General features: G+C 35.2%; 5 protein-coding genes across 6 annotated transcripts in view; 1 reads left to right on the forward strand and 4 right to left on the reverse strand.

Moving 5' to 3' along the window:
- The window catches only part of LOC136822646 (low-density lipoprotein receptor-related protein 6-like), a 21,968-nt gene extending 2,357 nt beyond the window's left edge, over positions 1–19,611 (reverse strand). The window contains exons 1-14 of the mRNA XM_067078915.1: positions 19,499–19,611; positions 12,056–12,470; positions 11,407–11,789; positions 10,728–10,853; positions 10,046–10,297; positions 9,365–9,560; positions 8,774–9,113; positions 7,822–8,011; positions 7,065–7,467; positions 6,084–6,463; positions 4,635–5,579; positions 4,261–4,413; positions 3,652–3,909; positions 2,918–3,037 (exon numbers count right to left, since the gene is read on the reverse strand). Coding sequence (XP_066935016.1) covers positions 2,918–3,037; positions 3,652–3,909; positions 4,261–4,413; positions 4,635–5,579; positions 6,084–6,463; positions 7,065–7,467; positions 7,822–8,011; positions 8,774–9,113; positions 9,365–9,560; positions 10,046–10,297; positions 10,728–10,853; positions 11,407–11,789; positions 12,056–12,470; positions 19,499–19,550 — 4,213 coding nt within the window. The 5' untranslated portion in view covers positions 19,551–19,611. The remainder of the gene's footprint in view (positions 1–2,917; positions 3,038–3,651; positions 3,910–4,260; positions 4,414–4,634; positions 5,580–6,083; positions 6,464–7,064; positions 7,468–7,821; positions 8,012–8,773; positions 9,114–9,364; positions 9,561–10,045; positions 10,298–10,727; positions 10,854–11,406; positions 11,790–12,055; positions 12,471–19,498) is intronic.
- Positions 19,612–23,042: 3,431 nt separating this feature from the next.
- On the reverse strand, positions 23,043–33,820 carry LOC136822662 (histone-lysine N-methyltransferase KMT5B-like). Its single transcript, XM_067078952.1, has 7 exons — positions 33,408–33,820; positions 28,355–28,464; positions 28,025–28,191; positions 27,002–27,021; positions 26,378–26,514; positions 25,661–25,785; positions 23,043–24,105 (listed from the first exon to the last, which is right to left on the reverse strand). Exons 1-7 carry the CDS (start codon positions 33,723–33,725, stop codon positions 23,300–23,302), a joined length of 1,683 nt encoding a protein of 560 aa, XP_066935053.1. The 5' UTR covers positions 33,726–33,820; the 3' UTR covers positions 23,043–23,299.
- Positions 33,821–41,295: 7,475 nt separating this feature from the next.
- LOC136822612 (uncharacterized) lies at positions 41,296–46,501 on the reverse strand. The gene is made up of 2 exons (XM_067078878.1): positions 43,350–46,501; positions 41,296–42,152 (listed from the first exon to the last, which is right to left on the reverse strand). Exons 1-2 carry the CDS (start codon positions 46,477–46,479, stop codon positions 42,103–42,105), a joined length of 3,180 nt encoding a protein of 1,059 aa, XP_066934979.1. The 5' UTR covers positions 46,480–46,501; the 3' UTR covers positions 41,296–42,102.
- Positions 46,502–47,900: 1,399 nt separating this feature from the next.
- LOC136822596 (uncharacterized) lies at positions 47,901–54,176 on the reverse strand. Its single transcript, XM_067078857.1, has 3 exons — positions 53,744–54,176; positions 50,195–53,594; positions 47,901–49,321 (listed from the first exon to the last, which is right to left on the reverse strand). Exons 1-3 carry the CDS (start codon positions 53,756–53,758, stop codon positions 49,269–49,271), a joined length of 3,468 nt encoding a protein of 1,155 aa, XP_066934958.1. The 5' UTR covers positions 53,759–54,176; the 3' UTR covers positions 47,901–49,268.
- A 6,187-nt stretch (positions 54,177–60,363) lies between these two features.
- Positions 60,364–72,089, forward strand: part of LOC136822607 (anaphase-promoting complex subunit 2-like) — a 61,717-nt gene continuing 49,991 nt past the window's right edge. For both annotated transcript variants that reach the window (XM_067078871.1, XM_067078870.1), the window contains exon 1: positions 60,364–60,560. In XM_067078871.1, the coding sequence (XP_066934972.1) occupies positions 60,533–60,560 (28 nt within the window). In that variant the 5' untranslated portion in view covers positions 60,364–60,532. The remainder of the gene's footprint in view (positions 60,561–72,089) is intronic.

Raw genomic sequence — 72,089 nt, forward strand, 5'->3', positions numbered from 1 at the left:
GCTTGTTCTTTGGAATCACGTCATACAGGGACTTCTTCCCTTCTCACTTTGGAGTCGATCTTTGATGAAGGTTTGAAATTGATTTTTACCAGTCTTCTCGGCCTTCTTTACTTGGTTTGTAGCCTCTGACGGTAGAATACTTTTGGATGAGATTTGAACGAGGTTTGTTTCCTTTTCTATGAACGGATTACCTATTTTTCCAACGGCAACTACAAGTGGATTGACATCCTTACGAAACTGCTTCTCGAATGCTGGAGTATCTTCATGGTGTTTCAAATCAGTTTCATCTTCATCCGACGCGATACAATCACTTTCGCGCATCTCAGCGATGATGAGGTTGCTGACTGACCATCTAAGTAGGGCTTTGGGGTTGTCAAGCAAACCAACTGTGCCTTCAAGAATTTTGACAAGCTTGTTGTTTTGTTCATGGGCCTGATCTATTCCGATGTTTGAAAACGGTCGGTTACTACGTTTGATGGTGAAGTATCTCTTTTCGAATTTGCTTCGTGTCGAGTTGTCAAGTTTTTCCAAATCATTGATGAAGACTGGAAGCCAACGGGAATAATGCGCATGATCCATTGAAAACATCCATTGACATATATACGTTTCAGAATGTTTAGGAATGAAGTGAAGTCCGCATCGCGTAGGCTAATCGAATAACAGAACTTGCATATCGATTAGGCCAAACCAAAAACGAATCTTAGCATTTTCTGACAAGCAAGATGCTTTCCAACTTTCAAAATCAGAAGTTGTAGTTTGTTGATCAAATGTCTTTCTTGCAAGTGCCACCCAAGCAGGCAGCAGGTGATATTTGATGTGCGTACCGCGTTCTTTTCACTTTAGATCCGGATAGGAAACTTTCGATACGACCTGGTGTGGACACGTTTGCCTTTTTCAGTGCTTCTACCCACCCTGAGCTCTCAAGCCAGTTGTACCCATGTAGATCATTTCAGAGCAGAGGACCAATCATTCAGATGACATCATTGCATCTGTCGTTGTACATTCACTGCACCTGCTTCCACAATGCGTAAACTGGTCGATCCATCGTGATAATAACCTTTTGACCAGGGATTAGAGAGTAAGTGATACTTTGGAAAATTTACAAACCAATGACAAACCATGGCTGTCGAGTTGATTGATTTGTCTATTCGTGTATTAGAGCGCTGGTCATGTGGATGTGCTGGATATTGTTGTTCCATAAAAATATGTTGATTTTGGATCATTGTCCATGGTGTCGATGTCAGAACACTTATCAGATGAATAATATTGATTTATCAGTCTTAAGTTGAATTATAATGGTAAAAGTTATACATCAATATCAAAGTCGCCTATTTTAGATTCAAGATAACTTAGATAAAAACAGTTCTCAAGTTAAATTGTTGGGCTACCGAAACGTTTGTATAATTATATTGAGATATACAAAGCAAAGCGTGGTTTAACGAACAACGAGACGCTGCTTTTACATACACAAATTAATTCACAAATGATCGTTTAACAAACGCTAAGGCATCCCAGAATCTGATACAATTTACCCTCGATAATATTCTGCTCTTCAATTTTCATTTTTTTGTTTTGATTGTTAAGGCCATTTAAGCACTTCAAAATAGAACTTTTTCTTTTTACGTTCATTCTGTTTATTGTAGAGACTATTGCATGACTTATTTATGACTGCTTCTTTTGAGATCAATTCTTTCGATATTACGAGGCAAACTATTGTTCTCTTTAAAATTAAGTGATAAAGTAAAGTAAATTTTTCTTTCTGTCGAACCCTATCAAAGCAGAAGAATGTATAAATAGCTATAGGAACGCAATTCAAAAACATTCAAACTACTGTCCGCCCATCTAGAGTGATGATTATATCAAAAATCTATTTTAGATTCAGCGCGCTGCGCTATTTCAGAAACATCCAAATCGACTTTTGGCTCTACTAACTCAAATTGGCTCATTTTGATATCTTATACCTTCTATATTATTTTCTACTATTTCAAAAAGCTAAATGAATAGCAGAAATAAAAGTCAACGCTAAAGAATTTAAACCTAGCTGCTAGCAAGATTACATTCTAATACTATAATACTTCACGTGTGCAAATTGGTTCCTTCCAAACAACAACAAACACTTTTTGAGGCAATGCAATGTCTTTTAATCTGTTCTGTTCTACAGCAATGCAATGTTTTTCTAACATTTTAGCAACAAAGCAAAGTAAAGATGCATTTAAAAAGCATCCTCTTTCTCTTTAGACGTCTATCAGTTATGTACCCTAAATTTTTGCGATTTCAACCATGTTACAAAACACACTCAATAGCTTTTATTGGCTTTATTTTCATGAAAAACTGTAGGCAAAAAAGTTGTTCAAGATGAAATTTCCTTTCCAACGGTATATAATACTTGGTGGTTTGTAACTATAGATTTTTTGAAAATTTTTGATGACGTCACAAGTCAACTTCAGAGGCTTCTAACTTTTATTGACTTCGTTTTCAGCAAAGACTGTAAACAAAAAAGTTGTTCAAAATTGAATTTCCTTTCCAATGGTATATAATACTTGATGGTTTGTATACTTTCAAAAAATTTTCATGACGTCAGCAAAAAAGTGCTGACGTCAGCAGTCACGTGGTTTTCAGACGTGTCTCTGTCAATTTTTTTGTTCAGAATACAATTGTGCATGTCTGTGCCAAGTTTCATGCTTTTTTCACAAACTGAAGTATTGTTATGATATTTTGGTCTAACAGACTAAACTACAATGGTTCAGAAGGCGAGATATTGAAGTTGCAACTTTTTGACTTTTGGCAAGAAAAGAATAGAATAACATTTTTTGAGATATTTCAAGTTTCATATCTCGTAATTAGAAGATATTTTGCATACGCATACCAGTCCGAGACCCATTCCTTAAGCAGGGGCTGGGAAACTATGTGTACTAACCTGGACAGTCATTTTCATCCGATTCATCTGAGCAATCAGAAACTCCATTACATCGTAGACTTGATGAGATGCAGGACACTCCATTTTCACACATAAATTCATCCTTCTCACATCCTTCAACTGAAAAAGAAAATTTTTTTGAGTCTTTAAAACAACAAAAGATATTTCGGTCTGAATCGCAGACCTCTTCAAAACCACAGGTAGTATAAGGAGCACGATTCCGTTAGTGTATGCCAGCAGCCTAGGGATTGGGCCAGAGCATTATAAAATAAAAATTTACCGCCAATTTTACAGACAATTTTTACTCCAATATATGGAATTTTTTTAAAGCAGGGGTTCGAAATCTGACTTTTAAGAACACTTAGAAGGACAGAACATTTAAATAACAGTAAAGTCTTGGGGGGGGGGGCGAGAAACTCGCGTCCCCAAGCCTTAAGTCCGGTATTTTTTCAAAAAGTGTCAATCACAGAATATTATTTCACCAGAAAATGTAGAATACATTTCACCAGAAAATATACTTTTTTTGCTATGGCATGACATTGGTAAGAAAACACAGTAGTATGGTTTGACTCACTACAGATTGTAATGTAAACAAAAATCTGTATTGTAAACAAAAATTTTAAGTAAGTTGTAGTTAAACCATAGCATTGTTTTCCACTCCTAAAATCTCATTGATTGGAAACAGCATCACACAAGACTTTTCGTAGCGAAGAAATCAAAATACAAAATGTTACCATCAATACAATTCGTTTCGTCTTCACCGTTCGGACAATTGGTCACATCGTCACACCATTGATTTTTTTTCACACAGCGCTCGATTGCACCACACTGTCTGTAGTGACTCGGACAAGGCGCTTTAGGGAATTCACAGATACTCTCGTCTTCGTCTTGTCCATCAGAGCAGTCCTTACGGCCATCACATTGTTTGGAGCTGGGTATACAACGACTGTCTTCTTTACAAAAAAGCTCGAACAGTTGACATCTCTCAACAACTGAATAGTAAAAGAAAAAAATACAAGGTACAATATGTCCGAAATAAAACGAAACAGTATGATGAAAATAATCTTTATGCCAATTTTTATGACCTCATTTTTTGAATATCTTTTCTCTAGAGACCTGTTGATATACCCTGGGAATAGAAAATTCTATCAATTCAACAATAAATTTCCCTCTTATACTTTCTACTGAACGTACATTATCAACTGCAACTTCACAAGAAGCTTGGGCTCCAACCCTTTGCGTGATTGGTTCGAAAAATATCAAATCAAAGCAGACAATACGCGAGGTAAAAAATGGATGCTTTTTATAAAATTGAAAATGAAAATGACGTCGACGTCACTTACTTGAGCAGTTCTTGTGATTTTCGTTCAGCCGATAGTTGATGGGGCATCCACAAATGGCTTTCGGGGGAGTGTTTTTAGTTGACAAGCTCACTTCATATGAGATCCGGCAAATGTGACTGCAGCCGCCATTATTATTGATGCAAGGATGTACAACTTGAAATAAAAAAATTGGGATCTTTAGGAAAGCACAAACTTCTTCAAATCAAAACTTTAACGTTTTGAGTTTCATGTTTATCCGGCACTTTATCGAGAAAATATTGAAAAAAATCTTTATAAAATATGTTTTTAAAAATGTTTGATTCGACGATAAAATGTTATGAAAGAGTATCAAAAACACGAGGGAGATGTTCACATATGTGATGTAGAATACTTACAGTTCTTCCTGCTTGTATTGACGGCGATGATTTCAGACAACGATTCGTAGCGTCCGTGGAAAACTACACTGTTTTGATTGGTTGCTGATTTAGAGACTTTATAAATCATATGATTGTCTCCCCAAAATATATCTTGCTCGTTTGTTGCTAAGGAAACAGGATTGAATTTTGCCTCGATGAGTGTTTGGAATTGAAGTTGACCTTGTAACGACATGCTTACAATCTTATTTTTCTCAGTGTCCAAGTAATACAACAGTTGCGAAGAGTCGTCAATGACCAGATCAACAATCTTAGATCGTTTTAAGCTGGCCAAATCATTCTTATCGGTACCGGCGAATGAAATCGAGACCAGATCGGTTTGCGTTGATTTAGATTCGTCGGCAGACGTCCAAAATAGACGACCGATCTCCGGGCGGACTACAATTTTACGCGGGGAATAATCCTTATGGTTGAAAACGATTCCCCGGCAACCAGTGTGAATGTTATAAAAATTGATCGTGTTCCGACCTGCGTCCGTCCAAAACAAACTATTACTGAACGGATCCAGTGCAAAATCGAATGGCTTTTGGATATCGTTTTTGGATGATTTCTTGTTGATAAGGTTGACGGTAGAGAAACCGCTCATTCCGTCTTGGTTGATGCAATGAATCTGATTGGTGGTTTTGTCCAACCAGTACACTTTGTCGCGGATATAATCGAACGCGATCGAGTCCACGTTTGTAGCGTTCGTCACCGGTAAAAGATGATCAGGCACGCCGTCAGCAAATAATATACGAATGAAATTATTCTTTTGGTTAGCGATTAGAAAACTCTGCGGATCCACACAACTTTGACCGTCCTCACCCAAAGCGTAATGGGTCGCACATCCGCATTTGACATCTTTCTCGGTGACGGCGAAACAAAACTGTTGACAACCTCCATTTTTGAGAAAACAAGCGTTGGTGCCTGAAACAGAAATAAAAAAATGATCAAAACGGTTATATAGAACGCGAACGTTATTCTTTACCATTTATGTATTCGAGATAAATCGAAGAAGACGGTATTAAGCAAAGTTGACATGTCGCCAAAATCGCTGTCCACTTTGCTCGACGACGGTAAAAACACCAAAATACCGCCGTCTGTTTAGATATAGAGCCGTGCATCAATCATTGACTTTGTTTTGCGTCAACTTCACTAATCGTCGTCCTCGATATCCTCCGATGCATAAACTCGCTTATAACTTGGATCTGCCCGATCTTTGACTTATTAGCTCGCACAATAAAACATTACTGAAGTTTACGCTCTTAGAAATTCAAGAAGCAGACATACCGGGTGCGCCAAAAAACATACAGATTTGTTAAGATATTGTGAGCTTATGGTTTTATCTCCTTCCCAATTTCAGAAAAGTTGTTAAAAGCAGACGTCCGTAAAAAGTTGGGACTAATTGGAACAAATCAAACAAACATTTACCTATTTGAACATCACGATGCAAGATTTGTACACCAAATGGCTGATCAACTTTCAACAAGTCCTTTGCCGGCTCCTGATTGGTTGGTTTAGTTGAAATTTGACCAATCACATTACTCGAATAATCAGTAAAAATAATGGTGTCGTGGAAAATAGCCAGGCTAGTCCACTTGGTGACGTATGAACGGATGACCGTCATGTTTCTGTGGACTGGATCGAAAGCGATCAGTGATCTGTGGTTGGATAAACAATAGATAACTCCCGTATTGAAATCAACGGCGCAAATGTCAGGATTCATTTTTACTAATGCTTCAATTTCAGTCCCATCGAGGTTGGATTGGTAAAGATATGAGCCGTTCCTTTTTTGAATCCAATATAGTTTCCTGCAAAAAAGAAAAAAAATGCGATTTATTAACAAAATTGCAACAAGCCGTTTCAATTTCAAAATGATCAGATAAATCTAATTCCTTATATTTTACCTTCGAGATTCGTTTAAGTTAATCGAAAAATCAAATCGGAATCAATCCCTGGCAATCTACTAGACCTAAGAAGATGTAAACACATGGAAATAAAAATACAGCGTGTCCCAAAAAGCGGACTTCTCTCTGCTAATAGATATTCAATTCCCAAGATAATCGAATAGGTTTTGAAGGCTGAAGTATAAAGTATTCATGATATGCACCATTGCAATGTCTTCTGACATTACATCACGGACCCAACAGCTGATTGGTTGCAAGTGACGTAAAATCATTCAATACGTCACTTTCAACCAATCAGCTGCTGGGTCCGTGGAAGACATTGCAATGGTGCATATCATGAATACAAGTCATAAAAGCTCGCACAACTCACGTGGGCTTTTCTTTATAAATAAAAATATGTCTGCTTTTTTTGGGACACACTGTATATAAAAGTATAGCAAAGCCTCGTGATAAAAGATAGAGCAGAAGAAAAACATTTCCACCTCCAAATAACAGAATATTTTACCTGAGACGCGGGTCGACCATAATGCACTTCGGGTTCATCAAATTCTCATTGTAAATCAATTTCTTGCGGAACGTACCGTCATGGTTCACAACTTCTATGTAATTAGATTTGGCCAGGTAAATATTACCTGATATCCAATCCAAAGTGAAAATATCATAACTTGCCGAATCAACGTGCATCACCGTTTTAACATTGGTCCCATTCAGGTAGGCTGATCGTATCGAGGATCGTTCCCCTTGGGTCTCTTCAACGTACCAAATAATTTTTTCTCGCATAAAATCGATGCTAAATACAGCATGGTTCGTCATCTCTTCCGACAGTAAACGGAAATCGAAATTGAATGTATCGATTGATGTTTTATGGATCTCAGTGTTTGTTGAATAGACCAAATATCCAGAAGGTACTAAATGGAAAAAAGTAAAATAAAACAGACTTGCATATCTCAAGGTTTACAAAAGGTCTACAGTTGACCGATCTTCAAGGGACAAAGAATTTTCTTCGAATTATAGAAAGTATTTTGTACAACTTTCTAGCTGATGGGACAAATATTTTTGTTCGAATTATAGAGATACTTAAATAGTAGAGGTTCGAGTTACAGAAAGTTTAACCCCAAACAAATTCCAATTACTTAGGGCTTGTACTCTAACATCAGAGCTTGTTACTTTTGTACGTACTACACGTTCAAACGTTCGCAATTTCAAACGTTCCCAATAAAGAAGTACCCTAGAGTAAGAAAGGAAAATGAAATAAAATGTACCTTTGCACGTTCTTTCGTCGGCACCGAGTTCCATATGGCTTGGGCATTCACACATCGCACGCCCTTTGGTGGGTTTCACGAAACAAAAATGACTGCAATTATTGGTCTTGTAATAACAAGGGTTGAGACTGTACTTCAGGTTGCTATCAACTGAACTCACACCCATCACATCCTTTATCACGTCAATAATCTGAAAAAATAGAAACTTTGTTAGGCCATAGCTGATTACACTTTTTTACTACTTGGTGAAGTTCGGAAAGAGAACGAAATAGCGTAAAACAGCTGATTTTACTTTTTTTATTCATTATATCGCACCTTGTTTCTTTTGGTTTACCTAGTTGCACTTTCCTAGTTATACTTATATAAGAGCCCCCCCCTCCAGCGGACCTTAAATTCATGCAATCACACGATTTGTTTTGGCAAAATTCACGCAGAGTTTTCCAATTCACGTATTTACGTAACCTATAACAGACGTCACCTACGATTTTGTACTTAATTAATGTCTATTCCACTTTGCGACCTTTTCGAATGTTTAGAGCCCAGGTTTTCGGGCTCCAAACATTCGAAAAAAAATCGAATTTGCGTCAATACACTTGAAAGGCTTCTATTTTTCAAAAATCGTTAAAGTGGAACTCACCAAGAAACGGAATGAAAAATCCCGGTTTTTGGTGAAGTTCTCGCTAGCATTCAGGCAAACCACTGGGAGGGCCCTACATGACTAATCAAGTATTAAACACGGGAAAAATGAGTGTGCCAATATCTTCACAAAAGGCAGGGTTTCCAAAAATTGCGCAAATTTTGTTAAACAGTTGTATTTAACGCGAGGGTAACCTATTTGCGTAAAATAACTCGATTAGTAAAGTAATTATCCAGTGAGGATAGAGCCAATCTTCATAGTCACTGTTTATTACATTCGAGCTAAATAAAATTGTACAATAAAATCTTTGCTTACAATTCTTTCTTTATGGTTTTTCTTGTCTGTGATTCTCATACGGTACAGTTTGCGTGACCAGTCTGTCCAATAGGCATACTTCTCAAAGATGGTGATACCAAATGGATGATAGCATTGCTCGTAAATCGTTCTCACTTTCCTTGTGGCTTCATATAAATCGATGTAAGAGACAGTGTACTTTTTGGAGTCCACCCAATATAAGCGACGATGTTGTGTATCCAGAGCGATGCAATTTGGTTCAACAATGTTCCGGCTGTCGACCAAGACCTCGCGATTGTCACCGTTCATGTCAGCCCGTTCAATCTTTGGATTATCTCCCCAATCAGACCAGTAGATTTTCCTGTAAAATTAGGGAGAAGGGGTGACATTTTAATCTTATTGAGCAGAGAGCTTTATTTCATAATGTCCTTTATGGTTGAACACCAAGAAAACCAACAAGGGGAAAAATTAGGGCTGCAAAGCCTGGCGACTTGTAGGATTCATGTATATCTTGAAGTTTTGGCGACACTGAGGAACGATGTTTATAGTTAGACAGAACCTTACGGTTTAATCATATGACATTGAAAATAAATGACGGAAGGGCAGACATACGCATCAGCTGCATCAATAGCAATCCCTCTTGGACGTTGGAGATTCTTTGAGATGATGACTTTCCTTGCGGTTCCATCTAACCGTGCTACTTCTATCCTTCCGAGCATACCATCAGTCCAGTAAATGTTACGCGCCACCCAGTCACACGCTAATTGGTCTGGTTCTTCAATATCAGCTGTCAGGAACTGTTTGAAACCTAAAGCACCAACATAATGATCATACACATCAGTTATCTTTAGAAAAAACTTCATAAATTTTGTGAGAAGTCCCTCCAGACATACCAGATGTCCCTCGTGACAATTTATTGTTTTACAATTGTATCACTTTTTTACGACTTTTTAATCAGCATTTCACCAACTTTGTAACATATGTTTTCACACAGCTTTTTTAATTTTTTAGTTACATCTGATGATTGCTTAGAGAATGAAACTCGGAGTTTTTTAAATCTTTGGTTTCGAAATATATTTTGATTAAATTTTGTGATAAAAAGTTTAAATCAGAATAAAAAGAATTTCACAAAATACAAAATCTTCCACCATACTCAGCAAAAATTAATCTTACATTCAGTTATTTCCCAATTGTCGATGTTATTGTTGGAACTATTATATCAAAAGTCAATATTGCAAGTATTTGAAATCAAAATGTCAAAGACCAAGAGTAGCAATGAAATGTAAATCTGACCTGTTCCATTGATAAATATACTGTTGATGCTTCCAGATTGCGAACAATCTTTCAATTGAGTGGTTTGTGTGTCTGGTGCACATCCATAATTGGTCCAATAAACACGTTTATATTCCACGTCATAAATCACACCGTGGACCATTTGAATGTTCTGTTTTGCAATGTCCAAACGAAAATCCACACTTTCGTCTGCATCAAACGAGAGTAATCGAATGTTGAATTTTCTTGCAATGATCAGAAACTTCTTCATACCTGTTTGTGTAGAATAAGCAAACAAAACACTATAGTGAGAACCCTTGTCAACAATATCCGAATTGGAATTCTTAAAAAAGTTTTTATGGTCTAAAACTACAAAACTGTAAGAAGAAAGAACTTGGTAAAAATTAAATAAAATTGACCGAAAAACTTTTATTGTTGTGCCTTTTATTTTTTTAACTCTTAACCTCTTAACCCATACTACCAGGGGCAGTTCAAAACTATACGAGGTAACTTTTGACAAAGAAATTGTTTTGATGACGTCACTCACCATGCCTACAGTGAGCCAAAATATGTAAAAATTCGTAAAAATCCTTTTACTACTCATATGTCTGAGATTTTACTACCGATCCCCCCCCCTGATTCTACACGAAAGTTAATAGGAAGATAAGGTAGTCAGTCAGTCAATTGACTGACAAATGCGTACCATCCTCGCAAGTTTTGTTATCTTCTTTCAAAGAAACTCCAGTTGGACATGCACAAGTATATCCGCCATACTTCAACAGACATAAATGACTACAATTGCCATTGTTTACATCACATGGTGTGGTGACTTAAAATAAGAATAACAGAAATAGTAATGACTATATAGTAATGAGTGCTACATCAACAAACTGTGCTGTAGAGTTAAAAGGTACTTATTATATATTTAACAAGAAGGCTAAAATTAATAAATGTGAAAAAGGAGCACCTAAATAGGATAGAATAGTAATTAATAATATGATAATAGTCAAATGTGTCCACCAAACTGGACTATTTTTTGAACTATTTGGAGGTGCAAGTAGTCTGTAAAAGTTCCTCCAAGTCCAAAAAATCGACCAGTTGAAATTTGAAAAAACACATCAAGAATAAAGTAAGCATTTTCAAAGTCTCCAAGCTTCCCAAAAGCTTTGAGAAATACACACAAACAGACAGATATTTTCAGATTCAACCTCTCCTATGCTTGGAAAAAAATTGAAAGGTTGATGAACAGGTTAACACCTAAAAATAGTCCTGTTGTCACCTGTGATACTTTGACAAGATAAATATTTCAATTCTATATGGTTTACTAAGGGGATAAATATTCACCAATTTCAAGGAGAAAATAATTATAGGTGTATACATACCTTCTGGTTGCCTGTAGCTTTCAAATACTCTCAAATCAGAAATTTGAAAGTCCTTCATGTGGATCGTTCCATTGCCATTACTGGATTTGGAAATGCCAGAAATTAATGCACCATCACTCCAATATAACATAGAACTTGATACTGATATGTAGTTTGGTGGATGTTGAAGTTCAAACTTCTTGACAACTTTACCATCGATAGTCATAGCATGAATCTGTTTTGACTTTGTATCTCCCCAATAAATCAGTGAAGCCTCATAGTCTATGGTTATGGAGCGACCCCAAGCACCAGTTGGTTCGTTATGAATAACCTTCCTGTTTGAACCATCCATGTTAAATCGTTCAATCTTCTTTTGACTTCCCCAGTCAGTGATAAACATTAGTCTATAAAAATATAATTTTTTTCATGAAACCATCTTAGCCAATATATGACAGATTTGTATGAAAAGATAGTGTAGTTGATGATAATAAAAGTAACAAAAAGATATAATTTCCTCAGGTTGGAGTACAATCTATGATGACAGGTTAAAGAAAATGGAAATTTCTTAACGAGTGCTATCTTGTAATATCCAGTAAAGTATTCTTTACCGTGATATGATAGTGGTGATAAGAGAAATAATTATAACAAACAATGACACCAAAATACTGACCCTTTTTGTGGGAACAAAGCCAAACCCTCTGGCTGGATTAGACCAGTAGAAACAATGACTCTCTTAGAGGTTCCATCATAATTCGCAACTTCTACCCTTTTTCGTTCCAAATCTGTATAATATATCTTTTTGGTTAGCCAATCAACGCTGAGACTTTTCAAATCATTATCCAACTGAGTCATGGTGTCAACAATAGTTTTCGGCTTGACATTTTGATCAACGAAACTTGTATGTTGGATCATTGTCTTCTCACTGTTATGTAGGCTAATGAAAAACAGCTTCCTTTCTTTGTAGTCATAATCAAGGGATCGCACATATTCCAATCCACCAAGAATTAATGTGTAATTCTGAAGACCAAAGTTGAATCGACGAATATCTTGCCTGTTGGAAAATAGAATCTGGTCCCCAGCATTAGCTGCAATAGAAAAGTGAAGGATAGTTCTTGATTAGAAACTTAGATAATTAGAAACTACAGGCCAACTACAGAAACAAAACTAATCACAATTGAGCAAATAATAATTTCATTTAACAATTCAATTGGTTTAAAAAAATTTGGCAAGATGCTGAATAATTCAGTAAGAAAAGAACAGTGTTGATGCAGGTTAGGACATGGTTGGAAACCCTCATTTAATGGTTTGACAAAGAAATGCTCTATGAATTTCTAACAAATCAATAAATAGAAGAAACATAGCAAGCACTCCCTCTACCCTTCTATTGCTATCTGCCTTAGGCTACTTATTTTTGCAACTTCGCTATCTGCCTTACTTATTTTGGCAAGGGATATTTATTATTTCTACCTATTCTGGCAGCCTCTCAAGTCCAAGCAAGTGAAATTCAACTTTTAAGAGCCATATTCTCTAAGAACCAGCCAGCTTAGACAATCTTGCAGTATGAAATTTTGCTTGCCTTCATTTTTGGATATTTGGTAGACAATAAAAAAAAACTCAGAATCCCACAATTTTGTGTCCTAAAAACCCATAATAGCAGCTTGAGGACTGGTTGAAGTTTGAGACTTTGACTTTAGAAAATATTTCAAGTTACATCTCATAGTTCGAACCCCCCCCCTTTCTTAAGGGGGCCGGATGACACCTTCCAAAAAAGTGAAGAAGGGGGGGGGGGGGATCAGAAATTTTCATTAAAAAGGGGGGGGGGGGGTAGCAAGGAGGGGATCTTACATATATTGTAGATTATTTTCCAGCACTGTTATGAAATTTGGTCTGCATGAAAGGAAGTTCTTTATTTTCACTAAAAAGTGGTATTCTATTTGCCAGACTTAATTTTTCTTTACTGTTTCCCCTCCCTTTTTACCATAACAAATTTAGCCCAAAACCCTTGGGGGATAGGCATTTTTAAAGGTTGGGGGGGATGTCAAGAAGGGGGGGATCATTTAAGAAGGGGGGGATCAGACCCCTTTCCGCACTATGCATCTAAGGTCACATGGGTTTCTTTTGATTTTCTGAAAGTACTCACAGTATCAAAATATCCAATAAAAATTATGTGACCTTGATTGCACTTTCCATAATGGCAGCCTAGATATGACACAAAACTCACTTTTTGACAAGTTTAAGCCTTACTCACTCAGCTTTTGAGCATTTTAGCGATTTTATTTTTATCAAAAGGTGTTCACCTACATAGTTTCTAGAGGGGTCTAGATCTTCTCAATAATAGCCCTGGAATAGTATTGAAATAAAAAGAATCCAGCCCTATAACCTGAAGCAATCTTTTCATGACTGGATCTGAATATCAGCTCTTTGTTTCATAGTGTTGAGTTCATTTTTCATGAAGTGATTCTAAAACTTATTGATGATTTTTCCCTAAAGCTTGCATTGTATACTGACAGATTACCAAATGAAAAACAAGTGTTTATTTAACCTAAAAATTTCAATTTAGCAATCTAAAAGCACTAAGAAAGTCTTACATAACCAAAAATCTGCAAAGTCTTGATTTTACAATAACCTTAAGCTACCCAGGAAGCAAATACTGCTTGGTTAGACTTAGCACATTTAAGAGAAATCTCGAGAAATTTTGGAGATAAGGTTCCTCAGAAATTCATTTCCAGCTATTTATTGGATTAAAACTTGATTTTTCACGCAATCTCACACATTTTCAAATTTTGAAAAAACTTTCTCTGATCTACAGAATTTTGACAGAATAGTCTGCCTGATTTTCTGATTTCCAAAAAAATATTTCTCGAAAAAATGTTTCCCCGATATCCCAAATTTTATCTCATGCAAAATGGACATCTCAAGTTGGCAGGTCTGGATAGTTGTTTTGGAGAAAGCGATAGCCTATTGAATAACTAATTACTCCACAACAGTTACCTAGAGACAAGATAATTTATCACATTTTTATTGCTGAGGGAACAACTATAAAGATGATACAGAACGAAATCGAACACATTCAAAGATGATTGAATATCAATTGAATGTAATAGAATCTCAATCAGACACAATAGAATCTCAATTAGTTGACAGACAATATCATACTTTAGAATGCAAGTGAAAATTTTCCATCTGTGAACCTAGACGGGGATTCGGTTATTATCAGTTAGGGTTGGAGCTCGAGAGTCACAATGTAAGGCCGAAGGCCTTCTTAGGGGCATTTGTACCCTGAGACTTAACTTAGAATCCCCTAGGGATCCTTGTAGGGGCACCGGTACGGTTGGTAGCTTTGTTAATTAAGGTCTGTAAATTACACGCTATAAGTATTTGTGAATGACAGCATTTTGCTGTGTCTCATTGGCGCAAGCAGTTACCGTCAACTGCTCTAACTTGGGAAGATTGGTCGAAACATGGGACTATGGGATATCTGGCCTGTATTTTTCACTTACTGTAAAATCTCTTTTGACAACAAATTTGTTTTGATAACTCCACCAAGTTAACCAATCATACTTTCTGTCATAACATATCATGATAACTTTCACTGATAGCGCGCCCTTTTTAACTTTGTTTTCATTCAAAATGACTTGAGGCTGATTGAAGAATTAGAGAATGCACGATCTAATGTGTGACTAACTTTTTTCAATTTTCACGCATTCACACATTTTTTTTTCAATTTTCACGCATTCACGCATTTTTTTTTCAATTTTCACGCATTCACGCAACCGAAAATGCCCATTCACGCAGACCGCTGGGGGCCCCCTCCATCGTTTTGCCATTAATTTGGTCTTTTTTGTTCCAGACATTCACGTGTATTCCACTACTGATTTTTTTCATCTTTTGATTTAAAAGCCTACTCAATGCGAAAAAGAGATCACGTATTATTTAATACGCCATTCATTAACTCAAATCAAATGACTTTGGAGGTTTGGTAAATGGTGGTTGAATTGCAGTCCCATGTTTTGTCAGATAGTCCCTAGTTACACTTAAACTCCTATATCAGGATTAGAAACTAGGCTAGTCTTACCTATTTTATCTTTTCCTTTACAACAGTACAATGCTAACAAGTTGACACAACACATGTGTACATGTACATTGACAAGTAATCCCTGAGAGAAGTTTTTATAGAAATCAGCAACAAAAACTAAAGTGCAAGTGGTCTCTACTGATTTCTTCCCAGCCCTCCTTCGCAGCTGTTTATCAAATTTCCACCAATGAGGTTGAAGCATTTCAAACGGCCCTTCTTTTTGGCACCAGTGGCTTTCAGTGCCTTGCACGACGGGCAGCTGTAAAATCCCACCCTTCATATATTTGTTTCTATCTGTGATCCGTGGCTTAGGTTTTTTCTCATCTTCAATTTACTGAAGAAAGCGGAAATTTGATGTGAGAGTTAGATTGTCAACAAAGTGCCGTAAAAAATCATTGAATAAAAGAAGAACTTAAAATCTTAAATATCTTCATTTTGAAGAATAGGTGCAAAAAGTGAAACATAGAAAAGTTTCACTTTTCATTGCATTAATCGAAATGAGGGATTTGGAAAATTTTCTATGTTTAGTTTTTTGCACAAACCCCTGTAACTATGGGCGAGCACCTCGTTGCTAAGATGTTGGCTTGAAATCGAAAATGAAACCACTCAAAGGTGCCGTAGTATAGTGGTAGTCGACCTTGGCTTCTGTGCAGGCGGCCAGGGTTCGATTCCCACTCACTGCAGTTCACTTGGAAAGTGAATGTTCCTTCGCCCGGGTCAACCCATGCCATGTGAGGGGAATTGGGTAGTCAGTTCAAGGTGCTGACGGGACGCTCATTTGTAAGCGTCTATAGTTGCGAGAATAGGCCTCTAAAGCCTCCTGCAACTCAACCAAATAGAAAAAAAAAAAAAAAGAGAAAAAAAAGAGCAGTTGACAGTTATGAGATGGTGAAAGTTTCATTGATAACCTAAGATTTGACTAATCGTCCCAAGTTAGAACAGTGTTGAAGGTAGGAGTAGGAGACCTATTTCACCGGTACTGGGAAATTTCAGAAAAATACTTAGAAAACAGTTAGAAACACTTGAGAAAGTCAGAAAATCAGGATAGAAGATAGGAAAGTAGAAAATAGGGGAAAAGCATGATACCAGGCGTCCGCGCTCGATAGGATCGATCATCGGAACGGCTCGATGACGGATGGATATGTGATCGATGGATTACTTATCGATCCGGATAGGAGATCGATGGAAGATTCAGCCATTAAAAAGTCTTGAGTATCGATCCTTCGTTGATCCATTATCGAGCTAGTATTTCAATCGAGTATATCGATTCGTCATCGATCGTTAATCGATTCGTCATCGATCGTTAATCGATTCGTCATCGATCGTTAATCGATTCGTCATCGATCGTTAATCGATTCGTCATCGATCGTTAATCGATTCGTCATCGCGTTAATCGATTCGTCATCGATCGTTAATCGATTCGTCATCGATCGTTAATCGATTCGTCATCAATCGTTAATCGATTCGTCATCGATCGTTAATCGATTATGCATCGATTATAAATCGATTATGCATCGATTATTCATCGATTATAAATCGATTATACATCTATCATGTATCGATCATGTATCGATCATACATCGAGCCCGTAAATCCTCGAATAAGCTTATTTAATTTTTCAGGCTCTAAAAAGGGGGGGGGGCGCTTATTATATCAGGTACCCGAGAGTACCATATCGGCCATTTTTAAGCCGCCCCCCTCCACTTTTTTAAGTTCGGAGCTAGGGCTCAGGCGAAATTCCGTAATCTAAACCTTCCAGATGTTGAAAGTTTCCCCGACCTTCCCAGAGCTTTCTCAGCGTGTCGAAAGAAAATTTCTACATCGGGTGCCAGATAAGTACCGTGAGAGGTCCTAAAGCCGACAGCCCAGCCTAATTCCGACCCCCCAAATAACTGTTATGAAAAAAAATTCTATGTTTACAAACATTCCCTCTCCAAGTTGAACGATAAACTATTGCTAGAACTCTCGAAACAAAACATCTAACAAGATAGCTGTAATGTCAAGATGTCAATTAATGTAATTAAAAAGTGCGAGTTGTAAAAATAATTACCTTTTATTCTGGATCAGTTGCTCATGTTTAAAACGATAACAGTTTTGTAATAAAAGTGACTTGTGCGGGAAAAATACGAAACAACTTGGACTGGTTTCCATCAAGAAACAAACAGACTAAATTGTAAAAATGGCGCGAAGTTGGAAAAAGGGCGGATGCGGTAGCATTAATTTGAATAACAAACATCGAATCAATGAGGCGGCAACTATCAACGCCCTCTTTACCACCTATAAGTCCGGATGTTTATTTACGGAAGGCCCGCAATCGGACAGCTCTTCATTTATATGTACTCTTTGACGACATATATTATCTTTACTAGAATAGGAGCAAGGTGTCATTTAATACATAATAATTGTAATATACGTCGTCTATTTGTATTCTTATCATGTAATATATAATATAATGTAATATACGTCGTCTATATGTATCCTGATGTATCCTTACACAAAGTCCTAGCCCCGCAATCAAGCCAAGTGCCAGTGTAAAGTAATAGAAACCAGGCTTGATTACGTAACGTTTCAAAATGAGCACGCTCGTACACAGACCTCTTTTATATTTTCGTGTGCTTTGGAAAATCAAAACATCTCGTTACTTTTTATGATGCTGTTACTACTGTTGTCATTTATGACGTTGTGCATATTGCAATAAAAAAATATGTTTTGTTATAAGAAGCAATGATTGTTATTTGGTTCAATTGGTTAATGTATCAAATCTCTCAGTTTAGTTGACACTTTGGTACTTCGTTGCGTCACAGCGAAAGGTTTGTTTTTATTTTAGTTTGTATCTTTGAAAGACCCCATCGGCTTTAGGCTGGGCTGTCGGCTTTAGGACCTCTCACGGTACCGATAAGTAAATCCGGTTTGACGCCATTAGATCGATATGGATCAGTTAATCAATATAAAAAAAATGGTCGATATTTTGATTGGATCGATAGAGGTGTCGATAGGTAATCGATAGGTGTCGATAGGTACCGTAAGTTGGTCTAATGTCGACATCCGTCTTCTAATTTCGACACCCTTCTTTAGAGATAGGAACAATAGAAACTGAGGAAAGTCGGAATCACTGATTGACTTTGATTAGCGCGATGAGAGGAAAAATCTTTATTTAGTCTATAAGTGATTTCAACCTTCTTATTATTCCTATCTATAAAGAAGGATGTCGAAATTAGAAGACGGATGTCGACATTAGACCAACTTACGGTAATCGATAGGTGTCGATAGGTAATCGATAGGTGTCGATAGGTAATCGATAGGTAATCGATAGCGAGAAAGATCGATTAATATTATATTAGAGCTCGATTTTTAGAAAGAGTCGATAGGGTCGATAAGATCGATAAAAGATCGATGATAGATCGATGATAGATCGATGATAGATCGATGATAGATCGATGATAGATCGATAACTAATCATAAGCTTAAAAAAATCTTGAGTATCGATCCTCTATCGATCTCCTATCCGGATCGATAAGTAATCCATCGATCACATATCGATCCGTCATCGAGCCGTTCCGATGATCGATCCTATCGAGCGCGGACGCCTGGATGATATGCGTATGATGGATTACCATCTCAATCCAACGCAATCAAATCTCAATCAAACGCACTCAAATATCAATCCGATGTGAAGATTGAGGTGTAACATTCAATTGAGATTTGATCGTGCTCTAAAATCGTGTTCAACAATTGAATTTTATTATCCTTCGATTGCATTTGATTTAGTTTGACTGGTGCGATTGTCGATTCCATTTGATTGACAGTCTGTCTCTACATATAAATCCATAATCATCAAAATCATTGATAGTATTACCCAGAATTTTGCTGATTATGAGATTCCAAAAACAAAAGGGTTGTCGAAACAAAATGATATCCTCAGATCCTTACAACCTTAGGTTGGATGTATAAATTGTAAAAAAATAAGGATGTACAACTTTTTCAATGGAATAATAAGGTCCTGAATCATCGTATAAAGGAGGTTATCTTTAAACTTACCCAGAACTTGTGTTGACAGGGAACAGAACAAAAACAACTCATCTACAACCATCGTCTAAAATCTAAATGGACAACCAAGCTGCATCTCGTAGCTATATTTCTTTTTGGTTCTGATTATATTATACTTAAAATAAATTTACTCGAATGATCATTTCATGAAAATGTATCGATTTCCATGAAATGTAGATGTCTGAATACACAAAACAATTTTCTTATTCGACAGTTGTTCTTATTCGAGCGTTCAAATCGACTGCACCGGTTACTTCACCTCTACCCATTTTTGCTTGAAAGTTTTTGCTTGATTTTGAAATATTTTGATGAAATCTGTTATTCATATCAATCGTTTTGAGTGTTTTACCGATTTTATCAGTACAGAGAAAGAGAAAAAATTGATGGGATTAATCATATACAGTGATAAGCGAACTACTGTACACTGAACAAAAAGTAAAAAGCTATTATTTTTGACCAATATTTTATTTATCTCGTAAATGCTACAACGTGTAGAAGGACCACATACACACGTGTTAGCGTACCCATATCCCCGTATTCCCCTTGGTTCACAAATCTTACCGGTCAGAAAGGGTACTGGCGCAGAAAAGTGACGCGTAATTTGAAAAGCGTCCGCGGTATTATGTATTTTACGTACGTTCCTTTACTATCGTTTTGCTTTTAGGAGAATTGAATTTTCAAATTATAGTCCCAAGCATTAAAAGTTTGAAGTTTGTTTGATTTAAAAAAAGTAGCAATTTTTCTAGTTAAAACTAATTATTCTTTCAAAAAAACAAATTCACATGTATATTCGAAATATTTTGAGTGAGAAAAATTTCTACGGGAAAAAAATTAACAAATACATGAAAAATAGAAAGAGTTATTTAGTGTCATTAACACACCATTGTAGATTTAGATAGTGCTATTTTCTTGAAAACGTTACCACCAGTCAAGCAGACTGGAAAACTCTACCGGCTGTAAACTCTTTTCGGCAAAAAGACCGATTTTTCTAAATTTAGTTTTTTACCATACTATATTAGAGTTCTACTCATCCCCTAACGATTAAGTTCCTCTACCAAAATACAAATGCAATACCTTTAGTACATCATAAACTCTTTCTAATTCCAATCGCTCCCAATAACTCGAACAACCTTATGTGTACTTTGTGGATGTTCGATTTAGAGAGGGGACTACGTCCAAGAAATATCCACTTTCTCTTCTGTTCCTACCTACTGTACTCACAAACTGAAAGAAAGTACAAAAATAATTATTTCAATGAAAGATATGAGAGTATGAGATTTTTTTCTAAGTAAGACCTCCTCCCTTTTCCCCTTTTAATCATATCGTCTCACAACAAGAGTTTACTATGAACCATAAAGGCGGGCTTCAAACTTTACACATGACAATGTTCGCATTCATTACAAAAATACACACATCTAATTATTTTGAGCGAAAATAAGGAAACTCCCGAAATTCACACAAATAGTCCAATTCTCTCAAATTAATTTGCACATCAACCTTTTTGTTCTCAAAAGACATGTTAAAAAAGAAAGAATTTTATGGTTGCTCAATTCTATTTTTTTTTCTATCAATCCTGCTGTCCAATTTTGTAGAGAAAGATTTTGATCAGAGTTTGAAAATATTTTGTAGAATATTATCATAATTACGAAAGAACTAGATTTCTGGAAGATAAACCCGAGAAGACAGATTCATGATTAATACTTCGACTCGTCAATTTTTCTACATTTCATTATCATACTCATTCATATGAAGTAAATAAAAGCATGAAAAATTTTAGGTAGACAAACTAAAAAAGTGAATGAATTTTCAAAACGTTAACATCTGTTCAAAAAAATTGGCAGTCAACACATTTTGATACACTTTATTTTATAAGAACAAACTATATGAGAACATAAGGTTTCGAAGGCAAAATTGTTAAGAACATTTAAAGGCTTTGTAGACCAGAACACTCAATTTATTAGGAAAATATTCAAAAAATGGTGAAAATAAGAACATTAAGTTAAGAACTTTTAAGAAGAACATTAAGAAGTGTTAAGAACATTTTTAGGCTTAAAACTCAAAAAGTTAAGAACATCCGAAGGCTTCAAAAATTTTGGATGTTTTTATAAAAACACGTGTACATTGGTCTTGAAGGAGAAAAGATATAATTCTGAACTCTTAAAATGATCCGCTTAAGATGACCTTTTCAACGAGGTACTTTTTTTTTTATTATAAGGAACACGTTTATAAGGAACTCGAGGCTGAAAATGGTTCAAAAAATAAGGAATTGTTAAGGAACTGCTCAGGCTGAGAATAAGTGGATTTGAAAATAATGTAAAATAATGGGACTAATTTGACCAAATTTTGATCCTTCAAGGGGCAAAAAGTTCAAAATTTCCTATGTAGTAAGGAACACGATAAGGAACTTTGAGACTGAAATTCTCTGTAAAAATAAGGAACTCCAGGCTCAGAGCAAAGTTAAGGTTCCTTATAAAAAAAAAACGTGTATTACTTTTAATAATATAATTCTCCTTCAAGAGCAATATTTAAAATTGTGCAGACTGCCAATTCTTATGGAACGGATTTGAGCTCCCAAAAAAAGTAACTTTAATTTTGCTTTACTATATAATTATAGTAGTAGTATGTTATCCATTGTAAAATAATGCATCATAATAAACTGTACAAAATAAATATTAGGTAAGAAGTTTCATAAATTGATTTGTTTACACCTCGTAATATAATCGACGAAATAAAAGTAGTCTCGATAGAAATACTTTATCCATAAAAACTAGATGAAAAAGTTGTACTTAAAGTAAAAAAAGAAATAAAAGAGTAAGTACGGAAAAGAAAATGCCAAAAGGGAAGAATGGAGAAAAGAAACAATTTTGAGGGATTATTCCATAAGGTATTTTTGTTGGAAAAAGCGCAAGGAGTAGGCAGCTATTGTTAAAAATAAAAAAGGTCAAAAAATATGGTAAAGTTCAAGCGAAATAAATGATCATAGAAAAGTGATTATTCACCAATCCATCACATCAAAATAAAAAAGCTTTAAGTCCATTTTTTGGAAAATTGAGTTATGACCTTACCGATGCTTTACACCCCATTTTTTGTCGATTTTTTGGCTCAAATCCAACAAAAACCAACCAAAAGTGGCCTAATTTACAGCTTTTAGAAAAATAAGAATTTTCACTTTATTTTCAGGGTAAAAAAGCTTTAATTCACATCAATTTAGGGCAAAAAAGCCTGAAGTCCAGAGTGGAAACAATTTTGGACTAATGGCTTTTCTAACACAAAAAATATTTCAAATGTTAATGGTTTTTCAGGATTTAAGGAAAAATAACAAAAATGGACTTAAAGCTTTTTTATTTTGATGCGACGTCTCTTATCCCCATGTATTTCAAGCTACATTCACGATACTGATCGACCCCTCCAAAAAAAAACATCAGAAAGCTGAAAATACCTTAGGAACAATGCTGTACAGCAAAACCCTAAAAGTGAATATCATCGCATGTGTTGCAAAAAATCAGGAAGTGGGAAAGAAATTGAAAATATACTATTTAACCAATAAAATTAATGTTTTCCTTTTTCATCATTTTGATTTTCTATTGAAGTATTCATGTTAAGTGTGCACTCGTTATTGACATGGTTTCCAAAGACAAATACAAGCTCACTTTTCGTGATAAGATTCCCATTTCTTGGAAACGAGTGAGCGCGACAAAATAAACAGTACCTCATCATAGTAAACTAAAGTGCCAATTATGAATGAAATCTCTTACGACGCACAGATCCACGTGAATTAATTACAGTAATTTCTCAATGACAACAAGCACATTTCTTTTGGATGATAATACGATTTCGCTTAGACAAAGAAGTGGTGTAATGTTTATGGTGGTGGTGCTTTGAGGAGGTAAATGAATGGGAATGAGAGCTATCTGGTACCTGATCTCTTACCAACCCCGATCTTAATCTTGCGGACGAGCGAACTCCTTTCGGGGTACAAATCGATTTTCGTTTTTGATATGAGCTGTGTGAAGACTCTACAGACGTTTCACTGCTGGAAGACGCTTTTCTGTTTCGGGAGGTCACTGTCGGTTTCAGTTTAATTGTCAATTTCAAGCTCTCGCTGGAAACAGAGGATGTGAATTCACGCCTTATTAAAGGAGATCGACGGTGGTAGTCATAAGAGTCGTCATCAATATCAGAGGTATCAGCACTAGAAGTTGAAACTTCAGATATATTGCTAGATGACCAAGTTCTTTTCAAAGTGCTCACACGATCTTCCATTTTCGTACCGCCTGAACCACTTGGCTTGTTCCCGTAAGGCAGTGAAAATCTCTTTGGCATTTGTTCATTAGCCTTCATTTTATCTATAATTGGAATACTAACAGGACGATTACGGTTTTCGCGTTCAACAAATAGCAACTCAAAATATGGAAGGTCTTTCAAGTCAGGTATTAAATCAATGTATGTGCCATATTTCATTTTGAGTTCAGCAGTGATTTGTTTCTCTTCTCGTTTTTTCTTCTGTTCTAAGGTGTTCCTGGTTCGCATCAAGTAGGTCTTGCTAAATGAAGTTGGAGAATTACTTTGACTGAGTGATTCTTCGTCCGTTGAGACTTCTAAAAGAAAGAAATGAGGGAACTGTTAACAGCCGAAGACTACAGTATCAAAATATAGCAGGCTATTTAAACTGAAAACTATTTTTCTTTTCAAAGAACATATCGCTAGAAACAAAACAAGCTAGATGCTGAATGGACCTACCTGATGATGAAAGTTAGATAGCAATGCGAGGAGAAAAATGAAAAAAAATCAGTCAGAAAATATAGCGTTTAGCGAAAATGCATAACGCAATAAATTCATCATTGATTGTTGATGGGGGGAGAGGGAAGGGTTGTAGGGAAAAAATAAATAGAAAGTTCTGGTCGCAAAAATCAGTTTTATTGACAATTGAATCATGGTTGATGGTGAGCATTGTTATCAATAATTTTTTTGTGTAAAAAACATAGAAATGAATATAAGGAAAAAATCCAATGAAAATCTGCAAACACGGCGATTTCTGGCATTTTCAACCGGAAAATTTTTTTTGTCAAAAATTGAACTCGCCCATGTTTTGGGCATTGTTAATACGCATCTTTAAGCAAAAAATTAGAAAAAACTAATGATAAAATCTTGAGAAAATGCCAAAAAACCAGTTTTTCCGGCATATTTCCGGCATTTTCGGCCGGAAAAAAATGTTTTTTGAAAATCGGGCTTCGTCACATTTTAGGTATTTTTATTTTGCATCATTGTGCAAAAAATCTGAAAAAATAATGAGTCAACATTGAGAAAAGCTATATTTTCTTATTTGGTTAAAGGGAATTTCCCCAAAATACGAAAATCCGTCTTTTAAGGCGAATAAGAATTTTCCGGGAAAAACCACTTCAGTCATTCTTTAGAGAATCTTGCCCTCCATCTTTGTAAAAAAAATCAGAAAAAAGTAATGATAGGATTTTGCACAAAGTCCAAAAAACCCTATTTTTAGGCAGTTTTTGGCCCAAATTTCCCCAAACATTTTTTTTTTCGAAAATCGGGCTCCGACACATTTTAGGCATTGCCATTTTGCATCATTGTGCAAAAAATCAGAAAAAATAATGAGTAAACATTGAGAAAAGCTATATTTTCTTATTTGGTTAAAGGGAATTTCCCCAAAATACGAAAATCCGTTTTTTAAGGCGAATAAGAATTTTCCGGGAAATACCACTTCAGCCATTCTTTAGAGAATCTTGCCCTCCATCTTTGTACAAAAAATCAGAAAAAAGTAATCACAGGATTTTGCACAAAGTCCAAAAAACCCTATTTTTAGGTAGTTTTTGGCACAAATTTGCCCAAATAAATTTTTTCTCAAAAATCGGGCTCCGTCACGTTCTGGGCATTGCCATTTTGCATCATAGTCCAAAAAATCAGAAAAAACTAATGAGCCAATCCTGAGAAAAGCTGGTAACAGACGGACGGACGAACGGACAGGGGTTAATTTATAGGACCACCGGTGGTAGGTCCAAAAAGCAAGCAAAAAAACACAAAATGACACAAAATGATAAATCTATTTGGTAAAAAGGTTTGAGCCCCCCCCTAAGACTAAAAGCCCAATAATAATTGAGACTTTCTCAAACCCCTTACAGGGTTGTCAATACCGACCTTCTTTCAAGCGTTTCAACCTGGATATTCGTTTGTCAGTGTCACGTAAACCATATTTCCCAATCTTCTTTTCTTCTTCTTTACCTTCTTCATTTGTCTCTTTCGAAAATGCGCCTGTTCCTCGCCTGAGTAGAAACAACACCAATTAATTACTTCAATGAGATAAAGGATTGAAGATGAAATATTTTGGATTTCAGGTGGTTTCTATTTGTAAAATTCTCAAAAGAAATTATTACTGGTATCACTGGCTCACTGGTGTCAATAAGTGCAAATTAGCGGTTTTCATTAATAAATATCAACAGTGAGTTTGACACTGAATTTGCAAAATATTGTATTCGACAATCTTATCTGCAAAATTAAGTCCTGCAAAAATTACCCCTTTGATAATTTTGGAGATCAGAGCCATGTGCATTTTTCTCCAGTAGGGGGTGCCCCCTTAAAATTCGAGGGATACCGCCATGTGCTTAGTTTGATCCCTTTATTGGCTAACGAAATAGTGATTTATTAAAGTCCTTTATTTAAACAGACAAAGGTAATATACTGCCATTAAAATGAATTTGAAATTTTCTGAATCTTACAAGCTTGATTACAGTTCACCTATATCTTTTGGCAAGACCTAAAATTTGCAATGTTTGTTCCAAATAAATAAAAAAAGGAGTTCTCACAGGTTCTCAACTAAATGAATTCCTAACATAAGATGGTGGTATATTATCGTACCTCTCACAAGTGATGCATTCACAAAAACAGTTATCATCCCCAAAGAAGTCGTCCCCATAGTTACAAACTAATTCTTCCCCTATTTCAACTTCTTTCAATATTTTGATGCATGCTGTATCACGGCCTGTTGACACAAACTAAAGACAAGAATAGAAGAATTTCAACTTAGAATTTTATTATTTACAAGTGACATTTTTATAGACCTTCCTTGCTATTCAACAGAAACTATAAATTAAAAAAAACAAAACAAAAGAACAGTGAAAACTAATGAGAAAATCCCAAAAAACATTTTCTAATTGACATTGCTGGATCTGGCGATTGCAAAAGATTCTTTTTTTGGAAATCAGGCTGGCTCTGTCACATTTTGCTAAATTGTGCAAAAACTCACGAAAATTTGTTGAGTAAGAATCGAGAAAAAATGAAGGAAACCCGTTTTATGTCGGTTTTCGGCATTCTGGCAATTTTCGAGGAGTTACGGAAACAACATGATTTTAAGACAATCGGGTTAGAGTCCCAGTGTGTGCCTAACTGTGAAAACTCTACAATAACTAGAGAAGAACTAGAAATAATTTCATGCTCAAAGATTATAATTGTACGGGAAATTGTTAGATTTGATAATCTTACCTTGCAATTTGGCCGACAATCTAAAACAAAAGAAAAAAGTAAGTATTTAAGTTTTCCAAACGAATCTTGGGAAGACTGTGTCATGAATGAATTACAAAATATTACCAAGAGACCTAATAAAATTAGCGGACATTTTTCTCAGTAATTAGAAACCTAACAAAGACATAAATACAATGTTTAAATTATTTCTGAAAATAAAATGTTTTGATTTAGTAGAAAGCAATTTTGCGAATTTTGCAAACATGGTGTAGTGAAAAATAAACATCAATCAGTCAAGTAGACTATGGCAATTGTTCGCTCTTGTCAACACAGGTCAGGTTCTATATTCGAAACTATATACAATTTCATATACCGGGTGACCCACGAAAAAGTTCGGACGTTTCTCGGCGTCTTGAGGCCGAACAAATGTCCCAAAGTGCTTGGAGTTTTATTATTTAGAAAGTAGATATCCTAACTTAAAATCCGAGCCATTACTTTTTAAATTTGACGCACAAGTTCCCTAGTTATGAGCTTTTAAACTCAAAATTCACTTTTCGGAAAGTGTAAAAAACAGGTAAAAAAGGGGTATCAAATTAGGTATTTTTAGACGTTTTTGATATACAGTTTTTGAGAAAATCCTTGAAAGTGCCAATTTTTGATAAAAATAGTCTTGTTTTAAAACAAAAACTACTTTCAAAAGTGTTTTAATAATTATTAATGTCATAAAACTCGTTAAATGAGTCAATTTATAAGAGATTTTCTAATTGATTGCATTAATTTAATACCTCTTTTTTACGTGTTTTTTACACTTTCCGAAAAGTGAATTTTGAGTTTAAAAGGTCATAAGTAGAGAACTAGTTGGTCAAATTTAAAAAGTGATAGCTCAAATTTTAAGTTAGGATATCTACTTTTTAAATACCAAAATTCCGAGCACTTTGGGACATTTGTTCGGCCTCAAGACGCCGAGAAAGGTCCGAACTTTTTCGTGGGTCACCCGGTATATTGACAGTAAATAAACTGACTTAGATTTTAAACTTTTTTTACCATGATTCATGAAAGCAGCAGGTCCAAGCCACAATTGTGAACAGTTTTTTCTTGTAGAGAACATAACACTAAAATCATTTTGACCGGGCTGTAGTAGCTCATCTTCTTCTTCTTCTGTCAATTCTGCTATGCAGCCAACCAGGTTCAGAATTCTTTCTCCTTTTTCCCTACATCAGAAATCAACAAAATTGAAAATACATCTAAATAAAAAATCAACAAAATCCATCAGACATTAATTATACAGACATTCATTAGCTATTTGAGTCATTGCATGATAGCTTCATAAATTGAAAAGGTTTACAATTTTATAGATAAATTTAAAAACCATACCACTTTCTTGTGCTTAGAACTTTTCCACCGTTGCTTTCAGATGAATATCTATGACATCCAACAATTACAAATCCAGCATTTGGATCGAATATACGCATATACCTTAAAAGCTGAAATTGAAAAAAGATATGTACTTTGAATATATTGTACTCATCATGCAAGGCGAGAGCTACTAATAATTAATTTCAGATATAATATAGATTTTCATTATATTTCTGCAAAAAAATCTTCATTTTCTTTACGTACATTTTCCAGCCATCTTGCACTAAATTTTTCAAAATCCCCTTTATTAGGCCAAACCTCCATGGTTCTCGTGTAACTTATGGCATGTCCAACTCCAAAAAGGACATAAGTTTGGCGTTAAAAACTGGGGGCCTTTGGCATGGCCATTTATACGTCAAAAGAAGTGTACTAGCCTATTATGTAGATTTAAGAACTGCTTGTTAACCCTTTGGATCCGCACATTATTTTGGTATTTTAGGGTTTTTTGACACCTACACGAATGCGATGAAGAATGACTTTTTGATGGTTTTATATACACCTGTAAAACTATATATTTTCTGAAAGCATATGAAATGTAGAGTCTGAAGAATACATAATCGAAAGTTAATGATATTTGCTCCTAGCAACCAGCCTAGGTTGCCTAGCAACCAAAATTTCTGAAAAATATTTTTTTTTCTAACAATTTTCAACTTTGCAGTCATCTGAAGAGTTCATTAGTTAAGTTTAGACTACGAATATCCAAACAAATAAGACCAAATTTAGTACCATAGTGTCCTCCAGGGTTTTTTGCTCACCCCCAGAAAATTCTGAAAATATCAGTTCCCCCCATATACCGATATAAATTTCTCAAATTTCAACCTGACACAAACGTAAAATTTTGCTGCAAAAGGAATACTAGACAAAATAGAACGAAAATTGGTTAATGTTTCAATCATGATCTAATCACATGATATCATGTGGACTGACCTTGGTTGCTGAGATAAAGTCGAAGTGACTTCACACTTCCCCCCACCAAATTTGCCAACTATCGATGTTTTCCCCCCTCTTTTTTTCCCCCCTTTACTATTCAAATTTTCACTTTCCCCCTCACCTATTCAAAATTGGAAAATTGGTTTCCCCCAAATTTTATCCTTCGATTGATTCTCAATAAATCGAAGCAGGGTGTCTACGGATTTTTTTAGTCAATTTAAGCGTTGTTACTAAAAGTGGTAACGGTAGGTAACGATAGGTAACGACAAGTAACGGTAGGTAATGACAGGTAACGATGAAGTAACAGTTGGTAACGATGAAGTAACACAAGTAACGAGGGGTAACGAAAAAGTAACGAAGTAACGATGGGGAAAAAGCTGAAAATGGTGGCCCTGAGGTGTCGAACTATCAAAATTTGTAAGTTTCTGCGCCAGAGCTAATGGTTCCGGTGATTTTGGGAAAACCTAAAGACTCTGGTTAATCTATTCAAGAATTTTGGAAATCTGATGATTGTACAGCAGGATCTGATCGTTCTGGTGAATATGACTCTGGAGATAATAAATCCAATCGTTTTTATTGTAAATTGGTGTTTGTGAATAAACTGAAAGATTTGACGGCTTTGGTGAATCAATGGTGTTGGTCAATGCAATGATGAAATAAATGGTGCTGTTCAATGTAATGATGGAATCAATGGTGCTGGTCAATACAATGATGGAATCAATGGTGCTGGTCAATGAAATGATGGAATAAACGGTGCTGGTCAATGCAATGATGGAATTAATGGTGCTGGTCAATGCAATGATAGAATCAATGGTGCTGGTCAATACAATGATGGAATCAATGGTGCTGGTCAATGCAATGATGGGGAATCAATGGTTCTGGTGAATTCAATGGTGGAATCGATGATGATGTACTGGTGAATGCAATGCTGCACTCACCAATGGTACTGTTGTGCAGGTGAATGCAAGTTAGGGATTGTGCATTTTTTGTAAGCATCATCTTTATAAGAAATCCATCGATAATTTTCGATTCAAGGGGTATTGACTTTCGGCGATGAGGCGATGATGGCGATTCACAAACACCAATTTACAATAAAAACGATTGGATTTATTATCTCCGCAGTCATATTCACCAGAACGATCAGATCCTGCTGTACAATCATCAGATTTCCAAAATTCTTGAATAGATTAACCAGAGTCGTTAGGTTCTCCCAAAATCACCGGAACCATTAGCTCTGTCATTACCTATCGTTACCTACCGTTACCACTTTTAGTAACAACGCATTTTAAGTGGTTTTTCAAGGTTTTTTGGCAAAGATCTTGGCACTTTTCAAGGTTTTTTGATACTCAGTTGACATGGCTCTCTACAGTGGTTTTGTTTTTTTTTCAGAGTGGTTGGTGAAAGAAAAATAGAGGACGGCAAATTTATTCGCTTTTGGTGGCCGGGGAATTATTTCCACAGTTAAATTCCTATCTCCCTCTCGAAAACGATACCACAAAAAGAATTTTTGACTCCAGTTCCCTAGTCTTCCAACTGTAGAAATAAAGAAAGAAGCAAAAATCAAATGTTTACAGTGGCCGACGAGAGAAAATTTTGATTTTGATAAAAAAGGCCTTGTTTTTGATTGTTTTTTTTCTACAAAAATCAGTCGGCAAAAGAGTTGTTTTAAGGAAATTATTTATTGATGAACGGCCCTGAAGCGATTTGAAAATTGGGGAACAGTCGATTTCTTAGGGCTCATGCAAACTGAAAACTAGTGAGAAAAACTCAGCTAATGATAAAAGAATATGTTGCATTCGTTGCGACAGAATTGCAACAGAAACAGGTGAATATGGAATTCTCTAAATGTTTTAAGCGCGGGAGACAGTTTTTTGGAAATTTCCTTCACTTATTGAATGTCTGGATAAAAATAAGTTAGATTAGGCGAATAGATTTTCGAGACCGGCAAATTTATTTTTTTACGAGTATTGAGCCGGTGAAATTTGACGAAATTTTTTCATAAGTTTGCTAAACATAGTTTTATAAACATTTTTCAACGCTAAATTCAGAATTTCAACTGTGTGTATACTTTTGAATCACTTTTTTATGACTTGAAGATATAGTAAGCCAAAGTTGAGAGCCTTGTGTCTTACGAATATTATAATTTGAACCCCAAACTGATGTGAAATTATTCCATACTTTTGAGTCAAAATTTAGAAATATTAGTCGGATGATATAGATAAAAGACTTGAGAAGAGTAGAACAACAGAGACTTTAGTCCAAGTTTTGAGGTCGTTAGCAAGGTATTCCCAAGAGCTATATCATCCAAATTTATTGTTCATTTTATGTTTCTAAGAGAGGGCAACGAACTAGCAGTACTTATTACAAAAATACAAAGGAATTAGAGGTCCAGTACTTTATATGTTCATGATAATAACCAACATACATGTTGTTTTTTTTATGAGCATAACGTTTTTAAGCATATGAAGGCTCAGATTTGCAGAATTCCTAAACATAACATAAGCATGTCAGCCTGAAATATTTTTCCAGTTGTTTTATCTGTTTAAAAAGGTTTGGTAGAGGTCAAGTAAAAAAAAGACTTTCCACGGTTTCCTCTGGTTTCCTACATTCCACTGCTCCCAAAATCTGAACAAATTTTTACAAAATTTCTGAAATTTCACTAAAAACTTGGCTCGAGGTGAATCATAAGCATGATTCATAAGCATATAATAAGCATAAGCTATGCCTGAATGCTTTGAGAACTTAAGCATACACGAGCCTAACCAAGGGACATACGCTTGCTTATAAAGAAAAACATGTAATATAGTATACAGTATATAATGAATGAAAAAAATCTAGCACTCAAACTCAAAACTAATCTGAACCTATAAGAGTTACTCGCCACTGCCCTATTGAAAAATTGTATGATAAAAGGATGAATAGGAAGAAGTGCTTTTCAAGGTTTTTAACGATTTTTCAAGGTTTTCAAGGTTTTTCCCAGAAAATTGATAGTTTTCAAGGTTTTCAAGGTTAGGTGGTTCATTTTCAAGGTTTTCAAGGTTTTCAAGGTCCCGTGGACACCCTACGAAGCCATCGAACGATAATCAAAGTTATTGAATTTTCCAACTTTTTTTCTCAATTACTTCGATTATTGATCGATTTACTTCGATTAACATTCGATTATACTTTGATTCCAGCATTTGTGCAAAAGCCACGCACGGGTGTTCCGAATGGAAAATTAAGTAGATTTATTTCCCATCCAAGTGTTTCACCTCTCTGGGATTTAAAGTAAATGGAAATCACGCTTGTAGTTGCCGCTATGGTGGCGCATTTAAGAAAACAAAATAATCAAACTTTATTCAAAGTCATCAAACTATAATCAAACAGTGATAGAATATTAATCGAACCTTAATCGAACGCTTATCGAACAATAATCGAACTAATCGAACTAATTGAAGACTTATCAAATTCATCAAACTAGTTGAATTTTCCAAGATTTTTCTGATTTCTATTAGTTCGATTAATCGCATTCTAATACTGCGAATACCTTCGACTAAATTCAATTAATTCGAATTGTTCGATTAGTTATGTCTAGGTTTGTAGAGACCAAACGGTGCATGTGGGAGAGCATCAAAATAATGCATCCACATTCTGTTTTACGAATTACAGGAAAGGTGTATTGAAAGGTCGGAATCCTTGATTGAAACTTTTTTTCTTTACTTAGTGGTCAGAAGGGAAAACCTTCCTGCTATTCTTATCTCCGAAAAGGGTGTCGGAATTAGATGAGGAATGTCGACATTAGAACTTACAGTACCGTCTGGCTCTGGGATTAGTTCGAAAAGTTTAATTGATTACGTAGGTCTGGCCTCATAGATAGCATTTTAAATTTTGAGATTTTGTATCAGTCATCTGAGCAATCTTTTTTGCTATTAAGGGAGGGCCAAAGTTCAGATTTCAAGGTTTCTTTCATCATCTGGGAGGAAAGTTTTACACAACACAAGAGCCTTTTTTCCTTATCTACCGAAGGTCACGTGATCAAAACAACTCGTCATTGCGCAAGAGGAATCGATTCACCTCGATTGAAAACGAATATAACACTTACATGTTCTTTTAAGCCCATCATATCAGATATGATGTTATTCCTGCAATAAGCATTCCAATATTCACCAAGTAAGATGATCAATTCATTGAGGACTGAATGTTCGTCACCATACTTTCGGTACAACGAGACGATATTCTTCACGGCTTTCAAATCGGGTTTTCTTTTTGGAAGTGGTACAAGCTTCATTTTATGAGTCTCAAAGCCAAGCATTGGATCCAAAATGTAAAAACTTGCCAAATCATCTTGTTCTCCTAGTACTCTGGCATGACATTTTTCACCGAGTTGAAGATTTTCAGCCCTTGAAGCTTCAATGACCATTATTTTTGTTGTTTTTTTTACCCAATCCGCCTCAAAAATTTTCTCCGTGTTTTTATCGAAGACATTCGATTTACAATGTGATGGCTTTTTTCCGTGAATGACAGCCAGACTCATTACCAATCTCTTTTCGTTCGCGTGAGAGAAGAAAAAGTCAAAAAACTTTTCCCGCGCGCGCCCGCATCGTGATGGCGGATTGGCGGCCGCCCACGCTAAAAGCTCTAAAGAAGAATGCAAGTAAGAGATTGAACTTTGCTTTTTGACGATTTTGATGGCACTGAGTCTAGTGAAGTAGACTAGAGGATATCGCCATCTTGAAGTTTCAAAAATTATAAGAAAGTCAACATAACAATAAAATACAGAGTATGTTAAAATCCATCAAAGTTTATGAAAGTTGAAACCATAAAAAAACATGAAAATAGCTCCAAAATTTGAAAGAAATTGGTCTATTGTACATGATTTTCTGTTTGTTTTTCTCCAAAAAGAGACTGGATCTAGTTCATGTATTTGCTACCACCTCAAGCAAAGCGAGCCAAAATATGAATGAAGCCTGCCAAATTACGCCGGGCCACTTATCAGCGCCATCCAGTCTATCAAAAAGGCTATAAGTGGCCCCGCCCCGGGCTATAAAGGAGAGGAATGATAGTCGGCCTTTGATGTGCAGCATCCCCAGTCGGGTTCAACTACACTTGCGCGTAAAGCTGAAAATATTTCGGTTGAACCCGCCAATCCCCGAAAAAAACGAGGGCTGGGATTACCAGGCCTCCCTTGACGCGGTCTTGCAAAGTTCCGTAATCTAAACCTTCAGATGTTGAAAATTTTCCCGACCTTCAGAGCTTTAGCGTGTCGAATGAAAATTTCACTACCTGGGTGCCAGATAAATGAATAAGATGAATGGCGCGGGGGCTGGGCTACGATGGCCCCTAAGGCTCACCACGCACTTCCAGTTCTTATAAAATTTGTGAACTAGAACTGTCTAGGGTCATGGCCCAGAAGGCTCACAAGACACTGCGCACTTCCGAGTTTTTTTGTGACAACACTACGCACTTCTAAAAATATTTTAGAGACGCAAAAGTCCCCTCGAAAGATAGCCGTTCTGGTCAGCAAAATAGATACCGAGTTGTAATAAATGAGTTGATGATAATAATAGCGAAGAGGCTCGGAAATCTCGAGTTAAAAAACCGAGTTATGACGTCATTTTTCGGAAATTTTGACGTCATTTTTTACTTTCTATATGACGTCATTCTCAATTTTGTAGCTCGTTTTTTTCCGTGACTTTAAAATTCCGATGAAAATCTCTGATGGTATCTTAATTCAAGTAAGTCCATTTCTCGTTTTTTTAACTCGGTTTCGTTTCTTTTAAATTTTCGAGCTATTTTCCTTCCTTCAGATTCTTGAATTCTCGAGTTATTTTTACAGCAGAAGGCTCAAAACTTCTAATTTTCATGCACTAGGTTGGTCCAATGGTGGAAAATACTAGCAGCGTGGAGGCAAAAAAAACAAAGTTGATATTTGCTCACTTTTTGCTTCCCCGATTTTTGCCACTGGGGGGGGATTTACTGACCAGCACTTAACTCAGAAATTTTAACCTGTAACTCTTGATATGAACAACTCGGAGATTTTAACTCATTTTGCGTAACTCGTCATTCATTTTAAAGACCGAAAAAAAAATTCTTCGCGCGGGCCGCTCGCTTGGAAATTTCCCGCCCTGACAAAAAGTCAGAAGTGCGCAGTGTCACTTGAGCCTTCTGGGCCATTGACCCTAGACAGTTCTAGTTCACAAATTTTATAAGAACTGGAAGTGCGTAAAAACTAGAAGTGCGTGTTTTGAGCCTTGTGGGCCATCGTACTGGGCGGGCTGATTACATACCGTGTGTGTGAGTATCACGCACAGCTCGGATAAGATGAAATATCAATTTTCTCTTTGATTTGAAATGAAAACTTAGAAATCACAAGCCACTTCCAGTGTTCTTATAAAATTTGTGAGCTGGAACTGTCTAAGCTCTCAGACTCGCTAGCCAGGGCCATTAAACGATTCTGCGACGTAAAGAGGCCAGAGTACCATATACAAACTGGAGGAACCGATCGTCAACGCATCCATTAGTTTATCAATAGCGAGTTTACTGTTTAGCGTAAGGGGGTCACATAAACCCTGGATTCGAGAAGGTGCTTGTCTGTTGTAACTCGGACTCTTTGAGTTGAACCAGAATATATTTTTTCATATAGGTACGTTTGAAGCTTAACTTTCACTAGTAGAATATAAAAATCTATCTCGAAGAAAATTTTTTATCAGAAGTGTGCAGTGTATATTTTGGCCTTCTGCTGGGCCATTGAACCCACTCGACAGTTCCAATCCTTATAAAATTCATGAACTGAAAGCCTTAGGGGCCACCGTAGGCGGATAGACAAATCTCCCAAACCTCCTCCCCGCCCCCTATCGCACGCGCACCACCCAATTTCTTTCCGTGAATAATCACCATCATCATAGCTATAAAAGTGCATACATATTTTCCGTCTCTTTACTATCCCTAAGCACACAGACAATGACACCGTCTATAACAACAGCATAAGCAAAGGAAATTTAATAAATTAGTAGTGGAAATCGGGTCTGCCACCTCACCCACCCTCGTCCTCGTGTTGCTGGTTGTTATTTACTACTTTACAGACAACCGTTATGGTCATCCTGCGAAAAACGGGGAAGTCGATTAGCGAGCTGCTGGGTCAATAAAATGTTTATTATAGCGTTGAAACAATCAAGAACAATCAGGTAACATCTGTTTTAACCATGACCTTAAATCCAGGTTTGGTAAATCGATCAGCTAGAAAATAAGCATGTGTCCTAACGAGACAGGGGTATAATCGAGGTCATCGCATCGTGTTCTTGTTGTCTAGTAGTAGGGAACCTTTTCAAAATAACCAAACTAGCAACCTTTTATTTTTGATAGAACTTTAGTGGAACCTATAATTAGCGTGGACCGTGGAGAGCTAAAATAGGGGTTTTACTTTTGGGCCATTTCGTGCAAAATGATTTGTCCGCTGATCAGAGGGTCCACTAATTGAGTGGCCCGCCTAACTTTTATGATGATTTGATTAGAAAACGGTCGGGGGAAATTACATTGTCCGCTAATCAGAGGTGTTCGTTAATTAAGTTAAGCAAATTTATACAGAAACTTTCATTGTTAGTTAGTTTCATTATCTGCCGGCTAATACGAGAGGAAGAAATGAAATAATGTCCTTTGGTTGACACTCTAGTAATAGAGGAGGGACATAAACATTGAATTGAAGCCGAGAAAGTTTTGTCTTTTCGTCCGATGTCGTCAGATTTCTACATAATTAAAAAAATATAAAAGTATTAAGAAAATTTAAAGATTCATACCTTTTTAAAAAAGGGAAGAAATTGTGTCGGGGATTTAATTTAGCGGATGACTTTAAAAATTATAAATTGGGCGGAGGAAGGGTATATTTTTAGCCGAAAACGCTATCAATAAGGAAAAAACCTGTTGTAATGCCTGAAATAGCACAAACTTGTGGAATGAATAAATTAATTTAAATTTGGCGGAAATTTAATTTGGTAAATTTTCTTCCTTTAAGGTAACTTAAAAATATTTTTTTTTTCACCGTCTGATATAAAAGTAAATCAAAGGCAAAATCCAATGAAGGTAAAATTACGAAGCTAAGTGGAAAAAGATTACAAAATGTCACCAATTCAATGTCACCTTCAATCTAGCAATACCAGCATTTATATATGTAAGAGCCGCAACTTATATAGGCATAAGCTGCTTCAAATCTTTCCTTGGCTTTCTTATTTTTTGCTTAGCCTTCGATCATACTTAGTATTTAATTGGTCAGCCTAAGCTGAGCATTCAAATAGGTAAAATTCAGTTCTTCCATCATCATAAGACGACAAAAAAAAAATCCGATTTTCCGATCTCACTTTTATTTCTAAACTTTCTTCCGATCGGGTTAATTTTTTGGGTACTTTTAGCGTGCGTTGTTTTTACAGATCATAATGTAGTTTCAAGATGGCGGCTCAAGCGATAGTCAGATGTGATACATCGGATCGCCCAAAGTACCTTCATGTTTTTATTTTATTTTCTTATCTCTGATCCTGTCTTTCTCTTTTCTGACTGTCTGAGTATCTGAGACTTAGTTTCTCATTTCTGACTGTGTTTTCATACCTGTCAATCATTTGTCCATCAATTTCGACCAACCTAATTTTCGCACCGAGTGGGATTCGAACCATCACCAAAGAAATACCTTTTGATTCGGAAGCCAGCGCTCTATCAGGTGAGCCATCGCCGCACAGCAAAATCACGCAATTCATAACATATTATATCGAACTGGCAAAAGACGGGGGTAATGTTATTGTAATATGGGTAAAAGTACCCCTCTTTTAAACCTGACTGAAATTCGAGCCGTTACTAGCAACCCTGCGGGGCCCAAGGCGCCGAGTATGCACCCGGCACAGTGACAAGCCGTTACTAGCAACCCTGACCCTACCTAACTGTTAGTTAATCAATTCCAAACAACAAAACCCCCGGAAAGGTGACTATCAGCATGGAATTATTATAGACACTGGAAAAACAATGAGCTGAATTTTGCCAATTTCTCATGTACAAGCCTTGTCCGCAGTAACGACATTATTGTTCACCCTCCTTCCACCATTAAATGATTTCTCATAGCATTTTAATTGCATTTCTCATCAAAATACACTTATCCGATTCCCAAATGAGACTTTAAGTTCCCCTCCGAGATTCAAACTCATTTAGTTAATTACTAATTATACCTCGTTATGACGTTTTAAATTTCGAGAAAGATGCAAAAACATGCTATGTATAAGAAATTGAATATTGACACCAGATATTTTTAAACTTCAACCTAAAAAAGCCACCGTGCCACCACGTGCCACCAAAAGATTTTCATACCACAGTGGAGCTATGAGACTCACGTCTAATATATATCAATCTCAGCTCTTCTCGGAGATATATTGGAAAGATATTCCGAATTCAAAATTTCGTGCCATTATAAGCATTTTGTTTGATTTTACTCGACTGATGATGTTTTTCTCACACCAGATTTCATAATTGTATTCGCTTGGTATTCTAGCATTTATTTTCAAACTTTTAGCCAGCAAAAGCACGATCAGAAAAAGTTAGAGAACTTTTTAAAAATAAGAGTATTAATCATTTTTCAAAATCACAGTCCTTCGAGCCGCCATGACAGTTGTCCTTTGCGGACAAAGCTAGAACATCGATTGTTTTCTGAAACAATAGAAAGACAATACTCCGCTCTCCACCGTTTCATTCGATGTTTATCCAGAGTCTCTATAATAAATCCATGCTATCAGCGACCCGTGGATAAAAAAATAAAAAAATGAAAAATAAAAAAATGAAGGTAACTTTGGGTGATCCGATATAACTCTTTCCGATGTGATAAGTCAGTGTAGTACCAAAGTATTTCCAGTGTAAATCTGTTGCAAGCTTCAATTTCTGTCATTTATTTTTTTAACTCGGCAAATCAAACACATGATTTTCATCAAGGGGATTCTTTTTCTACATACTTTGAAGGTTTAAAGCTGTTTGCTCAAGTTTTTGTTTATGTTGAATTTTCTGATATATACTTTTTATTGCTGCTTTTTAAATAGTTTTTGCAATAAAAACATATTTTTCTTGTTTGCCTCTAGGGGGATTGATGGTGTTATAATGTTATTGGGATTTGATAAAGTTTTACAAAGTACAGCTACTGTATAAATTTGATATAAAGACTGGATGCAATCGTGCTTTTTTGGACTTGGACGTGTTTTGTGATAAAGTCGAATCGCAAAAAAATGTTTGGTTCCCGTCATTCTACTTTAAAAAGTGGGAGTCGTTCGGCCGGTCAGTCGAAAATATTTTTCTGTTAAGAAGCAGCTATACGTCTTGTTGAAAGGGAATTCGTGTGGACTGATCCGAATTTTAAAATTGAGAAACCGTGGATAAACTGGTGTTTTCGGTTTACTCTCCATTAGCATGCGGCTCTCTACTTCGATTTGAAAACTTTTAAACACAGAGCGTGCAGAGCAGAGGTCGACAGTGGAAATCCAGCAAAGCAGCGGAAAAGCTTTCCGACTCTCCAGCTCTACCTGCTGACCGTAAATCAGATGATGGGAACCAAATGATGACATCACATCTCCTATTATTTGACTTGCAAAATTATGACAAATGGTCTTTGGAATTTGATCATTTATAATTATATTAATATTAATATATACAGTTCTTGTTGAAATTGATGAAACTATTTTTCACTTAGTTCCGGACGCAGATTGTGTTTTTCTAACCTTTTTTAACCTTGGCACACATTTTGACTGAGTGATGGAATGGAATGAATGGCGATAACAGTTTATAGATATCTCTTATCAGACTTGCCGAAAGCGGGCTGCCGTCAAGTTACACAACATGCACACTCTCGCCACAACTTGCACAGCCATAACAAACAGATCAATCTCTAAAAACGAATACAAGAGCAAGGCGCTTGTGATTGATTTGGCTTGAAATAGAATTTTTTTTTTCAGTTATGTTTTGAAATTGTAAGGGTAAGATGTATGTTTGATATGATGTGTTTGTTACAACAAATATTATATAGATTTCTATATATTTTTACATATTTTTTCTTCTTTCTTAGACTTGAAAATGAAACACAGTTTTCGAAATATATTGTCAAATCAAATTAAATTGTTGGCTACAGATTTATACAATCTGGTCTTCATTTAACATTGTTTTAAAGTTTAAAAAACACTGCCAGTGCTTGGCACAGAAGAGAGGACTCCCAGTTGAAATTAATTCCTACACCGCTACCCTGTTGAATTTATTTATTATGGTTGTGTGTTTATTCCGCCAAGGCGGTAAATCAATCGCCCAAATTCATAGACCAATCAAAAGCGAGTTTAAAGCAAAACGGGGGAAAAATGAGCTTCCCCGCATAGTTATGAATTTTAAGTTTTGCTTTCGATTATCATTTGCGACCAGCAAAGTCTTCAAGATGGTTGTGTGCATGTTGTGTAACTTGACGGTTACTAAACTACAAAATTTATTTACCCAGACTGGAGGGGCCATCCATATAGTATATACGTACACAGTGAAGGGGGGAGTTCAGCAAAAGCGTACATCTATTGTTTAAACAAAGTCATTTCTATTGTTCTCTGCATACAAGGGGGGAGGGGTGTCAAATATTTGGAAAATCTTTGCGTACGTACTATATAGAAAATGCTAAAGAGAAGTATACTTTGAGCTTCTCGTGGGGGGGGGGGGGGGGTTGGAGGAGCTCTCAGGCTTGTTTTACATAATTTTAAATCAAGTTATCAAATGTTTCACATTTTGTACATTATTCAACATATTTAGTCTACTCTGTTTCAGTGCATCTCTTACATCTGTTAACCCACTTATTAAAGCGATCTAGCTAAGCTCTATTGGCTGACCTTCCAGCCTCGGCTGGTTTATTATATTTTAAAATAATTAAAAAAAATTAAAAAATATATTTTGATTAAAAAAAATAATATTCCTTACAGTACAAAGAAGGTGTAAATTTCGGAAAATACAAGATATTTGAACAAAGGTAGCACATTTTGGCAATCTTTTAAAAGTTTTGGCTTGTAAGGTTATATTCGTAGAGGGTTTTTATCTTCTCCTCATAAAGTGCTCATTATTAAGTTAATAGAGCGTTACTATGCCTTGTAAGGTTAGAAAGTTTAGAAAAATGGGACAGTAAGAGTCGAAGTTTTGGTCAAACAAAAGGTCGTTTTCATAGATCAAAGGTTTCCCCCTGGAAGCAAATCTTTATATCACACACTGTCTATACATTGAAGAATACTGCTCAAAGTATGTGCTTGGAAATGGTACCCACAAAAAGATGCCACTATAGTTCTTAAACTTTGTTGTATGTTCAGCAGTGCTACATAAAACGAATGAAAAGTATATCTACAAAAAGTCCTATAATATTTATGGCAGTAAACAGTGGTATTTTATGTTTTTGATGTAAAGCCCCTCCCCTCAACTTCAATGGTTGTTTAAGGGGCTTATCAATCATAAACATTTGGAGGAAGGGGACTTAAGGAACTTATAAGCATAGCTAAAGAGTTGTTTTTAAGGTTTACTGCTAAAATATTACAGAGTAGATTGTAGCGGTATGCATAACACCGCGATTGAGTACTGCTACTACCATTAGGGTAACACACTCCAACCAAGCTCCTATCGAAAGATTTAGCTTGGCCGATATTTTGAAACTGCCCCTAGGGTTTATATAAAGCTCAGTGGAAACAGCCTTAAACCACACTACAGTTAATACATAAACGATTCGTAACCACAGCCACAGACCACAGCCCATAGTAAACAATGTCTTCCACAATTTACAAGCTCTCCATGACGCGTGATGGGATCAAATGACTCCTTGTATTTCCTATATAAAATTGAAAAAAAAAAAAAATGAACTAATGAATAATGTTCCATTAGGTGAGACCAATTTGATTAGTTATTTTACGGAACCGACCGACCCTGAAATTCCAAAAATCGAAACATTTATTTTAGTAGTACATCTTTATTGTCATTGCTTTACAGATTCCCAAATTTTCAAAATTTTGGTAGATTTTCCAAGGGTTTGAGAAATTTATGTTCAATTTTTAATTTTATCCATGATTTCCACCTTTTTGTGCCTTTTTATTTTCTATTTCACATTTTTGTGCTGCTTTTATTTTTATTTTTTCGCCGACCGACCGACCCTCATTTTTTGGATAGCTTGGCCCGTAAAACAACAGATCGAATTGACCTCGCCTTAAATAACCCTACTGCATAGCAAGTAAAATTTAATCCTTGTATTACACACTCGGTTGTAATGGATGAAAAATCATTGAAATTATTTTCCAAACAAATGACCCAAAGAACTACTCACCAAATTTCAGACCTCTATACAGCTCTTTGAAGTGTTTTCGTCATAATAATAATTCTCAAAGACCCACCCACTGGGACCCCTTTCCAACTGGTAAAATTGGCCAAAATATTGTCCCCGGTGGAAAATTACCCTCCAATATTTGTCCCCAAAAATAGCATAGTATTTGTGAAATACTATGCTATTTTTACCATCCCCATTGAATTTTCTGACTTGAAAACAAAAGAAATGAAATCCCCAGCCACAAAGAATATGGGAATATCAATCCCCATCGAGTTTCAGTTTGTTATTTATATCCCCACTGGCTGAAAAAACTCCACTGGGTGTGTGAGAAGGGGATGTGTCATAAAAACTCTTACTTTTGGCTTATAAAAGCAATGGTCCTGGAAGGGGATAATCAGATGGTTTGAGATATTTAGATGGCAGAAACCTTCTGTTAGTAAAACCTCGAACTATTTCTGTGTACAATTTTCCAAAATCCAACGAGATATCAAAATTTGAAATTTTTGAAAACTGGGTTCTTACACGGTTCTTACGTTGAAATTCGATTGTTTTCATCCTAATAGGCAAAAACTTGTAACTTAAATAATCTCGACTTTGGAAAATAGTTAGGCAAAAATGTTTTGAGATTTTGCTCAGGATAATAGAAGGATCCTACCTGTCAAATATTACAAACCATCTGATTATCCCTTTAAGTTAGCTTAAACTTACCAAGATTCTGCTGATTTGATTTCCATGTTCCAAAGTAAGTAATCAGCATGCATACAAGACAACCAACAAATGGAAACACTATCAAAACCTCAACAAAAGTCGAAGTGTAATTATCCATAGCTGAATGCTCGTTATCTGGATTATTACTTAAAATACCAATGATCATAAAATCAACATAAACCAATATCTCATAATAATTATACAATTTGGATTGATAGGGTTGTTTATAAACAAATATGCCAGTGAAAGTGATCGAAAGAATCAACAAGAGAGCATTCGTACCGGTGAGCTCCATGATGAGCGTGAAGAGGGTAACATATAGGGTGTAGAAACCGAATATTAAGATTATCTTTCGACGACTGACAATCGAATCTAAAGATTTGGCTTCAATATGAACATACTCGTGTATAGTTTGATTTCGTTTACAATACACTTTCAACATGAAGATTCCAAGCATCATTAATCCAGTACAACTTGTGGTTATAATACTACACCAAAATAATGGACGATGTCTTTGTCCATTAAACTCCTCTTCAGCATAGTTGAAAACACACATACGATCATCAATAGTCATCCCTTTTAAAGCATTTACTGAAAATTTCATGATATCGATATAATACAGTAAAAACACGATTGGCCAGGATCGTAAAACCGCTAGCTTGAGATTCATCTGATTCTGAAACACCCGTGCTGAGATAAAGCATAAAACTCCATAAAGGATGACCCACAATGCAGCTGAAATGAATCGGACCCAGATCTTATGTAAATCATCAAGACCATCTATGAAGCAAAATGGATACATGAATCTGTCATCACCATGGAAAATGGTGAATAAGAAAACTGAAAAATTACCAAGGCTGTTTGTGGTCGTCATTACCAATGTTACTAATTGATAGAACAAGATAAGGGGTAGATAAAAAGACGCATATGTAGTATAGTTTGATGCAGCGATGAACAATAGGAAAAGGGTAACAATGACAATAGCAAGGATCGGCGTCCAATAGTGATTATTTGTGCCTCGGCAATCTGCGCATTGTCGACCACCAATGGTTGTACTGTGATTCTTACGACACTGGCTACATAATCGTGATGCTTGATTTCGGGTGACGTCACAAGGTTGTGTAAAATTATGCGTACAATATTTTTGGATAGTTGACAATTTACTCTGTTCGCTACATATAGCGCAATAATCTACTGGGCATGCGTAAGAGTTACCTTGTGGTGAAATCCAACAATTTGGTAGCATGTGTAGCGCATTATCGGACGTACATTTAGCAATAAATCCACTAGCATTACATTTGCATTTGTTTTGGTGTAGATAATACAGCGGTGGGCATTTGGATAATTTCACTGTTAAATTTTGTGTTAATTCTCCTAATTCACTACTAACGTAGAAATCAAGTGTATAATTCTGAGATGATTGTCCTTGTAGAGCCACATTGATAGTGTGGTCTGGCCCAACAACATATGTATTTTTATTCAATAAACCGAAACCATTTGTAGAATTATCTAAATCTTCAGACGTATTTCTAATTTTCCTGATCATTTGAACTTGTGATTTAACAATTTGATCTTTCTCATTCGTGATGTTGATTTCAGGTTTAAAATAAAAACCAGGCACTATGTTTCGCCATTGAGATGATACGAGTGTGAATTTATCGGCTGCCGTACTAACAGCATTTAGAGGTTCTCCAGTAAAGAAAATACGTTCTTTGTGTGTATCGTTGAAATTTAATTGCTGACATAGTTTCATGGTGGATGAGTAAAGATGTCTACCATAAACTGCAGCAGTGTTATAAGTAAAATTGATGGATCCGGTAAAAGAGGTTCTATTCTGTGGAGCGAAAAAACATTTACAACTTTTCTTTTTGAAAAAATGGAACACAAACATCGCACCTCCATCTCTGGATGCTTTGTTGTTACTGAAGACTATATTAGACGTGGGGGTTATTTTGAACCTGGCACACTTGTATAAAAATGCAGCACCACCATATTTTCCGCTGTTGTTAGCAAGCGTTAGGTTACCATTAATGTAGCTCTCTGTAGCACCAAGAACCATTGCAGTTCCGTTATTTTGTTCGATACGATTGTTACCTAAGAATTTTAGATAACCATTGTAAGCGTAGATAGCAGATCCTCCTGCATTGAAATCACAAAAGTTATTAGTGAAATTCGAATTGCATATAATGATTTGATTACTATCAGGGCTACTTGAGAAATCAGCAATATAAAGAGCACCTCCTGAAGTCGATGAATTGTTATTGGTGAAATAAGTTTCATTTAATGTTAGTCTGTTATTAAAAGTTCCTTTTTCAAGATACAAATACAGTCCACCACCATAGATAGCTGAATTACCATCGAATCTACATTGTGAGATATTGATAAGCGTATTATTTATATCATTCATCAAAAACATTGAAATTCCACCACCTTTACCATATCTGGTTTCTGCAGCTTTGGCACCCTCACTTGGAAATTGATTATTCCCAGAAGAGAAATTAGAGTTTGATATTTGGATATCACCAGATGATGCATAAACATCTTGGTAAAGAATCCGGATTCGATTAGCCTTTAGTGAATTCATTCCAACATTCCCACAGTCTTTTATCAAGATGTTTTGACTCTCGTTTCCATGGAATATGATATTCGTTAACTGTATATTTATACTATGGTCAAATGTTAGTATACTGTCCTCGTTAGAAAACGAAGGGCAATTTGTAAATGAAATTCCTTTAAAATTGATATTCGAGCAATGAGTGATTGATATGTTATAGGGTTTGCCTTGACAATCAATGTTGGATGTTTGATTCTGAGATTGGATGGCAAAATTGATACTTGAATGGATAAGTATTGATACGTTTAATGGGTACGATTCGACTGAATTCTTCAGTATAATACAAGTATTATCGAATAGTTTAGTAGAATGATAAGCAGCATATAAGGATGGACAGTTTACAGTTTTCGAGTCTTGGGAGGTGCACTGATCATATTGTGGATCGATATAAATCTTTGTTGATTGGTTAGAATCACATGACGATTGAGTGGTGAGAATCTGAAAACTTTCTTTTGATTTGACCAACATTATGAAAATCCACAATAAGTAAGTCATTGCTATTGATTTTGGTGTCATTTGTTCTTAAATTTTATTATTTTTTACTGTAAAAAAAAAGAAATAGATTGAAAATATATCAAAATCACAGTTTGCTGGAAAAGGGGTGCAGTGTGAAGAGTACAGAGGTGTACTGCTGACCGGAAATGGAATCGTTTTTTAATTTTATTATTTTGGACAATTTGCAAGAAGAGCGATCCTGCATGGAGCTGAAACTCCAAAATTAATATGCTTTCCTCACAAATTTTCTAAAAAGCAGGGTTTTCAAAGTCCAGTTTTGAGAGATCATATGATGGCTTTTGATTTAATGAATTCTACGTCAACTTTTAAAGATAAGACTTGTAAAAACAACTAAAAAAAAGACAAAATATTGATAAAAATTAATAACATTACAATAAACTGAAATGAAATATTATTAAACAAGTGATACTTTTATGGACCTACCTAGTTATGCATTTAACACATATATAATTGATATCTACGTGAGGGTGACCATTAAACAATCATTCAGAACACAAATAGTGACGATCTATTAAAATTAGTCGTTTGTTTCTTATAAAAAAAAACGTTTAAAAACCAAAATTTCATGCTCTTGAAATATTCTTTCGTATTCAAGACTTCGTGAGCAAAAAAACATCTATCTCATCAAAAAAATTGAGTAATTTGGCTAAGGACATTGATGTATGCTTATTAATAGTGATTCTTATAGATAAACATGCTTTTTTTGAGCCAACAAAATTTTTTTGAAAAAATCTACTTGAGCCATCTTTTACCTAAGATGGTACCCTACTTTCATGCAAAAAATCAGAAAAAGTTAATGATTCAATTTTTCACAAAGTCTAAAAAACCCGTTCTTTAGCCGTTTTTTGGCCCAAATTTGCCCAAATTTTTTTCTTTCGAAAATCGGGCTCCGTCACATTTGAGGGTTTATAGTTATGCATCTTTGTGCAAAAAATCATAAAGAATCAAAGAGCCAATCTCGAGAAAAGCTAATACCTAAGTAATTGATAATGTGCTTATAAATAAATATCTAATTTGGCCAGTTTTTCTATAAAAACACGCCAAGCAACCAAAATTTCATGTCTAAACACACACATTCTTCAAAAGTAAGCCCTCATGAGCAAAAAAAACATCTATCTCATAAAAAAAATTGAGTAATTTAACTAAGAACATTGATATATGCTTATTAATAGTGATTTTTATAGATAAACATGCGTTTTTTGAGCCAACAAATTTTTTTTGAAAAAATCTGCTTGAGCCATCTTTTACCTATGATGGTACCCTACTTTCATGCAAAAAATCTGAAAAAGTTAACGATCCAATTTTTCACAAAGTCCAAAAAACCCGTTTTTTAGCCGTTTTTTGGCCCAAATTTGAACGAACGAACGAACGGACAAAGGTTAATTTATAGGACCCCACCCCACCGGGGTAGGTCCAAAAATCCTTTCTTATTCAATCAGAGGTTTATGCTGGAAGAGGACTTCAGGACTACATATAAATCCAAGTTTCAGAAAATAAATTTCATTGGAGAAAACAATTTGATTAATATTTGAAGAATCTTAAAAAAAACAAATAACGTCATAACGTTGATGCGTGTGAAAAAAGTATTTTAAAACATAAGGGGAAGTTTCCATTTCTAGCGATTCATTGTGTGAATGCGTTAATTACCCCGGTGGATGGGTCAGGCAAAATTGACCGACGGATATGTGCCCGCCGCACAAAGTGTATGTTTTTTCAAGAAAGCAGAAATGAAATGCAGTGTAAGGGTTAACTTTCGATAAATGCACTATAAGAGTGGAAATTTCAGCAAATCCAGGAGAAATTGCACATTATTGCTCGAAAATTCAGATTGTTTTGCTGTAAAGGCGCAACTTTAAGAGTCTTTTAGTAAACCCACTGCCCCCTGGCCAATTTCCAAGTAGATTAAACAGGAGGACTTATCATCATAAAATATTAGACCAGATGTACCCAGGTTTCCAACTGAAAAACCTAAACTAATTAATATAATTAGATAAAAAACTAAGTATCATTATCATACCCTAATTAAGTAATTTATGAAATCTTATAAAAATACAAAAAATTTGAACTAACGAACTTAAAAAAAGGTAAATTGATTTTACTAGATAAAAAATATTTAACTACTCATTGCACTGAGCCTTGAAACTTGAAGTATGAATGAAACATCAAACAACTTAGGTGAAAGTTTATGAACGCAAAAAATATTCTTGAAAAGTTTGAGAAAAGTAAAATTCCAAAAACACCCCCTTCTCACAGACCCACTGGGAACCCTTCCCACTGGAAAAATTGGCAAGAATTTCCCACCGTCACTAATTTCCCCGTCCCCACTGAATTTTCTGACTTGAAAACAAAAGAATTGAAATCCCCAGCCATAAAAATATGGAAGTATTAATCACAATCAAATCTGTTAACACAAGTCTGTTATTTTTATCCCCACTGGCTGAAAAAGTTTTGCCGGGTCTGTAAGAAAGGGGGTGTCCAAAACCTTCATAATTATCAAATCTCAAATGAATTCCATTCGGCCATTAATATGGGCTAAAATGCTAAACGACTTATTTATACAGTATAAAGAGGCATGAAATTAATGGAAGGGCCAATTACGTAGTTTATATAAACTGATAATATCCCCATTCATCGAAAAATAGAATCCAAAAATCGTTAAAATAATCATATAAATCGATAAATTTATCATAAGAAATGCTCATAAGAAATGCTCATACAAATTAAAAATATTATTTTACTATGTCATACAAAGAAAAAAAGAAGAAATGTAATTGTTACCACAATTTCGATCATTTATCTGTAATGAAAATTGGACCATCGTCAGTGTTTACCGAGTTTGGAGCTGAAAAATAGACAAACATAAATATTATGAAATGATATGTACAAGTTTGAACTGTAGACGGCATTTTAGGACTCAATAGAAATTAGCCCTTTAGAAGATCAGTGCTTAGATTCGATGTGAAGTATATGAATGGTAATAGAAGCTATTTGCAGGGTTTCGCTGGAAAGATATTTTCAAGAAATAAAATACTTGAAAAGTTAAAAGTTAAGATATAAAGTAATGATACTAAGTTGTTCATTTTTGGTGACAGGTAGATTGAATTTTGCTGGTTTCAATTAAAGTATAAGTAATTCTTTTCCGCAGATTGTTTTTTTTTCATAGATCACAACCCCTTAACGTGACGATGGCTAGTTTGAGCCCTAAAGCTTAAGTTGGAGCCTTAAAAAGTTTTAGGTGATGTTCATAGGAAAATACCACGTGTTTTTAAATCAGCTTCATATACTACCTATACCTAGGCACTAGCATGAAGGTTAGTTAGTAAGAACACCAATGTAGTTTGTCTTTATGATTCAATTTACACGTTTTTTTTATAAGAACAAACTATATAAGAACATAAAGCTTTGATGGCCAAAATGTTATAAGAACATGTTAAGAACATTTTAAGGCTTTAAAATACCGAATTTCTTAGGAAAATGGTCAAAAATACTCACAAAATGGCGAAAATAAGAACATGTTAAGAACATTTTCATGCTTGAAACTCAAAAAGTTAAGATTAAAAAAGTTAAAATTTTGGATGTTCTTATAAAAAAACGTGTAAATTGAAAAAAAAGGAATGAAAAATATTTCAATTGTCAATTATATCCAGACAGGATTAAAATGCTTTAAAAGTTTTAATAAATACTATAAAAAAAGGGAAATTCATAATTTTAATACCTGCTTTAGAAAAGCACTGGCGTAATTTTTTGACATTAGCTGATTTGGTAAAACAGCCATGTAATGTAGTAACGATGGTTGAAGAAGAAATCCATTGGCGAAATTTCCTGGCACAATTGAGCGAGTGGATGAAATAGATTATCCATACAACAAATCCAGCAAATGGAATATACATTAAAACCTCGATCAAACAAGCTTGCCATGCATCTTTATCAATTACATCTTCAGTAAGAACACCAATCAATATCAAATTTGTTAATATTATTATTTCAAACCAGTTAAACCAATTGTTTTTGTAGGGCATAAAATAAACTTGGACGGCCAACAAACTCATAAGAACCAATGTCATTAATAAATTTCTCCCTGGTGACAAATAAAATTCACCAAAAGCTAAAAAACCAGCAAACATGACAAAGCGGAAAATTAAATAAAATGATTTTCCTTCTTTATAACAAATCTTTTGAAACCTGAAGAAGATTTTTATCTTTGTGAAACAATCATCATAGTAGGAAAGGAACAGATATATTAACACCACTAAAATCACAACCCAAGCAACAATAGCCAATGGTAAATGTGTTCCTTTGTGATATTCAACATCAGCATAAGCAAAAACTCTGCACGACCATTTGCCATATTCATCTTTGATAGAAATATAGTGTAAAACTCCAAATGCAAACTCCAGAAATTCGAAAAACATTATGTGGGCAATGATACTTTGAGTTCGAAATTGAGAATCTCGTGGAATTTTAAGTTTCAACTTTTCACATGACCTTGTTGATATTTGTAAAACCCAAATGATAAAGCTTGTAATCAAATAAACAAGTGGCCATGAAAAGATTGAGATAAAATCAAACCAATAGCGTTCAAGGTTATTTAGTCCTGGTGTTAAACAAATATAATTCTGATCAATACCTTCTTCATTCCGGTCAAATAATGATACAATTATTCGCATTATTGAGCAAAGTTTAAGCGGTGTGTCTCTCAAGAGTGGTGCCACCATGCGATAAGAGAAAATTACAGGAACCAAATATGCTGCGTAATTCTCATAATTCAACAAACGAATACCAACAACGACTAATAGGTCAATCACTGAAGTTATCAAAAAAAGGTTTAAAATACCATTATGATCCCCACTGCAATTATAACATTTGATGCTTCCTGCAACTACAGATAAACCTTCTTTGCATTGACTGCAAAGAGTAGAGTTTTCTTTCCTTGTCTCATCACATCTACTTTTCTTATTATATTTACAGAATTTTACCAACGGGTTATAGTGACATGTGCAGTATCCTTTTGGGCAGTTGTAAGAGGTATCACCATCAACCCATTTATCCTCTGTTGTATAAAGTTCTTTCTCTAAGCATTTGACGTTATCATCAGCAAATCTTTTACATTGACATCTAGTTTTGTTGGGATTAAATTTCTGGTACCAATCACAATCATGTAGCTTAAGAGATTTTAACGTTGTACTGAGATATGAATTTGAATAGATCTTCAAGTCGAATTGGTTATGTGGATCCCCAATAAATGATGGTAAATAGCTTTTATTGATCACACTGAACTTTGTGCCATTTGAGAATTGAACATTTCCCTCTTCTATGCTTACTATTAATGGGGAAGATTGTTCATGTCCAAGTTCATCTGGCATAGATATATTTATTGGAAACCGGACACCTGGTTGTGTATTATTCCATTCATCATAATGTACTTCAATACTATTTGCATCTGTTGCAATACAACTTGATCTTGCTTTCTTTGAACAGTCTATAGTAAAGTTTGTCAAATTTCTAAATATGTGTTGGTAAGATTTCATGTCTTTAGGATATTCAGCACAACCTCGCAAAGTCTTTGTGTATATTGCACTACCATTAGGTGATTGATTAAACGATAATTTGACATTTCCCTTGAAATGGTGCAAATTTTGGAAGAAACATTTACCAAAATAGGCGGGCGAGACATATACAGCACCACCACTTTCATTTGCAGTGTTAGACCAAATATTCAAATCAGAGCTATCTGTTAAATGGATGATCGAATTTTTAAAGAGTGCTATTCCTCCGCCATTGAACGCAGTATTGTTTGTTATTCTGACCTGACCCTGTATATAGAGCTCTGAAAAGTCTAAAATTATAGCAGATCCCTTGTGGTCATGCATATAAGCTTTATGAATAGTAAGCTTTGTATCATGGACGACAATGCTTCCATAGTTCATAACTTTGTTTTTTGATGATTTCTGTTTAGATTCTGACGTGTTAACATTATCAAGTGTAGTAAAGCCACGGACAATGTAAATATCCCCGGCTAACAGTGCTTCGTTGTGCATAAATTTAGAGTTCAATATTTCATTTTTTTGAATGATATACCGCAGGTTCCAAAGAGACAAAGCAGCTCCTTTTCCTTTATTTGCTACATTTCCTTCAAAATTCAATGCATCTAATTTTAATGAATTAATTGGGAGTGTACGTTCTGTATCTTCTTTTGTCTTTTTAAACAAAATGCCAGCTCCTGAAAAAGTAGCTTCATTCAAAATAAATGAACTGTTATGAACTTCTATTTGAACATTTTCAATTAGACCTGATATCTCACCATATAGAGCAGAGCCGAAAGAAGCTTTATTTTGTTTGAATATGTTGTTGACCAAAGTTATTTGTGAGTTTCTCATCTTATTTCGTATCAGTATAAAAACTCCAGCACCTTTTCCACAGTCAGCGGTTAAAGTATAATTGGATTGGTCTGAAAGTTGAATAAAGCTAGAATCTTTAATAATTAACTGTAAATCGCTACCAGATAACTCAATATAAAGGCCCTTTGATAAAGTTTGGCCTCCAATACCAAACATTTGTATTTCTGTCAGATTTATAACACCACTTTTCATACTTGATATTGACAGAGCATGTCCATGAAATCCATTGAAAGTGACTTGATGAATTTGAAGGTTCTGTATACCAGGAAAACTCAAAGCTTTTCTAGTATTGTTTTCAGTGGTCGATTCATCTTCTTCAAAAAAAATGAATCCAAATATACGAATATCATTGCAATCTTTAAATGTAAGCGAAACATTAATATTATAAAATCCAATTTTTATCTGAGTGTCATTTGATGTCAAAATCAAACTGAAAACATCAGAAGATGATAAAAAATGCGATTCAGTAATTGTTTGGTTTCTATACACGATGATACATTTGTATGCCAATTTATCTTTAATTTTTAAAGCACTATCAAGATTGGGACAGCTATATGATCTTGTCAATGGGTCATACGGAAGACATGATGATGAATTTTGCTCTGGATGTAAACCAACATGTATTTTATCCCTAATTATTTTATCACTTGAACATTGTTCTTTATCAGCATTTGTGAAATGAGAAATTCCAAATAAGAGAAGTAGCAAACCAAATACCTAAAAAAATAAAAGATTTAGTGAAAGGAAGGAAAAATAATGAAGCTCAAAACCAAATGGCGGCATTGATAAATTGTAAATATGAAATTGATAAAGTTGATTGATAAAATCATCTATCAACTTTATCACAATATCAAATTTCAAATTACCTTATTTTTAAGCATTCTAATGGTGAATATAGCAAATTTATTTTGTCTTTGTTTTCAGCATCGTATTTCTATTGTAAAAATAAATGCAAAATTAAATATAAAAACAAATCAATAAAGTAGAGGGGCCAAAATAAAACGACTAAGGAGGTCAATTGTGGTACCCAGAGATGTAGCCATTGTAAGTATGAATTGTATGTTTGCAAAAAACCTTTTATTTGAAAAAAATGTGGTTGTTGTGTGGGCCCTGAAAATTCAGCTCTCAGCATTAAAACTAGGCTCTATACACTTAGTACCTCTTACCAAAATATTTAACTCTGTTTTACTGGGGGTTGTTTTTCCCTTTGTACATACTTTCCTTCAACAAAGATTTTATTCTTTTGGTTGTTTGATGATGCAATCCTTTTGAAGCAAGAAAGTTTAATAATCTTAAATTCAGCGTAATGATCTAAATGTCAGGAAAACCTGATAGCATATCAATTTCTTAGCACTTATTGTTATGTGATTATTTGCTAAGATTATGTAATGTTTTTGCAGTCATTAAGTAATGTTTATGATGCTCTTTGCTTCATATCCTGAAAAATGTAAATACATGGGATAAATCTAAAGAAATAGAAGTATTCTTAGAGCCAAAATTTTATTTTGTTCTAAAGAGGTCTTTGATTTCTGGAGTAATTTCATACAGTCAGGGAAATTACCAAATTGCAGTATACCACAACTACAGTAGTTTTTATTTGCATTTAGCCTACACAAGCTAATAACAAGTGCGGGTCGACAAAGAAAAACAACCATAGATTGCCAATGATTTTATTAGAAAAAAGGTTGTCTCTATTAAAAATCTGATCGATGCAAAAATATTTCATCTGTGCGTTGAGAAGATATAATTAATTATGCACAAATATTGCCTATTTTCTACCCCTTTTCTGCATATGAATCTTGAATCCTGTCTCTATATACTGCAATTGTGGTATATATATGAAAAATGCAAAAAGTGACTTTTATACCTCCATTGCTATAAAATTTTAAACTGCAATTTAGGGAATTCCCTGACTGCTGAAAGATAAACTCTGGCATCACAACAATGACACACAAAAGCGGAAACAATGTGGTTGGAGGCATCTAATTTCTAATTATATTTAACATCATGTAATGCCCTACAAAAAGTCCTTGTGTATGGCCTTTGACATAATACTATTTTGACTCCATAAATTAGCGGTGAAAACATTATGTATGGCTAGTTCAAAACGCAGGTCACAGGTCACAGGTCATACAAACTACAGACCAGAAAAATGTAATACACTTGTAACATATAATCTATAACATAAATTCATAACATTTGAAATTATTATATGCAATGGGAATTTTTTAAACAAAAATGCTATTTAAATCAAACCCAAATATTGACAAAGTGACACTTAAATGATAAAAATAATGACTTCATAACATAATATGACAGTTAGTGGAAGTACTTGAATTTGTGAAGCGTCTTTACGTCACATAGAACAAAAGAAAGTAGCAAAAGAACAAAGGGAATTAACCATAGCCACCATTTCGCAACCATGGGGAATCGCAAATTTATGGAAATAGGAATCCTCATATCGAATAAACATCTTCTGAAAATTTCATTCTTCCCCATAAATGCGAAAATGAAAAACAAAAAAGCTTTCGTTTTCTGATTGTCTTTTTAATCTGCCATCAAATGTTATAAAATTTCTTATAGAAAAACACATTCTCCTACAAAGAGGCTTAAAAAAAATGACGTAGAAAAAAGTTGTTAAAAAGTAATTTATCTTAACAATTTTGTAAACTATGTCACAACTAGCAATAAGCGAAAAGCTCGTCCCAGCTGTTGAAAAAACTACTTAAAGCACTATAGCTCTCACCCTACAAAATTGTGGATTTTAAAAATTAGATATTCAGAATCTATTAAAAATTTTTTTTGTGAATGTGCTGGAAAGATATTGGTTCTTGAAAGGTCAATAAATGGCCCATTTTGGCTTAAAATTTGATGAAACAATGAAAATCACAAATATGAATAATATATTATTCTCATCGTATTTCAACAATTTGATGGCAATATCAAAACAATCATTAAATATTTCCCAAGGCATGTATTTTCGAAGATCAAAAATCATATACTGAAAAATTAGCACTGTTTAAAAAATATGGACATTTTTGGAAAAAAATGAGAATGAAACATTTTTGAAAAAAAATCTGTTAGTATTTTTCCCTTGGCTATTTCTAAGTCTAAAATAAAATTTTAGCAGCTAAATATTACCAGATGACTTGTTTGAACATGTCATATAAACATCAAGTTGATTGATGAACAAGTTTTGGAGAAAAGATTTTAAAACGCCAACCTGGATTTTCCGTCACGGCGCAACGCAAACTTTAAAGTACACTAAAAAATCACCTTGGTGTTTTAGAGTGAATTCTTTTAGTGATTCTCAACAGTCCTATAAGTCTAATATTTTAAACATTTAAAAACTGAAAAAATTCTGCTTTGTTCAATTTTATTTAGAAATTATGATTTACTGTCACGGCGCAACGGAATTTTAGACCCCCAAAATACTCCATTGGACATCTGAAATGACTTAATTTCTTCAGTAACTTCAAAATTATCAATATTTAACAATATTTGGTAAGGTAAACTACTTTGTAGCCTTTATATGCCCATTTTGTAAAAATCTTAATTTTTGTGAGCTTTCCAGGGATTTTAGCCCGTAAATCGGAAATCTGGTCATAACTTTTCAATGGAGCATGTTCCTGCTCTGATTTTTTCACATATTGTTCATGAAATGATATTCTTTATGTCTATATAAAATTTTTTGACATTCTGAAAACTTCATTTTTTGCAATTTTTCAGATTTTTTGGGACAAGCTTTTTGCTTATTGCTAACTACGGAGCGCTGACTTTTAGTTTTATGACTTGTTCTCAATTGCTTGGTTTCCGTAATAAAAAGAAAGTCGTTATTGTGAACTTTGACAGTTTGGGAAACCATCCAGGATCCTGTCATTTTATAAGCCAGAAAAAACTAAATGACACTTGTAAACTTAAGTTTCTTACCATTTCCCATCGAAAACAACCAAAAACATTGCTACTTCCCAAAGCCGGAGACCAAAACAAATTATCTTCCAAGATTATGGCGCCCTTTTGGATCTATTGTTAAGGCCATCTAAAACGGTGGAAAGAATTGCGGAAAGACAGAGGCGTCCGCTGCTTCAAGGGTGGTAACACCAAAACGCCCAATATGATCTTCCAACAGAAGGCGAGTTAGTTGCTGCACAAGTTACGCCACCGCACTCCACCGCAGCGGACAACAAACGGTGTTTCAGTGAATTTCAATGATTTTAAGAATATCTTATGTGCTTAACTTCAGTAAACCTTGAGTGCTTCAATGAAGATGAAGAAGATAAGATAAAAAATGCGCTGGATAATTTTCATTATAACAGTTTGGTCAATCCTTGCTGACAGTTTTTCCGACGTAAAAAAAATTTCAGCCAATTAAAAGCACAGTGTGCTTATACTTACTTTGTTTCCTACATCGTCTAGGCTAAAAAAGTGAGAAAAGACACAAACGCCATTTTTTAATGAGTGTTGTTATGATATTTTTTATTGCGGCCGCGTACAGGAACTCGCCAAATGTTCCTAACATGTTTGAACATGCTTCAAATCAAGGTACTTCCACTAACTGTATGAGGTGTGTACACCAATTTACAACAAAATATTTTTGGTATTTCTATCCATTTATTTGCATAAGCCTAAAAATGCTAACATTGCAAACATTTACTAGTTCTACTCCAGGCTGGAATTAGTGAACAGCACGCCTAATATATTCAACGTATGGCAGTAATTACTTTTGGCGTATTGGTGTAAGGAGTGAATATAAAGTAGGATATTGATGTAAGTCAAAGCTTTTCAAGACGAGAGGAGCATCGCCATTCTAACGCCCAATTTCATTACGCCAGATTTAAACCCATCTACCTCGCTCTCCCTTGACCGTCATATAGGCGAGGGGAATTTGATGTTCTGTTTATCGTCGACCAACCGCATGCTCTTGAGCCACCGCTCAAAAAAGTTCATTATTTCTTAAAAACTCATTATCTTCTTCTTTTCCTGTGCCAAGCTATCCAAAACACTCAAAGTGAATCAAAAATAACATCTTCGCTAACAAAATGTGCGTCTCGAGTATAAACATGGTTCCAATCACGTCCGCGAATGGGGCAGGCATTTTTTAAAGCAGTGGGCAGCTACAAGGGCGTTTTAGACAATGTTTTGATTCCGAAAGTGAAAGCAGCTCAATTTCACGGTGGAATTCAACTTCGTTGGAGATGGGAAGCACCAGGTAGGAATAATGAATAATGAAATTTTGCCGCATCAAATATTTTTTGCAACGCAACGGTAAACAGAACATCAAATTCCCCTCGTCATAAGGCGGCAATCACAAATATGTTCGTTTCCTTCGCCCGACCGACTCTCGAAAATTGAGTAGAATTGAGTCGGTGAGTCGGTAAATTTGTCGGACTTTCAATGTCGCAATGACCTTTCCTTCGTTCAAAAATTTTATTATTGCCGATTTTTTGAGAGCGATTTCTAGCGCATTTGCAGCATTTTGACTTTGTTTATCATTACATGTGCCATTTTGGGGTCGAAGGTCACAGTGTTCAAAGGTCATAATTTTAAACCACCCATTACACGCGGTTATTTTGGCTGCTGGCTGGCTGGCAGTTTCCTCCAAGAATGCACTCCAAAACTGGATGGAAAAATGGAAACCCGAAAATTTTTACGACCGACTCACTTTTTAGACCCAACGGGGACGCAAAATGAAGATATTTGTGATTGCCGCCTAACAACGTAGAGCCTGAACCTTTCATGTCAAAAAAGTCCCGAAAACACTGAAAACACTTTGTCTGAACCTTTCATGCTTTTTGGGGGTGATTTTGGCAAAAATCATTTCCCAGAAACACCTTACCTCTCGAGGTGGTGTGTTTTCAGCATTTCCTGTGTTCCTGGGATTTCTATGAATCAACTCTCAATTTTCTCCATAAAATCCAAGCCAAAGTGCATTACCTGAAACACCGGCAAGCTTCTGAACCATTCAGTGTTTTCTCTGGTGTTCAAGGTGTTTTTCAAGACGATTTTGAAGCTCTTGCAGTGTCCTGTCGGAGCCAACCAGATAAAAATCAGGTTGAAAATCGGCTTAAAAATCGGGAAAATTAGCCATTCGAAACTTTATTTGGCAGTAGGCTTCAACAGGACATTCAGTGTTTTTAAAAACTTTGAAAACTGAACCATTTGTGACCAAAAGTGTTTTCTGCAAACCAGGTAAGCAATGTGTTTTTAAAGACATGAAAGGTTCATGCTCGTAGAGTGTAAATAGAATATAAAGCGCTTTTAATTTATCAATCCCTAATCCTATTAATTCCTAAAGTATCTCCATACTTTAATCAAATAACAATTCGGCGTGGACTTTGAATCGTTTCCACACTGGGTGCTAATAGTAGTACTGGCTGGCAGGGAAATAGATGTTTTGGCAAACGCGACTGTCTTTCGAATAAATAATTACCCCACAGCAGTTACCTAAAGATAATTTATCTTGTTTTTATTGACTGAGGGAAAGTAATGTATGTGGGGTAATTAGTTATTCAAAAGACTGTCGCATTTTCAGATCAGCTTCGACTGGAGTATATTCGGATTTTGTTACACCGTTGGTTCTCCCTCTGTCGAAAAATCATTTAAGACAAACAAATTTTTAGAAAACATCAAGAAATTTCAATCATGTTATATATTCGAATTATCACCTTATTCCTTTCAAATAAATAATCACCTTTTTCTGCCAGGTATACCACAACCAGGAGGTTCCACCCTTTTCAGACCAAAAATGAAAGTGAAACTATATAATTCGGGGAAATCACGAGTTCTCATTTCATTGGATGCAAGGTTTAGGTCTGTAAAATAGACTCGAGAGATTTACATAAAGATGGCGCGAATGGCGCGAATGATAAATTTTACCAAACGGCGAGGGAAAGAGTTACATCGGATCACCCAAAGTACCCTCATGTTTTTTTTTTATTTTCTTATCTCTGATCCTGTCTCTCTCTTTTCTGACTGTCTGAGTTTCTGAGTTTCTGAGACTTAGTTTCTCATTTCTGACTGAGTTTTCATACCTGTCAATCATTTGTCCATCAATTTCGACCAACCCAATTTTCGCACCGAGTGGGATTCGAACCACCACCAAAGAAAGACCTTCAGATTCGGAAGCCAGCACCCTATCCACTAAGCCATCGCCGCACAGCAAATCCACGCAATTCATAACATATTATACCAAACTAGCAAAAGACGGGGGTAATGTTATTATAATATGGGTAAAAGTACCCCTTTTTTAAACCTGACTGAAATTCGAGCCGTTACTAGCAACCCTGCGGGGCCCAAGGCGCCGAGTATGCACCCGGCACAGTGACAAGCCGTTACTAGCAACCCTGAGCCTACCTAACTGTTAGTTAATCAATTCCAAACAACAAAACCCCCGGAAAGGTGACTATCAGCGATCCGTGGATAAAAAAATAAAAAAATGAAAAATAAAAAAATGAAGGTAACTTTGGGTGATCCGATATAACTCTCTCCAACGGCGAGGGTATTCCAACGGCGAGCAGAAGGGTCCACCGAGCAGCAAAACATCAAGATCACTTCCAACTTCACACATGCACAATACTGCAAAACCATACCAGTTTAATCGAACAAACAGACTGACTGATGAATGACTAATGTCTTCTTTCTCAATTGCTTCATAAATGGAAGATAGAGGCTCTCAGTTATCAGGTATAATTGTTGTTTGTTTTTTATTTGAATTTTTTTTTAAGAAGACCAAACAATCAAACAGCTGATTCCTGGGTAGACTTTGCCATATCTTCCTTCGTTTGGAGCGTAAAACTCCTACCCTTTAGGATATGGAGCACTGCTCTTGTTTTGAATATTGAAATTCTCCGGATACATTACATCCGCCCACCATTGCAGCTGAGGTTTTATTTAGGCCATCCAGTTACCAGTGTCTAGGCTAGAAAGGAGGAAAATATTGCCCCAGAGGCTTTTTTTGGCATAGCCAAAAGCTGCGCCAAAAGGTAATAGTGAATTATTAGGGGAAGGGGTTGTGATTCTTTTAAAGGGGAGTTTCTAAAAACATCGATCAGAAATAGCGACCAGCCACGCACGACCAGGGACTACGACCGGCGCGGCGACCAGATAAATTTAGATTATCGAGTTTATCTGCTCTCTCCACCGTAGAGAATGTTTAAATCAAGTCCTTAGCATTCTAAACAATGACCTTTGAAGTTGACCAGTCATTTTCTTGACGCTATTTTGACAAAAATATTAGGGTCATTAAAGTACCGTGAGATCGGGTAATTTGCATCAGTGGAGGCTAACATGCATAGCCCTCAAATGAATGACCTGGATAGTCATTAAAATACAAAGTTAAATCAAAACAAAAATGGTAGAGCGGAGCTGCTTAGTTAATTTGTTTTGAAAATTTGCTGCTTTGATTGGTCCGTCACACGTGCGTTTGGTTTGGGAACGCGAAAACGAATGCGAACTACCCATGTCTAAACTTTTCAATATATCTCCAGAACTAACAGATTTTTTGAAATTCTGTAAAAAGGTCCATATTAATAGATAGTTTTACTATGTTCTGTGAAAAAATCATAACCATCAGTGAAATACTCGTTCATCTATTTAAGATTGAAGACAAAGATTTGCGAAGAAAAATAAACCTTGAGCACAAAAAATGCTTTTTTAAACACTTTTTTCCACGGAAAAACAAATAACTTTTATAGACTTACCTTCCCCAAACATTGAAGAAGCCTCTACTAATTAAAGTAAATGAGATAAGGTAAAATAAAACCTTAAAATCAACCAGAATTTACAACCTTTCGTCCAAATCAAAAGACGTGCTTTTCTCGCCGCCATCTTGTTTTAGAATGAGAATTTCAGAGAATTCCATTTGGTTCCAGTTCTCACGGTTTTTTTTTCATCCAATCAGATCGCGCAATTTCACTTTCACTTTCTCTAGTCCAATAAGACTGCGGGATTTGAGTCATGTGACATCTCTATTAAAAAAACCCGCGTAGAATAAAATACAAATACAGGGGGTCACACTACTGGCTACAGGAACTGAAAGCTAGCAACTAAGGCTATTATTTTTGGTTTTTCTGAAGGACAAAAGGTATAGGAAGCTTTACTGAAGGAGGGATAAGGCTGGGACTATCTATTTAAAAGATACAGACAAAAAAGGCACTTTTTTGGGTGATAATTAAGTTTTACTTAGAAACTTTAATTCTCTTACCCCCGTCTCGGGCCCCCCCTGATATGAGCTAGGGAACCATGTTGGCCATCCCTACTGAAAATTTCAGATCAAAACAAACAAGGAATTAATTCCTGTAACTCGAAGAAAATTGGAAAAAGCTTGTTTTTGACTGTTTCTGATCCTAAAGTGCTATTTTTTGGTAAAAGCTATGCAATTTATGTTTGGATTTCTAGAAAGCTTACCCATTCATTGTCAATGTATTTTTTATTTGAAAGTAATCTCTTCATGGAATAAAAGGATATAGTCAAATCTTGTAGGGTCATTTTTCAAAAAAATTTTGCCAAAATCAATTTTTGCATTTTGCCATTTTACCCTACACAAACGCACGTGGTCATTTGATGGTTATGTAAGTTTCCCTCCACTGATGCAAGTTACCCGACTTCACGGTATGATGTTTGTAAGCTTTGTTGCACCAAATATTTTGATTATGCTGAATGAGATGCCTTTAGTATGAATAGTTAGAACTTGTCAGTAGGAAAAAATCGGGAAGGCCAGTTTTTAGAGATTTGAATCTAATCAATTATCCTATTGTCTTTAAATGCTGAAAAAATGACAAAATTTTGCTTTTGGCAGAAATAACAATCTGATGGATGAAATATAAAACTTCTCAAGCCATTTTCAAAAAATTTTGTGCCACTAATTACTTTGATGCTGATAATACAAAAGGCTGCAAAAGGATAGAAATTGATACCATACCTTCAACTGCTCGATAACATGGGACTGTTGATATCTGGCCTGTATTTTTACTTACTCTTATATCTCTTTGACAACAATTTGATAACTCCACCAAGTTTATCAATCATACTTTCTGTCATAACATGTCACGATAACTTTCGCTGATAGCGCGCCCTTTGTTTTCATTCAAAATGACCGGACAGCGATCAGAGAATTAGAGAACGCCCGTCCCCTAACCGCCTATCGCCCGATAGGTTAACAAATAACAATTGTGTCATCACAAGCGATTTGAAGTACAAATGAATTGGAACGTTGTCAAGCGTCCTCGAACATTCAATAACGTTCCATAGCGTTCCTGGAACGTTCCAGAACGTTCAGGAACGATCTAAAACGTTCTGGAACGTTCTAGGAACGCTATGGAACGTTCCAGAACGCTCATGAACGATCCAAAAGCGTCCAAAAGCTAATAGATTACTCAATAAGAACGTTAGGGAACGATATCGAACGTACAGGAACGTTCGCGAACGTTCTTCTGCAATGTTTCTGAACGTTTCAAGATACTCCTAAACTAGTAGTAAATAACAGGGAACGATCAGGAACGTTCAAGAACGTTCTCTGGCGTTCTAACAACGTTCCTAAACGTTCGAGAACGTTCCCTATCATTCGTTTTGCTAGAACGTTCCATTTTATTTGTATTTAAAGTCGATTGTGATGACACAATTGTGTAACTTGCCGCGCAAGTGACGTCGAACACTCCATTGTTTTGTCTAATTTGTTCTTCTTCGTTCTAGACACTTGCCGATTAGAGAATTACAGAATGCTTGCCGCCTATCGCCCGATAGGATTAACAAATATCTTTTAAAGTGATTTTTATGCTTAATTAACAACCTGATATAACCTGTGTAAAGTTAACATTTTCAATAGCATGGCGTATTCTTTTTTTTAAAGTGTACATAGTAACAGTAAATCGGGCGCCAGCTACTATGCGCCAAGATCAATCTCAGTCTGCGCCAGGGATATCCGGCGCACATGCCGCAATTTTATAAAAGGTTGTTGCTGTTAGAGGTAATCAAATCCTTTGGTATTTTTGCCTGGGATTTTACAGATTTTCTGAATTTCGCAAAAAATTTGCTTAGTGTGCAAGGGGGGTCCAGGTCCCACCAAAAAAATAAGGTCCCAGCACACATTAAAACCCCCACCTAGAATCAATCATGCATGGTCCCACCACTAAGTATATCCCCCACCAAGATTTAAAAAAAATTGAATTCCCAGCAGAATTTAGGAAGCAAAACTTAAGTCTTCTTTCAAGTATAATACAGGTCATATGTACAAGATTATCCACTAGGTTTCAATAGTAAAAGGTAACTACTAAAGTTATATATCATTGATTGATGTTGACGAGATGTTTCAATTTTACAACCAAACCACCTTAAAATCCCACCTTAAAAAATCAGGTCCCACCTAATCCTGTTTTCCCCCCTGAAATCCAAAAAATCGGAAGTCCCACCTAAAGATTTTGAACCCAAATCAACAACCCCCCCCTTAATTTAGGGGGGGGGTGCACACTATGTATAGGTATCCTTCAAGAATTTTCCAGTCTTGTCAAATTCTCAATCCAAGCACCTCTGAGCCATGACTTAGTTAATTTCTTTTTTATTTCCTGGTTTACAGAATCGCCGTTTCATTACATTACTTTTCCAAATATAAAATAAAAATGAAATTGAAATTTCCAAAAACTTTATTTAGTTTTGCTCTTCCAACCTTGTCTGATCTACATTATAAAAGGGAAACTTTTTAGAAAACTAAATTTTATATGAGCAGGAAGGACAAAAAAAGGTACAGCAAGCTCTTTCTCCAATAAGTCTATAATGGCACCTATAACACCACAAGTTCACTACTTAAAAAAAGTTCATTAATTGTTTGGTATGAATGTAAGTTTTCTCAAAACATATACCGGGTGACCCACGAAAAAGTTCGGACAGTTTTCGGCGTCTCGAGGCCAAACAAATGTCTCAAAGTGCTTGAAATTTTAATATGTAGAAAGTAGATATTCTAACTTAAAGTTTGAGCTATTACTTTTTAAATTTGACCCACAAGTTCCCTACTTATGAGCTTTTAAAGTCAAAATTCACTTTTCGGAAAGAGCGAAATTACGTCAAAGAAGAGGTATCAAATTGTTTTATTATCAATCAAACAAGCAAGGTCGTTAAATCGTTAGAAAAGAGCATGTTAGATATTTTTATTCAATTTTAAAACTTTTTTTAGATTCTTTACTTTCGCAAAATTTATTAACAAGTTATTCGTTCAGAAAAGAACCACCACCATACACTTTCTAGCAAATTCCAGGCAAACCCACACTCTCTGTTTTTTCATAAGACGCGACATTTTCATAAAGAAGGCAAATTTTGCTTATTTGCTAAATATTTTTGATAAAAATATTTACAATAAATTTATATAAATCTACTTCGTTGTTAATTTATTATTTTACAAACTTTAATTACCTACAACTTTAATTAACGAGGTCGTAAAACATCAGCACACTGGAAAAACACAATGTTAAAGATAAAGAAAACAATTTATAATTTGATACCTCATTTTTGACCTGTTTTTGCACTTTCCGATGATTGAATTTTGACTTTAAAAGCTCATAAATAAAGAACCACTGAACCAAATTTAAAAAGTAATAGCTCAAAGTTTAAGTTAGAGCATCCTCTATCTTTTAAAAAAAAGATTGAGTTTATATTACTTTTATTTCAGACCCTAGCCAACGAAAACCGTACGAACTTTTTCGTGGGTCACCCGGTATATATATGTTTTTTTTTAAGTTTGAGAAAATAATTTTATTTTTTTTATTTTTTCGTCCTTCCGGTTAGTGTAAAACACAGGTCACAGGTCACGGGTCACAGGAGGTCATATAAATTACAGACCGGAAAACTATAAGGCACTCGTAACATACAACTCATAACATACAACTCATAACATAAGTTCCTGAAAATATTATATGTAATGGAAATGTAATATCAAAATATTTTATTTAGAAGACTTTTTACGACAAATCATCAACCACAAATATTGACGACAAATGACACTCAAATTATGTAAATTTCAATGATGTTATCTCAGTACGAAGTATGAAGCTTTGTACACCAGTTAACAATAAAATATTCTTCATGCATAATAGGATGCTGACACTGCAAGTGGATATAGATTGACAGGTTTTGAAAAAACAAATACTCCAAGAGAGCTGTTTTAGAGATTTGAATATAGTGACGTCATTTTATCAAAAATACAAAGCAGGGGATAAAAATATTGAAACATTTATAAAATATAATCTCATTGACGCTATTCTCATCAATTCTTGTTATCATACCTTAGGTGATGCAGGAGATAAAATGAGATATGACATAGTGCTTGTGAAATAGCTATTTTCCTGTTAGGGGGCTGTTTAAAGCAAAAGGTGAGATGAATATTTTTTTAATACGTATTCTTTGTATATAACATACGTAACATCATATAACATTGAAAATATCATTTTTTTACATGTGTGATATAGATGTAATATATAATACAAGTATTACAGGTCCGTGTTATACACGGTATAAAACGGAAAATCACGTAGTAAGCACACGTGGGTAGATTTTTAGCTTTAAAATAGTTCTAGATCAATAAAATACCTTTGGAATTATATTTTTGACATTAACAACTGTTTTTCAAACATTTTCTTCGGGATTTGGAAATTTTCAGGTTTTAGGTGAGAGAAACAAGTTAAGATGGGGATTAATTTCTTTAGATGGGATTTTTGGTGTTTTGGTAATGTTAATGTTAGGTTTTTCTTATTTCCAATTTAATTATATAATTTTTTCTAAATTTTATATTCTATGAATAATTCTTTTACTACACTAAACTTTTCTCCTTTTTATTATTACACTGTAAGAATTTTTGTTTCGTTCCTCGAATTAGTATAATTTTTCGTGGGGATAGTATTTTTAGCTGGGATTTGGGAGTCTGGATTGAGGGTGGGAATTTTAGGGTTAGGTGGGACCTGAATTTTTAGGTGGGACCTGGAACCCCCTTGCACACTATAAAATATCCGTAAACCAGAAAATAAAAAAGTACCTGGCCGAAAATCACAGAAATATATCGGAAATAGTCTTTTTTTTAAAGATTTTCATTGGATGTTTTTCGTTATATTTTTGGACCTACCGGAAGGTCCTTTAATTTGACCGTTGTCCGTTCGTCTGTTACAAGCTTTTCTCGGGATTGGCTCATTATTTTTTTTTTTTTTTTTGCACAATGATACAAAATAGCAATGCCTGAAAAGTGACGGAGCCCGATTTTTGAAAAAAACTTTTGGGGGGCAAATTTGGGCAAAAAAATACCTAAAAATAAGGTTTTTTGGACTTTGTGCAAAATTGCTTCATTAGTTTTTCCTGATTTTTGGCAGAAAGATAGAGTGCAAGGTACCTTAAAGGAAGAAATTTTGGCGGGAATTTAATTTGGCGGATGGACAAAAAAGTTTTTTCAGAGGGAATTTAATTTGGCGGATGGACGAAAAAACTAAATTTGGCGGGAATTTAATTTGGCGGTCGGATTTCAGTCAAATCCGCCAAATTTTCTTTCCGCCAAAATTTCTTCCTTTAAGGTACCCTAAAATGTGGCTGAAAATTTTTTTTCGTCGTGAAATACGGATTTTTGCAAATTTGGGCCAAAAACTACCTAAAAATAAGGTTTTTTGGACTTGGTGCAAAATTGCTCCATTAGTTTTTCCTGATTTTTGGCAGAAAGATAGAGTGCAAGGTACGGTACCCTAAAATGTGGCTGAAGTAATTTTTCTGGGAAAATTTTTTTTCGTCGTAAATTACGGATTTTCGTTTTTTGGGGAAATTCCCTTTTACCATTTTCCTGTTAGCAGCTTTTCTCGGGATTGGCTCATTAGTTTTTTTTGGACCTACCCCGGTGGGGTAGAGGTCCTATAAATTAACCGATGTCCGTCCGTTCGTTCGTCTGTTCGTCTGTTCGTCTGTTCGTCCGTCCGTCTGTTACCAGCTTTTCTCAGGATTGGCTCATTAGTTTTTTTTGATTTTTGGCACCATGATGCAAAAAAAATTTATTTCCGGCCATAAATGCCGAAAATATGCCGGAAAAACCGGTTTTTTGGCATTTTCTCAAGATTTCATCATTAGTTTTTTCAGATTTTTTGCACAAAGATGCGTATTAGCAATGCCCGAAACTTGGCCGAGTCCGACTTTTGAGAAAAAATTTTTCCGGTCGAAAATGCCGGAAATATGCCGGAAATCACCATTTTTGCAGATTTTCATCGGACTTTTTCCTTATATTTCGTTGTTTTTTCACACAAAAACATTAATAATAGCAATGCCCACCATGAAGCATGGTTCAATCGTCAATAGAACTGAGTTTTGAAGCCGGAACTTTCTAAAAATCGCCGGTGCAGCCCATTTTCGCCGGAAAAACGGTATTCCGGTTTTCTTGATTTTCTCGAGCTGTACTTTATATTTTTTTATGAAATTTTGCACACTGATGCAAAATGATAATACCTAAAATGTGACGGAGCCCGATTTTGGAAAAAAAAATTTTCCGGCCGAAAATGCCGGAAATATGCCGGAAAAACAGGTTTTTTTGCATTTTCTCGAGATTTTATCATTAGTTTTTTCTGATTTTTTGCTCAAAGATGCGTATTAACAATGCCCAAAACATGGCCGAGTTCGATTTTTGAGAAAAAAAATTTTCCGGCCGAAAATGCTGGAAATATGCCGGAAAAACTGTTTTTTTGGTATTTTCTCAAGATTTTGTCATTAGTTTTTGCTGATTTTTTGCTCAAAGATGCGTATTAACAATGCCCAAATCATTGTCGAGTCCGATTTTTGAGAAAAAGATTTTTCCGGCCGAAAATGCCGGAAATATGCGAGAAATCGCCGTTTTTGCAGATTTGAATTGGGCTTTTTCCATACATTTCTTTGTTTTTTCACTTAAAAAAATTATTGATAACAATGCCACCATCAAGCATGATTCAATTGTCAATAAAACTTTTGCAATTCTGCAACCGGAACTTTCTATTTCTTTTTTCCCTAAACCCCTCCCCCCCCATCAACAATCAATGATGACATTTATTGCATTTTCGCTAGGCGCTATATTTTCTTAATGATTGTTTTTCTCCTTATTGGTATTTAAGTTTCATCATCAGGTAGGTCCATTCAGCATGTTGCTTGTTATTTTTTTGCACAATGATACAAAATAGCAATGCCTAAAAAGTGACGAAGCCCGATTTTGAAAAAAAAATTTGGGGGCAAATTTGGGCCAAAAACTACCTAAAAAAAAAGTTTTTTGGACTTGGTGCAAAATTGCTTCATTAGTTTTTCCTGATTTTTATCAGAAAGATAGAGTGCAAGGTATCTTAAAATGTGGCTGAAGTAATTTTTCTCGGAAAATTTTTTTTCGTTGGAAAATTTTCAAAAACTTATTGTGTTTGCTCAATACCAATAGTAAAATGTAGAACACCTACTTTTATCTGATTTTGATCAACAGGTAGGTCCATTCAGCATGTTGCTTGTTTTCTTTTTTTTTATTCAAAAACATTAAATGATAGCAATATTAATATCCAAGCAATCAAGCAATATCCTCAACAAACCTAATTTTAGTATCTGTAATTTTACAACCTTGTTTATCATATTCAAATGCTCTATCTTCACTCTACTCCTTTTATGTTGGGGAACTTGAAAATGACCAACTAAATGTTGTAGCTACCTGAGTTCAATCTAGGACGACCTAAAGGCATCCTCAAAGTACTGTTGTTTTGGTCAGGGAGAAAAAGATTCTAAGTTAGAATCTGACAGTGTCTGTGACACAGGACAACCTTGACACATTACACAATCATCAGATTTGGCAACATTGTGTTCACTTTTCCTTTTGGTGAATATCTTAAGATTTTTACTATCTGTAGTTGAATTTTCTCAGACCTATGAGTTATTGGAGAGATACTTTTAGATCCCTTATTTCCTGACGAAGCCCCTGAAGTTTCTTATTTCTTGCTTTTAGTTTTATTTATTCCAACCTTGGCCTTGGGTTTTCTGAGAACCACTGTATTAATTTTTTTAAATATTTCTTGGAGGCAAAAAATATCAACTGCTTTAATTATGCACCATAGAGGCCAGCCTATTGGGCATGCAGAGTTAAATTATTCTGGGAAGTTGAAATTCTGTTTAATCGTTTATGATACATACAAATATGGAGCATAATATTATGTTACATCATATTTCTATAAAAAGACTATAAAACAAATCTGTTTTCAATTCCATGACTTTTTGACCTTTTGAAATTTTATTGTGTGATCATGTTTTTAAATGAAACCAAGTGAATACTGTATCAATCAATGACTGGTGAAAACAATCATAAACAAAAGTCTCAAATGAAAATGAAAATTTGACCTTGCATTGAATTGAAGGTTTTATTTTTCAATTAAGATAAAACTTTCGAGAATAGCATGTCATAGGAAGGCATGCCTGAACTTGATACACAGAGACAGTCAACATTACTTTTTCTATTTGAACAAATAGTAACACCTATTTTTTTACTGAAGGGTTATTTTTAAAGTGGACTATCAACTGAAATTCATGATGTCATCCCACCTTTACAAGCACTTGACCAAGACAAAAGAATATTTTGATTTTTCAGCTGGAGAATACTTATAAGAACTCTGAACTTGTTTTGTTGTGAGAAACTTGTTTTGAGAAAAGTAAGTAGAATAGAAAAGATTGTCTAAGCCAATGACTATATCCTTTTTAAATAATTTGTCCTTTTAATGACAGTTTTCAGTTGGTTTTACTCTTCTTATATATTTTTACGCAAAAAGAAAACAAAGTTTTGTTCTTATGAAACCATTCAAATTATACAGGGACTTTTGCTCTTGAATTCACCATTGTCTTCCAGACATAACTGTTGATATAAAAAAACACTTATTCGTCATCTGATGACAAATGGACTGTCCTGTTTTACAACTTTGACACTACGCTTGCATTTCTATTGTTTTATATTGAGTGATTTTTACTACGGGAAACTATTTGGCAGCTTTATTGCTTATTAGTTGGTTTTTCAAAGTTGTACTTTTTCGATAGGTATGCACTTTCTGTCTTGTTCTTGCTACTTTGAAACTACGTTTGCATTTCGATTGTTTTGTTATGAGTGAGTTTTAACCAGAGTAAGCTGCTTGGCAGCTTATTGCTTCGGAAGAAAAGGTTGGTTTTTCAAAGTTGTACTTTTTCGATAGGTATGCAGTGTTGTTCTTGACATTTTGAAACTACGCTTGCATTTCTTTTTACGAGTGGGTTTTAACCAAAGTGAATTCATTGGCAGCTTATTTCTTTAAAAGTCAAAATCTGCTATTAAAAAGTTGTACTTTTTCAACAGGTACAAACGTTTCTACCCTATTCTACCGCTTTGAAAACTTCCCCTTTGAAAGTGAAAGCGGACCTAAATTACTTTGACGATATTTATAGGGTTTAGATTTTTGCGTGATTACTTTTTATGTTTAGTTCGAAATGTTACTGGCAAACTCGAGTTTAGTTCAATTAATTTATAAGCTGACGAAAGTTGTGAAAAGTTGATTGAGTGTGCAAGGGCTGGTGTTGTTTCATTTTTAATTTTTTCGAAATTTATTTAATAGTAGCCACAATCATTGTTTTGTACAATTCTGTCCCGTTGGGCGATCTAACAGCCAATCGATTTTGCTTTATCCACTTTTGGGAGGGGGTTTCTTCGCGGAAGGATTTTTACCACCCTTGGTTTTCGTTGCTATGGTATTGCTTATGAATCAACAACATTGAACATAGCACAACGAGACTTGACTGACTGGCTGGAAATGGTGTTGCCATTGGAGACCCAATAGCTTCTCCTTTCCCCGTATCTACTTTCGATACTGTCTGTTTGTTGTCTGTGCTATATTTCTATTCTATTTTGGTTCATCAAACAATGTTTTTTTAAAGAATTTCCTCTTTCAACTTCTCATAGAGAAGTATATAAACTCTTCTTTCTCTATTTGAACCGTTTGGGTAGGTAATGTTATTTATGACTTTTGTTATTTTACCTCAAGATTAAAAATAATCTTGTTTTTATCATTTTGCGGTTTCAGCTTTGTATATTTTAAGCTCTCTGATGAGTCGTCCTTATGGTCTCACGTCAATACATCTGTTATAGACTTTATGAAGAAGATTCTCGATTTGAGGTGTGTTTTGATCCATTTAAAGCATCGAGTTTTTGACCTGTCTTACGAAATATTAGTAAATCTTAATCTGCACTAGATA

The sequence above is a fragment of the Clytia hemisphaerica genome, unplaced genomic scaffold, assembly GCF_902728285.1.
Source record: "Clytia hemisphaerica strain Z4C2 unplaced genomic scaffold, Clytia hemisphaerica genome assembly, whole genome shotgun sequence".
Classification (NCBI taxonomy): Eukaryota; Metazoa; Cnidaria; class Hydrozoa; order Leptothecata; family Clytiidae; genus Clytia; species Clytia hemisphaerica.

Excerpts from the sequence above, each read along its gene's own strand:
- LOC136822612 (XM_067078878.1), bottom strand. The coding sequence starts at position 46,479 with ATGACACCAAAATCAATAGCAATGACTTACTTATTGTGGATTTTCATA. Across the intron at positions 42,153-43,349 it reads ATCAAATCAGCAGAATCTTG|GAAATACAAGGAGTCATTTG; the intron begins GTAAGTTTAAGC and ends AATTTTATATAG.
- LOC136822596 (XM_067078857.1), bottom strand. Across the intron at positions 49,322-50,194 it reads CCAGTGCTTTTCTAAAGCAG|CTCCAAACTCGGTAAACACT; the intron begins GTATTAAAATTA and ends TCTATTTTTCAG.
- LOC136822662 (XM_067078952.1), bottom strand. The coding sequence starts at position 33,725 with ATGGTCATTGAAGCTTCAAGGGCTGAAAATCTTCAACTCGGTGAAAAA. Across the intron at positions 25,786-26,377 it reads GAATGCATCACTTGTGAGAG|GCGAGGAACAGGCGCATTTT; the intron begins GTACGATAATAT and ends GTTTCTACTCAG. Across the intron at positions 24,106-25,660 it reads GTTGAAACGCTTGAAAGAAG|AAGTCTCAACGGACGAAGAA; the intron begins GTCGGTATTGAC and ends TCTTTCTTTTAG.